We start from the raw sequence: 51,708 nt of genomic DNA, 5'->3' as shown, positions 1-51,708 counted from the left end.
TGCCATATCTTCCTATTTTTATAAGTCAATAGTTTTGTATGGTATTTAATAGAAAAACAAAGGATATGGGGTATCCATCCATGACACAAAATCAGTAACTGCACAGCAAAAAAACACACAAAAAGCAAAGGAACAGCGCTTTTATTTCTTTTCTCTATCTCAAAGTTGCAGTGAGGACTTCAACACTCAATCAATATGTTTTAGGAATTAAGGTATCAAATGAAAGGTGAAGTACTGGTGATTCTTATAAAATAATACAAAAATATATGAACAAATAAAGTATGTTAACAAGAAGCACTGACAAAAGAAATTTAAAAAACAGTTAAAACGACTTACTGATAAACAGGAGACGCACAGTATCAATGAAAAGTTGAAAGGTATATAGATGATCCAAAACAATAATTAAAGATTTATGGTACAATTTTTATTAAATAAACAGGACTGGTTAGTACACTTACTTTGTATAACCTTTTTCCTTGATTTTAATATTTTCTGCCTATAACATTTGAATTATCAGCATAAAATATACCAAATATACTGTATTTTCTTTAATCTCGTCTGTTTTGTTACTAGAATCGTCTTGGGCGATATACTCTACATGCAGTACGTGAGGTCGATGCCCGGTATGGTCAAACATAAGCCTTGAAAATTTGTACTGGTACAGCTGCTAGCTTCTCCTCCGCTAACCATGTGGCATTTGGGAGTAAGAGCAAAGACTAGTTTGATAACCATGTTATATTTGCCACTGGACGTTAAACACCAATTAATCTACCATTCGTTTCATCTTAAAGTCAATTAGTTTATAAACATTCATACATATAAAAAAGAAGATGTGGTATGATTGCCAATGAGACAACTCTCCACAAGAGACCAAATGACACAGAAATTAACAACTATAGGTCACCGTACTACCTTCAACAATGAGCAAAGCCCATAACGCATAGTCAGCTATAAAAGGCATCGAAATGACAAATGTAAAACAATTCAAACCAGAAAACTAACGGCCTAATTTATGTACAAAATAATGAACGAAAAACAAATATGTTACACAGCAACAAACGAAAACCACTGAAGTACAGGCTCCTGAATTGGGACAGGCACATAAAGAATGTGGTTAGGTTAAACTCATTTGAAGGCGCCAACCCTCCACCTAACCTGGGACAGTGGTGTAACAGTACAACATAAGAAAAAAACTATAAAAATCAGTTGACAAAGGCTTAACTCATCAGATGGAAACAAATAGAAATACACAGTTCTAATCTAATCTAACTTGGGTTATTGACGACTACCCTGTAGGGTATTGCGCCAAAAACACAGAGTGGACGTGGACGGGTACTTATACATCCCCACAACAAAAAGACACTAAGTACAGATCTGAGAGTACTCGCAGTTACTGACGAAGGCAATAACAACTAATAAAAAAAATCATGCATCTAAGACTAAAATATCAATCAGTACACATCCAACATCCAATGAATTTAGTGTAAAGACGTATGCATCACAATACGCCAAAATTTTATGATGCGAAAAACCGGCAGTGACGTTTCTTGTATTTCCGTATTAGCCTCTGGCTTTGAAGGCGGCTGTATTACTATCAGTAGGATACAACACCATCAGAATTCCACATGTCGATTTGCATTGATTTATTAACTCAAGGGGCAACAAGATATAGGCTTACCATTCAATATTTTATCGGAAGTTTTAGGAAACTATAATTGTCCGTTGCGTTGTTCGTGTATTTCGTTTGTATCCTCTACTTATTTGTATAACACCATATTTAAAAATATCTCTGAAGGTTATTTATATGGATTAAGAGATCATTGACAAGATAACCATACTGCACTTTTAAAAAATTTCTTTTATGGTAAGATTGGAGCATTTCAATTGTTCATTTTTTAATGACATGCTACATATTTGTGGCCAATTGGTCTCAATAGTTCATGTATTGTATAAATAGCCTGTCATTACTGAATTATAAGTTCAAACCCCGCACGTGGCAGGTGCGTTCGACTCCAATCTAAATTGACTAGGATTCTCCGTTTTCCTACCGAAGGTCAGTCAGGTTTCTCCGGGCACTTCAGCTTCCTCCACAATAAAAACTGACCGCCATGATAGAGCCAATAGTACTGAAAGTGGCGTTAAACATCAGCACTAAATCAATAAATCAATTACCGAGAGGGACAAGTAGTTCAAATATACCGTTGAAATATATTTACCACAATATGTCGATCTCTTCTCCGAGAAAGAACTTTCGGCGTTTTTTTTTTTTTTTGTAACTGCAGTATTATATTCTTAATTCTTATTTCAAGGGTCTGTTTCACCTTGAACAATCCAAATTAGTATTTTCTTCCATAAGAATTGTCTTGACATTAGTTTGCTAATGTTTTTCACCTTACGATGAACTTTTTCCCGAATATAAACGTATTTTCCAATCTATTACAGATTATTACCGTTCTGAGAACTCTCTACTAAATAATAATATATTTTTCACATCAGGAAATCAAGCATCGCTGTCATTTCATATATATTAAACTAATGTATATACCGATATTATATCAATCGCTTGCCCTAATTGAGGTAATTTAACGTAGTATTTTGCAAGCTTTTTATATCATCTATCGATCAGAATGAACTAGCTTAGAGACTATGATGCGTACATAGGTATAATATATTGGAAAAACAATACTAAGTATTCTTAAGAAGTGAGAGAAAAGTTAAATTATTGGAGGACTTTAGGTTAACCAAGTTTTCAACTTCATCCGTTTATAAAAATAATGAAAGATATCGGTATTTTAAGTACAAGAGAATATATATACTAAAAAATCTAGTAAATATATTCACTTGTACTTAAAAATTGACTGTATGTGTTAAACACTCATATATTACAGTACTCCTGTGCAAGGAATGCATTGACTACATTTTTGGATGTCTGATTTTTCGCTGTAAATCTGCCGACAATTAGCGCAGTACCCAATTAAATGCTGTTTTAAGAAAATGTATATGATATGTGAATTGTAGTATAGCTCTACAATTGGAAGCAACTATTCAGTTCATTAATAGAAATAAGAAGATGTGGTATGAGTGCCAATGAGACAACTCTCCATCCAAGTCACAATGTGTAAAAAGTAAACAATTATTGGTCAAAGTACGGCCTCAACACGGAGCCTTGGCTCACACCGAACAGCACGCTATAAAAAGCCCCAACATGACTAGTGTTAAACAATTAAAACAGGAAAACCAACAGTCTAATCTATATAAAAAACGAGAAACGAGAAACACTTAAGAACCACATCAACAAACGACATCTACTGAAACAGGTTCCTGACTTGGGGCAGGTGCAAACAAATGCATAGATGTTTGAATTGCTTGTGTTGAAGCCGATCGCAGTATACAAGTCTTAGTACTTAGTTTAGATGGTTTTTAAAAACTATGTAACAATGAATAACGGTTGAAATACAAAACCCGTACAAAGATTCAAAACTTTTAAAAAGCTTTTTTAAAGATCTTTTCGGGACCTCTGGTTTTGTCTTGAACAATTTCACAAAAATTGGAAGGACACTTTCTATAATTGTTTGACGTACTAATTTTCAAAATAGAGAAAAAAACACAGCATTGTAAAATACCGGTAGGCGAAGCGTGGACACATAATATGTAGTAAAATAAGATTGGGGTTTTTTTTTGTGTGTGTGGGGTATTTTTTTTTTTTGTGTGTGTTTTCTTAATTTATCGGAATCGAACAGACATATCACGACAATATTGAACCAATAGTTTTCAATATGACTTAAAATGTCGGTGGGCAAACTCATTGACTTTCTTATTGGACTTACCAAATTAAAACATGTTGTAAAATCAGGTCTGTTATGTGTTTAACCCCTACAATTCTTTATATGCCTGTCCTAAGTCAGGAGCTTGCTATTCAGTGCCTGATGTCTGCCATATTTTTCGGAAAAATCAGTCCGTTGGTTTTTCTCTTTTGAACTTTTACAGTTTTTCAAGTCGGGCTTACTTTATGGTATGGGTTTTGATCTGTGTTGAAGGCAGTACTATATCCTATAGTTGCGTATATCCTCGTCCATGATAAGAGATCCTAATTAGATCGTAGTGATGAATTAAATAATGCTAAAGCAAATAGAAATTTTTCAGAAAACAGCTTTTTCTAAAGTCTAGCAGTTATTATAGAAAATGGAATTTGATAACTTTACGAAGGCAATTAGAATTTGGTTACCTTACGAAGGAATTTCAGTACAATGACCTCCAATGTGGCGGCAAAGGGAAATAACTCTACCTAAATTTACTATAATCGAAAACTATCTAAACAAAGTATATGAATTTTATCGTATATGTTATTCTAATTAATCTGTATAAGCTATATATTTATATATAAACAAGTATGTCTAAAGAAAACAGCAACAAAATATAAAAGGATGATTTTCAATAACATCGCATATTGAAACAATACTTACAAACCATGATTGATTGAAGAACATATGAAGTTCAATTTCATTTTTTTTTTTTACTTTGACTCCGTCATTGTGTGCTAATTTGGGGATAACACGGGCTTTGGGATATGGACTCCATCCTTATTTAATCGTTGGCCTCATTATTAGATACGATAGCGTAAACCAGTGTCCGCTTTCTCTTGTCGGTAGAGAAGCGGACAGATGGTTGCTTTATCGTATCTTCCGCATTTTGGGCTCCGAGGTCCACCATAGGGTTCCTCCTAGCATGGAGGCAGGGATTTGGGGTCTAAATACGTGGGATCCCGGCTAAAGGGAACTGTCAAGTCCGTTTTACAACCCCAGCTGAAGCTTACATTTACAAAGATGTAGTACTAAATAAAGTCATCATAGGTACCAGGATTGAAATTTTGTTTTTGCGCCAGAAGCGCTTTACGTCTATAAAAGACTCATCAGTGACGTTCGAATCAAAAAAAGTTAAAAAGGCCAAATAAAGTACGAAGTTGAAGAGCATTGAGGACCAAAAATTCCTTAAAGTTTTGCCAAATACAGCTAAGGTAATCTATTCCTGTGGTAGAAAAGCCTTGGTATTTCAAAAATGTAAAATTTTGCAAACAGTTAATTTATAATCATGACCATATCAATGATAATTCATGTCAATACAGAAATGCTGACTATTACATATCTGTATTCATATTATAAATATGATTTTAAGAACGATATTTTTGTAGATTCTTACGTATACGTCAAAATATAAATATTAAAGACGACAAAAGCTTCCATGCAAACTACATATGTATACAATTGAAAAATCTTACCAACTGACATTTAGTATGCAATAAGTTTTCTGATTGTATATGTTAAAATATACTTTGTAATAAGTATTTACGCAAAGTGGGAATAATTCATTTCGAACTTGTTCTTAAGCATGTCCCGATTCTCACGCGTTTTGATTTTTTAACTGACTGCCTTTACTTATTAAGAATAAGCTATATTACTTACGCTAGACTTGTCAATATGTCACCGAAAGTTATATCTTGGAGAAGATTAATTTGATTAAATTGACTTTGTTGCTTTTTGTAACGTGAATTGATTCATTTGCTAAAATAAGCATCGACATTTCTGACTGTCTTGCTGTTTGTAGCGGAGATTGATTTATTTACTAAAATAAGTATTGACATTTCCGTCACCGCTGTTGACATAGAGTCTTCGAAGCATACACAATTATCGTCTTTATTGGATTTAAGTGTCTTCAAGATGAACGATCTTGGCTATTAGTACATCTATTTATATAATCAAAAGTAGGTACATGTACTAAGTGCCACTAAAAAGATGAAGGTGTTTAGTACAACTTCATGTCATACCAAAAGTAACATAAGTGCATAATATAAAACAATATCATTTTTTAAGCTATTTCCTATTTCTTAAAATATATATAGAAAAAGTAATGTGAAATCTTTCTCATTGTTTGTGATTTTGTTTGTTTGTTTTTGAATTTGTTTTTTAGAATCTAGTTTATCCTATATTCATTGTAGTTACATGTCGGTCACTGTTTTAGAGTTGTCTTTGAATTTTCTTTGTGTTTTTTATATCTGACTATTTTTAAACTGAAGTTATTGAATTCAGCTTTTTCACGAGTGTACGAATCTAAAGCGGAGCTTCACTATGAAAAAATTGACCATATAAATCGTTTATTTCAAAGTTTACTAAAAAAATGTAAGAAGATAGCAAGGTCTCATTCATGTTACAAAAACAGGAACAAAACCAAAGCAAAAACATATACAACACCATAGCAAAAACATATACAACACCAAGGCAAAACCATATACAACACCAAGGCAAAAACATATACAACAGCAAGGCAAAAACATATACAACAGCAGACAAAAACATATAGAACAGCAAGGCAAAAACATATACAACACTAAGGCAAAAACATATACAACACCAAGGCAAAAACATATACAACACCAAGGCAAAAGCATATGCAACACCAAGACAAAAACATATACATCACCAAGGCAAAAACATATACAACAGCAAGGCAAAAACATATACAACAGCAAGGCAAAAACATATACAACAGCAGACAAAAACATATACAACAGCAAGGCAAAAACATATACATCACCAAGACAAAAACATATACAACACCAAGACAAAAACATACACAACACCATGGCAAAAACATACACCATGGCACAAACATATACAACAACATGGCAAAAACATATACAACACCAAGGCAAAAACAAATACAACACCATGGCACAAACTTATACAACACCATGGAAAAAACAAATACAACACCATGGCAAAAACATACACAACACCATGGCAAAATCATAAACAACAACATGGCAGAAACCTCCCTATAGAATAGACATGTCTTTAGCTTGTCTTTTGATTACACAGCTATCAACCTTAATGTTCTACTACCTGATGATCGTATTATAACCCGCCAAATCCTCGAAACGAGGGTAACTGTCTATCCGCCATCTTTGAATAAGTTGGATTGCTATATGAACATGATTGATAAGAGCTGCAGTAACTGGTTGCCGACAGAATTGTCCCAGTTTATGTGTATAAGAGACAAACAATTTTGAGTAAGCAAATATAAATTTTACGTTCCTGAAGTCTGATTCGACATCGTATAGCTTTTCCGTGTTTACTGTCCGAGGTGTGACCCTGTCAGGATGTTATTCTGATTTTCTCATACACTTTAGCATGCAATAAGTGCTGTACATCATTCGTTAAGATTCTTTGGTTGATAGATTGGGTTTGGTTGACGGACACTAATTATAAGGTATTTCATTAAAATCGTGTATGTAAGTGTTGTATGGCTTTCTTGGAGTTCGTCTGATGAAATTGTTATTGACAGCTACAATAAACCTTAGTAAGTTTGGGGTTTAAGTTTTTTCTATCGTTAGTGGGTGTTTAAATTCGATATTATAAATAAATGAAATTGGTCAATGTACTTATTGGTTTAGTGATGTCGATATTTCTGTTAGTTTCTTAGTTTTTCCTATCGTTAGTGGGTGTCCAAATTCAATAATATAAATAAATGAAATTGATCAATGTACTTTTTGGTTTTGTATTGATGAAATTTATACCAGGTGGATTAAATAAGTAAACCTCAATGCATCATGTGTTGAGATTGTTTTTCTATGCATGTTATTTTCACCACATGAAGCACAATACAAATGTATCTCTTCATGTTAAATAATTCTTTTTTTCTTATTTTCTATCAGTGTTTCACATGGTCACAAATAATGATTAGCTTATGTTTCTATCGTTAGTGGGTGTTCAATTTTAATATTATAAATAAATGAAATTGAGTAATTTACTTAAATATTGGTTTCATAATGTCGAAATGTCTGTCAGGTGGATTGAAAAAGTAAACTTAATCTCAATGCATCATCTTCTTATATTTATTTTCGATGCAAGTTATTTTCACGACATGCAGCGCACTATCTCTTCATCGTAAATTAAAAGAAAAAAAAAAGATTTTTATCAGTGTTTCACATGGACCCAAATAATGATCCGGTTGTTTTTCTACCGTTTTAAGACAGCCTTGTGGTTGATCACCATACCATTGATACGGTAAGCCTTCGTTAGAGAATCGAAAAAAAAATTCAAATCTTTGAAAGTAGACATGTAATACGAATCTGGCCAGACATTGACCCAAACCAGTGCTTGGGGTCGTTTTGCATGTGCGCTGAAGTGAGAGTTTTTGCTTCATGTTAAATGCCTCTATGTGACTTTGAGATGAAGAACAGTCATAAAAGCGTTTTTCTTTTGCATTTGGTTTTTATCATGTGCACATAGTGATTTTGTGTCATTTATTGGTACAACATATTTTCTGTTGCAATATATTTTTGTAATTAATGTTATATAATACAAAGTTTAATTCGAAATGGCAATCTTACTACATCTTCTTTTTTTTTATATTTTAACTCAAAATGGAAGTTTAACTTGTAATGAACTCAAACTTGAACTCGAAATGGAAGTTTGACCAAACTCTTTACTTTAATAACAATTTTTAAAGCAAACAAACAGAAAACAAAAAAAAATTACCAGCGTCTATTTAAGATTGCTAATTAAGTCGAAAAATATATAGATCAGTTGTCTTCACTCGCTTTTAAAGCTTCAAACATCCTACCACAATAATATATAATATATGTTTTACAAAGTACTTAAACTGTATATTACGTTCATGCTAACAAAAAATCTCCTATCGGGTTTTATTACTTTTATTTCACAGTAACCTATATTCTAGCGATTTGTATAATAGCAATTTTACCATTTCTTAAACACGTGATAATTTGTCTATGAAATGACATCATAACAATCGAAAACCTGCTATTTGAATGATTACAACAACGTTAGATAATAAAACGCATCAGTTGTAGACAATATTATTGCCTTTTTAAACACATTGCTTTATAAATATTTAAAGTTCGTCTAAATGTGTGTTACTTGTTAATGCTGAGTTTCTATAAATAGAAAATATGCAAATGGATTTACCACTTTTCAGCTTTAATTTGTCTCGGCATCCAATATATAAATACGTTATAGGACAAGTTGTACATGAGACTAAAACGATTGTATATTTGTTTACTAGACCAAGATTTTTCATTTAATTAGAGTACCTACTAAAAATTATACCGGGGCGGATACAGGTTGTGTGCCGGGCGGGCCACTTCACTTAAATCGGAAAATATAAATTTTTGGTAGAAAACACGTCAAAAAAAATTTCTCCTTGCTCTGCTAGGCGAATCTGCTAATATAATAGGTTTGCGCCCTTCTCTAACCTCAAATCCTGGATCCGCGCGCCTAAAGTATTCACGTACAATTAATATATATAGGTATACATGTCAGTAACTGCTGCTAGTAGTCCATTGTTAATTTATGAATTATTGTCGCTTTGCTTAGTTTCTTTTGTTACCTATTCTGACATCGGACTCGGACTTCTTTTAAACTGAGTTTTACTGTGCGTATTGCTGTGTGTTTATTTGTTCTACATAGGATAGAGGTATATGGGGAGGGTTGAGATCTCACAAAACATGTTTAACCCCGCAGCATTTTTGCGCCTGTCTCAAGTCAGAAGCCTCTGGCCTTTGTTAGTCTTGTATATTTTTCAATTTTAGTTCATTTATATGTTTTGAAGTTTAGTGTGACGTCCATTTTCATTGAACTAGTACACATTTTTGTTTAGGGGCCAGCTGAAGCCCGCCTCCGGGTGTGGGATTTTCTCGCTGTGTTGAAGACCCATTGGTGGCCTTGAGCTGTTTTCTGCTCTTTGGTCGGTTGTTGTCTCTTTGACACATTCCCCAATTCCATTCTCAATTTTATCTTATATACATTATAAGTTTCTCTAATCAGCCTATCAATGCAAATGCTGCATGTTTCTACTTGGAAATCAATACATCGTCCCCTTCACAAGATTCGAACTCAACTATTTATCGCAACACAACCTGTGGTATGTGCTTTAGACCACTAGGCCAATATGAGAAAAAAAGTATTACAAAAATACCGTACTTCAAGGAAAATTCGAAATGGGGGAAGTCCATAAAAACTGACAAAATCAAACGCTATCAATCAACGGAACAAGTGAAAAAACAACTGCCACATTCCTGACTTGGTACAGGCATTTTTCGAAGAACATTATGGGTTAAACCTGGTTTTATAGCTAGCTTAACCTCCCACTTGTATGATAATAGTTTATAGTTCCGTTATATTGACAAAACTGGGTTCGCAGCCCAAATAGACGTAATAGGTTAATGTGACAATAATTGGGATGCAGTAGCCAAGACTATGTAAACATACATCACAGACATACAACACAACTGACTTAAAAATTAAGGTGGTACATACCACTACAGGGAGATAACTCTGTAAAAATCAGCTGAACGTTTTAATCACGTTCTGTTGTTAAGGAAATATTAAGCTTCTCAATGATCAAAATTAGTGTTTGTCAAACTGCTATATATCCAATGAAATTTTTCCGATAAAGTGTGAGGATCAAGTTTTTTGAAATTTTTATATTTTTGTCTACGGGTCAAAGTCAATGTTTTGTCAAAATTTTAAGAAAATTAAACGAGCCAAATTAATTTTAGTCAAGGTGTTTGATACCACCTTAAACAATAATACAAATAAATCTAACAAAGACGCCAACTTTGACAATGTCATAGAAAAAAAGTTTTATGTCGTTAATAGCATATAATATACAAGTTCTCGATAAGGTAAAATTTCAGTAAATGTTAATACAAGGGTAACAAAATAGAAACAACACTGTAAAAATCCTTTGTGTCCGAATCTCACCTCAGCACCCATCTGCACCAGGAATGCCCAAAGTCAATAACCCTATGGCGGGATGCATAAATACCCTGTCATGTCAAAAGTCATATGATCAAAAGAAACGTAATAGCACATAGACAAATAACGGGAAAACTAAGGTAAAAGAAAAAGATACACAACTTCAGCACCTAGAATCTTTGACTCAAGACAATCTTGTATTATTTGTGAAGTAGACACTGAATATGTATCTATCAGGTCTTTGTACTTTCCGATGAACTTTTTGAGAAAAAAGACGAGACGTTTCTTGAATCATTAATGTTTTGCTCAGACACCGAATATTACTTTATTTAGTCGGATGTTGCCTTGTCTGCCAAATCTACAATAGTAATACAATAAATGGCGAACAATGATTTGGAGATTGTATTGTCTCTGTACATTTCATACTTATTTCTTCATATATCATGCATTAGATTATCAGTGGTGTTTACAGAATAGAGAATTTTAGGGGAAAATACACAATAAAGAGTGGAGAAAAATAGGACAGACAATAAAAAATAGAGAAAAATGGCGAAAATTTATTAAAGAATAGAGAAAATGACAAAAATTGATTAAAAGAATAGAGAAAATGGCGAAAATTGATTTAAGAATAGAGAAAATGGCAAAAATTGATTAAAAAATAGAGAAAATTGCAAAAAATTGATTAAAGAATAGAGATAATGGCAAAAATTATTCGAAGTATACAGAAACGAAGGATGGGTCTCCCATTCAGACCTTCGTACATCAAGACATTGTATCTTTTCTTTTTTTTTTAATATGCACATTCATCAAAGCGATAATTTCAGGATATAGTTTCTCGGTTTGAGTATATATGTATATTTACTATATAATTTGATACGGGACTTTACTTTTTGAATTTTCCTTTGAGTTGGGTATTTATGTTATTTTACTTTTTTCTGAAATGAATGATTTTATTTGTTTGAAAAATTGGTAGTAGATGGAAATTTAATTCGGAAATTCAGTTTTGCTGTATTCGATGTATACATAGAAATAAGAAGATGTAGTATGATTGCCAATGAGACAACTCTCCACAAGAGACCAAACAGTAATTAACAACTATAGGTCACTATACGGCCTTCAACAATGAGCAAAACCCATACCGCATAGTCAGCTATACAAGGCCCTGAAATGACAAATGTAAAACAATTCAAACGAGAAAACTAACGGCCTAATTTGTGTACAAAATAAGGAACGCAAAACTAATATGATACACAGAAACAAACGACAACCACTGAATTACAGGCTCCTGACTTTGAGTAGGCACATACAGAATGTGGCGGGGTTAAACATGTTAGCGGGCGCCAAACCCTCTCCTTCATCTGGGACAGTGGTGTAAAGGTAAACAATAAGAACAAGAGAACATAAGAACAAACTGTAAAAATCAGTTGAAAAGGCTTAACTCATCAGATGGATACAAATAGAAATAAATCTTAACAAAACAACAGCGTGGACATGTATACTAATACATTATGGTAGTTTGTGGTACATAATTCGTGCCTTTTTTGTCATTTTTGGGAGATCAAAACTATTATATATCAAATTACAGAGAAATTCGTGTTGTTTACTTCATACATGCTCTTTGGATATTTGACCACCACCGCTTGAGCATAGTTAAATCAAATTTCTGTTTAAGAAATAATTCTTTCATGCCATGCTCTATGCTCATTTTAACATGGGTAGGCATTATATTTGTCAATATCTTAATACCGAGCGTGAATTAACCCCTATCCGAAAGTTAAACCTTAAACCACTCCGCTTCAAAATATTTTTTTAAATAAAGTTATGTCGTACTGTGCACTTGTTTCTGGCAGTCTACACAATCATGCATTCAATTTAGTATAAGCATGGAAATATTATATTATATTGAAAATATAATACTTCCATGGTATAAGACAACGACATTTCTTGGAAATAATTTAATCCTTTTTATCTTGTAGTCGAGTTTCGATAATTGCATTTTAAGTACTGAAGTAGGTTAATTCCGGATAAACGTATCCGAAACGCTACTGATTGGATTTTAATCATATATTCCAACAAACAATGCTGATTGCTTTGACAAATACAAGGAAATGTAAATAAATACCTTTGAGATTTCTTTAAGAGTTAATCGTTTTATATTCACGACACATTTCCGTGGTTGTAATCATATTTAATTCTTAGATATAACACGATTCAACATATATTTAATAGTGTATTAGTTAATCTTGTAAAACATATTTGTAAATTGTTAGTTAAGAGACAAAGGAAATTTTAATATCTGATGTTGATGTTAACCTCTCAAGTTTCAATGCTCATAAACATGTTTTTATATACCCCTCTAGATTTTACCTAGGATAAACACTAAACATTTGATAAAAGGACAAGGTACGATAAGGCCCGTTTTTGGCCCCTCTATTTTCTCATTTTTAAATTTTGTTTTGGAAAGCTACTCATCACGTTAAAATATTCCCTTAGGTTTGAAGTTTGTTTGGATGAACTTCAAATCATTAATTTCAGAAAATGGGTGAGGTGAGGGGGTAAAAAGGCATAAAAAACGCCAAAAGAAGGAAAAAGTACGATGTTTGGCCATTGTTTCTTAAGATTTAATAGCGTGCGCCTACGTGACCCGGAGAAAATTATGGCGATTTAGACAGCAAAAACAGTTCCCATGACATTGGAATAAAAAAAATTAGTTGTACGGAACACCTGCAAAGTGAATAATAATTACAATATTTGAATAATAACAGAAAGTTTAGCCCCCTACCTCACCCAGTTGCTAAAATTAGTGGTTTTGAAGTTCGTTCAAACAAATTTCAAACCTCAGGGAATATTTTAACATAATAAGTAACTTTCCAAAACAGAATTTGAAAAATGAGAAAATAGGGGGGCAAAAAACAGGCCTTATCGTACCTTGTCCTTTCTCTCTATCTTTAAAAACATTTGCATCTAAAATACAGTTCTGGTAAAACTTATAGTTTCTGATATACGTTTCTTACACTTTAGCATAATGAACTTAAAAACACCGGGCATTGCCAGCTAAAGTCCCAGGCAAAGTTTTAGATGTTAAGCCATTTATCATCACCCAGAGTACTGTCTTCAGTTGCTAATGTATACTAGTACTTACACACTGTATATTGGCACAAACAAATTGTTTAGTTTTTGTCGCATTTAATATTATATATATATATATATATATATAACCAGTCTAAAAGGGTACAACATCACCAAAAAATGACAATAAACGAACAAATGTAACTATAAATATTTCGGATAACAGATATCCTTCATCAATATGAGCACGATGTAAAATGAATCAGATAAATCTATTCTGATTATTAAACTATAGCAATCTTGAATTCTATACAATAAAAAAAGTGAAACAGTTTCACCCGAACATCATATGTAGAGACGCTAATAAATTTTTAAAATTTCCAAAAAACGACTCAAAGACATGCCTGAAACGAAAATAGTAATTATAGATATGAACTGGCACAACTTTAAAATTCCAAAATGACGTCAGTTAAGATGTTATAACAACTGCGTGTAAATACATTCCCAAAAGAACAGCACTGATCGATACAAGCTGGTAAAATATGACAAACAGAGGCTGCGTATTTATCATTCCAAATAAATAGCAGTTTTATAATGAAAAGAAAAAATAATAGTAAATTTGGGCTAAGGTTAAAAGTTGGACGTGGATGCGTACTTGTATATCCCTACCAAATGAAAAGAACCCTGGTATTTAAACTAGTAAAATTCCAAAAGAATCCTTAAAACTGTAAGAGTAACTGGAAACAAATGATGTCAGGAAAATGAGTGATGGTAGGGAAAATGAGTGACTCATTCTATGTTTTTTCATTTATGCCCTCTGGGGAAACTGTCCTTAGCTTTCTTATCCAAAACCTTTCCCGAGCAAGTCTTTCGGCCCTTGACCAACCCTCGTTGTGGTCTATGATTGTGATTGTAAGGTTTTTGAGATCAGCTTGGGCGTGCCCAGGTGATCTCAAATGACGACTTACGGGGAGGTCGGGCTTGCAGGTGTAGTCACTTCGATGACCATTCATGCGTTTGTTGAAAGGCTGTTCTGTCTCGCCAATATACTGCATGCCACATCGACACTGAAGAAGGTATACAACATTCTGTGTTTTGCAAGTTACATTACAAAATATAGTGTACACAGACCCAGTGGAGTGGCAAGTAAATGTTTGAGTATTCAGTATTTATTGGCAAGTCAGACATCGTCTGTTACCACACGACTTGCACCATCCTGCAGTTGAACAGCTTTTATCAGAGGAGACGTCAGCTCTCACAAATAAGTCTTTCAGACTTGCTGGTCTCCGAAAAGCTAAGACAGGAGGATTGGGAAAGATCTTGGATAATTTTGGGTGATTGGCAATAGTTTGCCAATTGGCACGGATCAAACGTGAAAGGTTAGTGAAGGCGGGATTGTATGTTAAAACAAACGGAACTATTTTGTTGCGCCTCTTCTGTTTGTACTGTAATAGGTCATTGCGGCTGTTGTTATTAGCACGCGCAAATCCCTTATCTATGTCCAATTTCTTATAACCTCGTTTGGTCAAAAAACCGCGAAGTTCCTGTAACCTTTTAGTGACAGCCTCCTCAGAGGAGCAAATCCGCTTTACTCTGAGAGCTTGACTGTACGGGATACTTTTTGTACAGTGTTTGGGGTGACAGCTTTGGGGAGAAAGGTACTGATGTTTATCTGTAGGTTTACAGTAGAGATCTGTTGATATGACACCGTCCTTAATAGATGTAGTAGTGTCTAAGAAAGATATTTTGGAGTCGGAAATTTCATATGTAAATTTAATTGACTGGTGTGCGTTGTTTGCATGTCTGATAAAATCATCCAATTTTTGTTGGGATTCAATCCATTTCATGTCAACATCATCGATGAAACGGAACCAGGACAGAGGTTTGGATAAAGATGTTGAAATAATTTGTTTCTCTAATTTTCCCATGAAAATATTGGCGTACGACGGTGCCATTTTCGTCCCCATCGCTGTCCCGTTTATCTGAAGGTAATTTTCACCATTAAAGGTGAAATTGTTGCATTTCAGAACCAGAGTGAGCAGCTGGACTAAACATTCGGTAGGTGGTTCTAAGGTGTTGCGAGAGTCCCATATTTCCTTACACGATTGTATTCCGTCATCATAGGTATGTTGGTATACAATGAGGTGACATCTAAAGTGACAAGGAGGGTTTCCGGAGGAAGAGGGTTCATGGATTCCATTTTACGAAGATAATCAATCTGTTGTGTCTTGAATGTGAGAAGGAAGATTTTCTACATGAGATCTTAAATGAAAGTCTACGAATTCCGAGATTTTCTCAGTCGGGTGGCCGTTTGCGGATACAATGGGTCTATCAGGGTTGTTAACCTTGTGTATTTTGGGAAGAAGATACAATCGACCAGGCTTGGCGTTCTCTGGTTTTAAATATCCGATTGTATCCTCATCTATGTGACCGTCATCGTGCATGGTTTGTAACGCAGTAATAATTTTGGAACTAAACTCGGAAGTAGGGTCATAGTCAAGCTTCTTATAAAATCTCTCATCAGAGAGCTGACGCTCTGCTTCCGCGATGTAGTTAGCGTTGTCCATTATCACAACGGCACTTCCCTTGTCTGCTGGTTTTATCACAATACCATCTCGGTTTCTCAGCGATTGTATGGCTTTTTTCTCGTCAGAAGAGGTGTTATAAAATGACGAGTACTTGTTGCTAGCTAGATGAACAACATCCGATTTGATTTTATCGATAACATCTTCCAGTGTAGCAGATTTACTAGGTTTAGGAATCCATGAACTCTTCTTTTTAAAATGCGGAATTCTGATTTCTACATGAGATTTATGTGACAATACAATCGCTGAGAAACCGAGATGATATTGTGATAAAACCAGCAGACAAGGGAAGTGCCGTTGTGATAATGGACAAAGCTAACTACATCGCGGAAGCAGAGCGTCAGCTCTCTGATGAGAGATTTTATAAGAAGCTTGACTATGACCCTACTTCCGAGTTTAGTTCCAAAATTATTACTGCGTTACAAACCATGCATGATGACGGTCACATAGATGAGGATACAATCGGATATTTAAAACCAGAGAACGCCAAGCCTGGTCGATTGTATCTTCTTCCCAAAATACACAAGGTTAACAACCCTGATAGACCCATTGTATCCGCAAACGGCCACCCGACTGAGAAAATCTCGGAATTCGTAGACTTTCATTTAAGATCTCATGTAGAAAATCTTCCTTCTCACATTCAAGACACAACAGATTGATTATCTTCGTAAAATGGAATCCATGAACCCTCTTCCTCCGGAAACCCTCCTTGTCACTTTAGATGTCACCTCATTGTATACCAACATACCTCATGATGACGGAATACAATCGTGTAAGGAAATATGGGACTCTCGCAACACCTTAGAACCACCTACCGAATGTTTAGTCCAGCTGCTCACTCTGGTTCTGAAATGCAACAATTTCACCTTTAATGGTGAAAATTACCTTCAGATAAACGGGACAGCGATGGGGACGAAAATGGCACCGTCGTACGCCAATATTTTCATGGGAAAATTAGAGAAACAAATTATTTCAACATCTTTATCCAAACCTCTGTCCTGGTTCCGTTTCATCGATGATGTTGACATGAAATGGATTGAATCCCAACAAAAATTGGATGATTTTATCAGACATGCAAACAACGCACACCAGTCAATTAAATTTACATATGAAATTTCCGACTCCAAAATATCTTTCTTAGACACTACTACCTCTATTAAGGACGGTGTCATATCAACAGATCTCTACTGTAAACCTACAGATAAACATCAGTACCTTTCTCCCCAAAGCTGTCACCCCAAACACTGTACAAAAAGTATCCCGTACAGTCAAGCTCTCAGAGTAAAGCGGATTTGCTCCTCTGAGGAGGCTGTCACTAAAAGGTTACAGGAACTTCGCGGTTTTTTGACCAAACGAGGTTATAAGAAATTGGACATAGATAAGGGATTTGCGCGTGCTAATAACAACAGCCGCAATGACCTATTACAGTACAAACAGAAGAGGCGCAACAAAATAGTTCCGTTTGTTTTAACATACAATCCCGCCTTCACTAACCTTTCACGTTTGATCCGTGCCAATTGGCAAACTATTGCCAATCACCCAAAATTATCCAAGATCTTTCCCAATCCTCCTGTCTTAGCTTTTCGGAGACCAGCAAGTCTGAAAGACTTATTTGTGAGAGCTGACGTCTCCTCTGATAAAAGCTGTTCAACTGCAGGATGGTGCAAGTCGTGTGGTAACAGACGATGTCTGACTTGCCAATAAATACTGAATACTCAAACATTTACTTGCCACTCCACTGGGTCTGTGTACACTATATTTTGTAATGTAACTTGCAAAACACAGAATGTTGTATACCTTCTTCAGTGTCGATGTGGCATGCAGTATATTGGCGAGACAGAACAGCCTTTCAACAAACGCATGAATGGTCATCGAAGTGACTACACCTGCAAGCCCGACCTCCCCGTAAGTCGTCATTTGAGATCACCTGGGCACACCCAAGCTGATCTCAAAAACCTTACAATCACAATCATAGACCACAACGAGGGTTGGTCAAGGGCCGAAAGACTTGCTCGGGAAAGTTTTTGGATAAGAAAGCTAAGGACAGTTTCCCCAGAGGGCATAAATGAAAAAACATAGAATGAGTCACTCATTTTCCCTACCATCACTCATTTTCCTGACATCATTTGTTTCCAGTTACTCTTACAGTTTTAAGGATTCTTTTGGAATTTTACTAGTTTAAATACCAGGGTTCTTTTCATTTGGTAGGGATATACAAGTACGCATCCACGTCCAACTTTTAACCTTAGCCCAAATTTACTATTATTTTTTCTTTTCATTATAAAACTGCTATTTATTTGGAATGATAAATACGCAGCCTCTGTTTGTCATATTTTACCAGCTTATATCGATCAGTGCTGTTCTTTTGGGAATGTATTTACACGCAGTTGTTATAACATCTTAACTTACGTCATTTTGGAATTTTAAAGTTGTGCCAGTTCATATCTATAATTACTATTTTCATTTCAGGCATGTCTTTGAGTCGTTTTTTGGAAATTTTAAAAATTTATTAGCGTCTCTACATATGATGTTCGGGTGAAACTGTTTCACTTTTTTTATTGTATAGAATTCAAGATTGCTATAGTTTAATAATCAGAATAGATTTATCTGATTCATTTTACATCGTGCTCATATTGATGAAGGATATCTGTTATCCGAAATATTTATAGTTACATTTGTTCGTTTATTGTCATTTTTTGGTGATGTTGTACCCTTTTAGACTGGTTATATATTATATTTTGTAGTGTACTGTATCATATTTATATGATCCATCGCCCCGTAAGATTTATCGTTGGCTATTATTCTGTCATTTTATATATATATATATATATATATATATATATATATATATATATATATATATATATGTCTGAAAATTAAACCCAACAGTGTTAGAATTAGATTTTTATGCTGTCAAATTTTTATCCCTCAACGGGATTTGAACATACACTTTTGATACACTACAGCACCAATCGATTAGCCTCATGTCCAGCGCCCTAGACCACTCGACAACAACCGCTATGTAAAAATATAACTTCAATAGTCGTAGTGTTACCTTGTCACGTATGGCGAATATAGAGATAGACATAAGACATGTGTTTTAAGCGTGTGTAGATGTTATATTATTTCTTTATACACAATATATTTACATTATTTTGACTTTGAGTGTATCTGTCTTTGCTCTTACTTCTAATTACTAAGTGGAAAACCTCCAAAATACCAGTTCGTACCGTCAGGGGATCAAACTCGCGACCCCATGCACTCGAAGTAAGCACGCTATATTGTACCACGATACCATCGACGGCGTAAAATTTATGATTCTTATATTTTTTAATCCGTGTGTTCTGACTCGGTAATATCATCTATTTGTTTTATCTAACGATGAAAGAATGAAAGAATTTGGCATTGAATGGCTGTAACACTTGAAAACCGGCCTGCATTATGCAGACACCGCTGTATGAATTGTAAGCGACGTGCCAGACAGGTAACCATGAGTTGCAATAGAAATTGCCAAAAAAGTTTAAATATAAATAAATCTTTATTTTCAATTACGTTCGAAATTATGCCTTTTGTTATTTAAGTTTAGACGGTACATCTGCTAACCAGCCAAAGTGAAAAGCACAAAATAAACTACATAATCCCTAACGTTAGACGCCATCTTTTAAAAATCTAAATCATTATTGTTCTAGCAAACTCATTAAATTTACACCTAAGTTTATTATTCACATTTAGAATGCTTTCATTTTCAACTGAATTATATAAGACATACATATATGACTTAAGTTGAAATGGCCACTTAAATACCAAAACTTGAAGAAAAAAAACTTTGGCATAACAAAATGTAAATTCAACATGTGTCACAATTTAATTCATATGAACTGATCCAGTTATCGTCAGAACCTGAAAGGAAAGTTCTTAGTCGACATTTTATAATAAGACCAGATTTACATTAATTTTGTAACTAATTAGTTGTGGCGGAAGTTTTCTGTGTAGATTTAAGCAAACTGGTCGAAGAAATACACTTTAGATATTTAAGAATAATTACACAGTCTCGTCTTTGAAGACGGACTTATTGTCAGGTTAAAATAACGCCGAATATTGTATTTTGATTCTGCAATTAAATCTACGGGGGAAATGCTATAAAACTATCAAGGAAAAAATGTTGCGTTAATCTTTAATGTTCCTATAAATATTAATCAGGAAAATACATCGCTATAAGCTATCAATTACAGTAGTGGGGTTGCAAGTAACTATGCTCCAGTATAATAAATTAAGCTTGTAATTGAAAAATCTTTTGAAATATTTTAAAGCACGACCTACTTCTGTGTAATTAATAAAACCTAAAACGCTCTAATGGAAATTGAACCTTAATGTAATAATATTTTATTGCTTAAACTTGAAATTTAATCGATTATTTTTCTTAGAATAATGCAGAAGAATCCCGCCATTGATTTAATATCGCAAGCATGTAATCCATTTTGTAAAATGTAATTGTTCCCCGCCAAAATTGATGGATATAGCAAGTTAATTACTAAGAGTGATGTAATAATTCTTTGATATTACAATGAGTAGGAGTTTTACATTGAAAAAAATATTAAAAACCGGAAAAATATGGTTTTCACTTGCAAGTTTAAAATGCACATGTACATTTAATTGGGTCAACTAACCTGTAAAAATAGAAAATACAAAGTGCACTATATCAAAATAAAAAAGTAGGACTTATTGGGGAAAATCCTAAAACATAAGTATATTAAAAGTTCGGCCACTGAATTGAGAACGACTGGTGTATTCCGATTACATGCAGAATTGCACCTGTTATCCGTAAAAAAATATCGAATATACTATCCTCCTGAACATATGCATGAAATATTTGCCACTGGACGTTGCACAACCAACAATCAATCAATCGAATATACTAAAATCCATGTCAATGTCAAAACATACTAAAACATGAAACAAACGGATAACTGTTTTATATGTCCTCAATTGGTTCAGGCACAGTGACTGTTTATCTGTGTTCGCGTATGACGGCTTGCAATTTTCCATAACTAAAATGAAAGATGATATATTAACGTCATGCTCGTCTGTATATAATAAATATATTTAATGTTAAACATGCATTAACATCGAATCTTTATCTCTGTTCACACGATCAACAACTAAAACCAGGCTAATATATATAAGACCGGGCTAAATTTTATCTGTTCAATTTGTACAGCCGTTTCGTGACTACATCGGTCCTATTTATTAAATAAATTCATGTTTTGTTGTTATAATTTAAATGACAAAGTCTGTATTATGCTGTAAACACGCGAGAAAAATAAATAAGTACGTGATTTGGATTACAAACATGGATATACATGACGCTACTTACTCGTGATTTGTTTGACCGTAAAGGAATATGTGTCACATAAGACCATAATCACGGGTAGTAACCTCGTCATATCGAGAAGCGTTTAGTACAGTGATTTTGTCATAGTTTGGTTAAGATGAACATGGTTGTGTTAAGTTACTTCCCCTAACGATTGCCTCAGTTCTATTCAAACGAGCAAATAAAAAGCAAATAAGATGTTTTAATTTGCATTGTTAGTCAAACGATCTACATTGGAATTGTTGTTTTCAAGAAACTAACGCAGAATAAGCAAACTATCGAAATTGCTATGGTTTGGTTAAGTTATGACATGGTTCGGTTAAGTGTCTAGAAATTCGTCATGGTTTTGATCAAGTTTGTCATGGTTTAGATCCAAATTAATATATATGTGTTTCAGCTCAATTTTGATAGTTTGTTTAAAAACGCTTGTAATTAAACGAAGTTACACAATTTACCAACTGACTAAGAAGAAAAAAAGCCTTTTAAACCAAAATTAGATGCTGTTAAGCGTACATTAAACAATTTAACTGCCCGTGACTTGTCTTTGTATGCAAATCGTACTACTACGAGTGTCGTGTAAAAGAATTAGGAATAAATGAGCACTCATGTAATCCCACATACAAAAACATTTTTTGACAAGGATGAGATTTTGGTGGTTCATAAGTCCTTAATAGCTTCAATGAACATTGCTTTGAGCAGCAAATCGGAGGACTTACCTTGTTTGTATTGGATACCTAAGCTTCACAAAATTCCATACAAACAGCCGTACATTGCCAGCTCATCTGCATGTTCGACGAACAAATTGTCCATTAGATTGACAAAGATTCTTTCCGCAATGAAAGAAATACCGTGAAACTGTTTACTCGCGTAGTGGTATTAACCATATATGGATTTTAAAATACTCTTAAAGAACTTCTGAACAAATATAAATCTCGATCTTTCTCTGAAATTAGTTTATCAAAACGTTTAATTGTTCAACCCTGTGTACCACCGTCCCTATGTGTAATTGAAAAATCGTCTAAAAGGAATAATTTAAATCTACAATGCTTTTCAAAATAAAAATGGTAGCGCACGCTATACATTTATTACTTTTGGATACCATACGGCATATTTTGTTAATAGTGAACAAAAAAATAAAACATGCTACACAGAGGAACAAGTGACCAGTTTGCTGGAGTTTCTTATTGACAAAATATTTGTTGAATTTGGAGGTAGACTTTGTGACCAAATTGTCGGTATTTCTATGGGAGCGAACTGTGCGGCAGTGACCTCTTCTTATCTTCATATTAGTCGGAGTTCCTTCAGACATTTGTCAAAAACAAGAAGATCAAAGAAGCCAGATCATTTAATTTCACATTCATATATATTATTCTTTCCATTAACAATTCAGACTTTTCTGATTGAACTCCATTAATATATCCCCCAGAACTAGAAATTAAAGGAACAACAGACACGGCTTCCTCTGCCTCATTTTTAGACTTATACCTCGAATTTGACATGAGCGGTCATCTTAGTACCAGAATCTATGACAAACGAGACGATTTTAATTTTAAAATTATCAGTTTCTCCAACCTTAGTAGCAATATACCAACTTCTCCTGCATATGGGATATATATTTCCCAACTCATTAGATATTCAAGAGCTTGCAGATGCTACTCAGACTTTGAAAACCGTCACCAGTGTCTGAGCAGAATGTTGACGAACCAGTGGTATGTCAAAGAACGTCTCGTCCTTTTTCCAAAAAAATTCATCGGAAGACCTTGTGGGTAAATATTTCTTTTCAACTTCACAAATGATAAATGATGGTCTTTAAGTATAGATTCTAAGTACTGACGTTGTTTGTCACCTTAATGACTTGTTATGGTACTCTTGTCTTTGTAAATTATTACTTTAACTGTTTAGTCTATTTTTGGCTCAATCCATTTGACGTGCCTCGGTACTTATACATCCCGTCATTGTGTTATTTTGCTATGGTAATTTTTTGTATTCTTATCTTTCGTTTTTGCTTATGTGTTTTGTCTATATGCCCTTTTGTTTTTCTTTGTTGAAACATTTGTTTTGTTTTTATAGTGACTAAGATTATAACACAATGTTGCCTGCTGTACCCTTATTTTTTGACATTTTTACCTATTATGTCTGTTTGATTTGTTCACACATCGTCGTCAATATAATGGAATTTTATGCGACTGTCATACATGTGAGAGGTTAAGCTGGCTATAAAACCAGGTTTAATCCACCATTTTCTACAGAAAAAAAATGTCTGTACCAAGTCAGGAATATGACAGTTGTTATCCATTCGTTTGATGTGTTTCAGTTTTTGATTTTGCCATTTGATTAGGGACTTTCCGTTTAGAATTTTCCTCGAAGTCCCGTATTTTTGTTATTTTGCTTTTATAATTTAAATAGTCACTGCTCTTTTAAACTATCTTTTGAGATAATAATTACAAAAACAGAAAGCGCTGCTTCTGTTTCACATAGATTATTTGGTGTTATACGCCCATGCTATAGTATCCCAACTACAAAACTAACCAAACGATATCAAGAGGACACAATAAGTCTTCAACCATCCACGAAACAAAATGTTAACGCGTGTCATGGACAACAGTTAAAACTTATTTGTTTTATAAACTATTAGTAAAATTAAAAAAAAAAAAAAATACACACAATTTCAGAATTTAAATATATGAAAAATCACAAATCCGAATTAGAATGAAGCCGATTTAATGTCCATATTTATCAATTATTATTACGAACGAATAAAAATGATTAGTTTTTGTAATATTGTATAATACATTGGTTTTCTCTTTTAAATTTGTTTTACATATAATTTTGTCGGAGCCTTTTATAGCTTGCTAAAAAGTATGGATGTTGTTCATTGTTGAAGGCCATACGACGACATATAGTTGCTTACATCTACGTCATTTTGGTCTCGGGTGGATAGTTATATCATTGACAATCAGACCTCATGTACTTAATATATAAAATACTACATTGAATGTGCGTATATATGTCCTTTTGTATTCCAAATAAAACGATTTAAAAAAGAGTATTTCAATATATATAATGTCTGTTTATTTTGATCGTTACTCTTCCTTCATTCACGAATAGAATCACATAACTGAACCATGTTCATCATGAAATAAACCATGACACGAATGAACCAAACCATGACACCGAATATTCTGTAATCTCAAATTGTGTGCACTAGGGGCTGTTTTTCGGGAAAATTGACGGCAGTTTTATATCATAACAAAATATGTGATGTAGCCAGTAAGCAAACCACTTTTCTTTATGCATTACAAACGAATCACAACTTTTAAATTTTGACATACGCACGCATTATACTGTGTCAAATTAATAACTATATGATTCAAATTTTGATGTACTAACATATTAGCTATAAACAAAGATACTTACGAGCTTGTATTTGTTGTCATTAGTTCCTTTAACAAACTATTCGAATGTTTATATTTTGACACTGTTTGTCATCAAAAACACTTAACACAACCATGTTCATCTTAACCAAACTATGACAAAATCACTGTACTAAACGCTTCTCGATATGACGAGGTTACTACCCGTGATAATGTTCCGCTTTTATTAGGTGCAATCAATAGAAAATTTACACCGGGAGATTATCCACTAAAAAGTACCCTTACTAATGTGTCTATGATCATTTACATTTCTTCCCCCTATCGATTAATCGTAAATGTTTATTTCTACATCACGATTCAATATCGATCATTAAACGATATCAAAAAAAAAAATAATTATATAATGGTAATATAATGACTAGGTTCTTCCGTGTTTTTTGTTTTTCATCTTGTAAGGAGTCATGTTTTTTCTCGGAACTCACGTGGTTTTTTTAACGTACACATGTAGGTCATGAACAAAATATTCTTTTATAACGACATACAGTAACAGTAACAAGAATGATAAGAAAACTAGTTTTCTGTCCCTTCTGAAACTAATGATATTTGGTAAGGAGATTTAGAATCCAACAATAGGTTTATTTAGATATAACCCATGATACCCCCCCCCCGCAACCCCAACCCCACCCCACCCCACCCCTAGATGACTGATCAGTGAATAAAGGAGATTAAAATATACATGAAAAAACCCGAAAAAAAAGAAGAACGATTAAAGAATAAAAGATCGACTGTTTTGGTAAATATATTATCAAGCAGAATGATAAATGATTATTGCTTCTAAAGGTACTGTAGTTTGAACAAAACTAGATTCTTTGGATAGTTGGAGAATAGAAATGACTTCTTAAACCTTCGTCAATTGGTAATGCCCGATAGAAAAGGGCGTACATTGGCTATATGCGGGAATGTGCCAAAACAGAATAACACCCGTCCCTTTAAGGACGTTTTCCAAGTTACCTGTCACATTAGAATGTTCTCAGAACGTCACGCTCTTTATAGAAATAAAAATGATGTGGTATGATTGCCAATGACACAACTCTCCACCATATAAAAATAAGAAGATGTGGTATGACTGTCAATGTGACAACTCTCAACCATATAAAAATAAGATGTGGCATGATTGCTAATGAGACAACTCTCACCAGTGACCAAACGACGTAGAAGTAAGCAACAATAGGACGTCACCGTAGCACACTGAGATACGTTTGACTTCAACGGAATATCTATTTCACAAATGATCAGAATCAAGGTTCATTTGTCGTAGCTAAGATCATGTTCTTCTTTCTAAATCCCCACAAAAAATGTTACAACGTAAAGAATGTGAACGTAACCAGGTTTGATGCGGTGCGAAATTTCCAACTAGAATACATATATTCACGATGTTCGGTATGGCTTTGCTACCTATGATTCGGTTTTCTGCCAATGTCTACATACCAGCAACTATTTGGACATGACTTATAGTCTGCTCGTGAAATGATCAGAGACAAGTTTTATTATGGTTAACTCACTGTCAAACCAGTTGCTAACTCATTTCTACATTTATTCCGTCATTAAGGATGATTTGACCGGGAGATTGAGTGCATGATTTTGACTGTTTCTGGAATAAACCGGTGCATTGGAGGAGAAAGTAGTGTTGTCTTGCCACATATCACCTGCCGTTCTTACCCTATAATAAATCCATAATACACACAGAGTAACACCAAAAAGCGTCGGTAAATTATGCCCCAATCAAACAGGGCCTGGTGGAGTATGTCTACAACCCGCATAGGACAATGGACCCCATATCAGCAATAATGTCTTCATAACTGCATGTACCATACGAAACGAGAATAAGCAAATTTGTTATAAATGCCGATGAGGCAACTATCCAGCATAGTCCAAAATTATACACATACCATAATAACCATGTGTCAATATCCCAATTTCATATTTTCTACTCGTTATAATCTGAGAGTTTATCCCTGGATGACACAGAACCTTATTTATTATAATGGTTCATCTTGGACATTCCGGCCTATTTCCCTTTAATATCATAAAATTAAACAATTATTATTAAAAATTAGTAAGCTTTTATATATGGTTACCGTGCAAGGTCAGTTTGCTGGTGTTTTTCTTTTGCAACCATCTGGAGTTTTTTTTTATAACAATACAAATAACGGGTTTATAGAGGAACGTATTATAATTATGGTTTTCGGGGGGAAGAGGGGTGGTCAAAAGTAAAACAACTATAAGCATAAAAAGGGCCCATCGAACATTACAACTCCATTCAAATGCACCATACAAACGTGTGACAGTTAAGTTAAACTCTGACCCGTAAATGAAGTGTATGTTATGTCGTATCTTGAGAAACCTATATTAACAGATATTTAGGAAAAAAATTTTAAGTATTGCGCAAAAACCTATACAATTTTCTTCAGTTTGGTAAAATAAAGTACTATCTTACAGTATTCTTAATTACAATAAACATGCTTGTCTACTTATTTATTCTCTCGTACTCATTAATCTTAATTGGTAATTTTTCAATATTACGATTCAATGTCATCAAATGTTTTATCGCCGTACGTTTTCGTGTTTGACTAACGAACGTTATATATCAATTAAGAGACTGGGTACAAAGCATCCTTTTGTAGTATAGTTAATCACCACTAAATGTCTCTATCTTGCTACAGCAGTGTTGATGTTTATTTCTTATAAGGTATTGGAATATCGCATTGCTTGTGCTGTCATGTGGTGTAATCGATTTCTGTTTGTATGTAAAAACTAATTCTATCATCTGCTTCATCATTCACAACATTTAAACTCAACAGGAGAACAATTAAGGAAACAATCGGAAAAATTACTTATTGGAACAGCAGATTTTTAACTTCCGTATACCGTCAAGTTTACAACGTGCACACAACTGACCAATCAGAGTCAAGTCGAATGTTATATAGTAAAATGTATCAATTCAAAAACAAATTACGGAACAAAAATAAGTTATTTTAAAGTGAAATTCCTGATTAATTCCAGATCATTAATTTTCATTGGATAAAAAATCTTGATACAAGCTTTGAAGGAGTGTTATGCTGGTGACTAATTTACTTTGTCGGACAGAAATTGTTTTATTGTAGAATTCATTCAGCTTTACAACATTAAAGAAGAGGCTTTTGTACAGTAAATGTCTTTTAGATTGCCAAATATATATCTTTATTTCCTCCATATTGAAGAGCGGATGACGATTTGATTAAAAGGAATAAAAATGACGTAGACAGCACACCGTTCCAGAAGTGTCATTAATAGTTCAAGTACAGTTATAGTATTATCCCGTCACATACTTTTGATTATCTAATTATTCACAAGTTCAAACTTCGGACAAATACTTTACCAAAATATGATGAAGGAAAATTGCTATCCTCGTTAAAAGTTATATACAATAAAACAAAAAGCCACCATCTGTTGCTAAAAAGTGTCATTGTATTTAATATTTGCTGAGCAAACAAAGAAAATACTTACGTTTTATCGATAGAGGGAAAGGAAACCACCTATAGACCAGAAAAAGTACAAGGTTAACGTACTTATTTTTTTAGTGTTAGATTAGAGAAAAGTGCGCGCTTTCAAGGACATCGAACTGACAAACTGCAAATCGACAAATATAGTTGCTTTCAAAAAGTACAGCATTTTGCACCACCAGTATAATAACATACTTATTTTCTGTCGATCTTTTGTGAGAAGATTTCGATTCGTTCCATGTGACTAAAGAAACAATAAAAATAGATCCACACATTAAGTCTGGTATATTTTGGAAAGCCGTCCATTTAAAGATGAAGCATATTCGATTGCCAAGACGTGCCTCAGCTCCATGCAGTGTGCAGCATCAAGTTGTCAAGGTAACGATTATAGTTGTCTCGTGTTTAATTTTAAATACTGTTTTGTCTCGTGTTCCATATGTAAGATGATTTTATAGCTTACTATGCGGTGCGGGTCTAGTTTGCTCTGTGTTGAAGGCCGTACGGTGACCTATTATATGTCATTTGGTCTCTGGTGGAGAGTTGTTTCATTGCAATCATATCACATCTAATTTTTATATATAACATGTGCACATTGCTCCTGGATATTTCAGTCTCTAGAAATATAAGCATTCTCATCCAATTTTAATTTTGTATACATTTTATATATTGATATATTTCGTGTATATGTTAATATGTAAATACGGGGTGACAAATGGACAATTTCTTTCTTTTCGTTGATTTCAAAACTATGCCTTTTCTCCAAACGTTTCGGTTTAGAAATTTAGAAATTCAATAAAAAACATGATACGTTATATGAATAAAAAGATATGTGGGGTATACGTTTACGTCAATAAGACATCAACCCAGGTACACATACAACCAAATCACATCTACAGGTCAACATGTATGTATAGTCTTAAGTAATGGATATTATTTTTTTTTAATATTCTGATAGTCTGAGTCCCTGCATTCGTCAAAGTCACACTTATTTCTGCTGCCTATAGCTATGGATTGTTTGCAAGGGCTTCAAGGGCTTAGCTGTATTTGGCAAAACTTTTAGGAATTTTTGGTCCTCAATGCTCTTCAACTTCGTACTTTATTTGGCCTCTTTAACTTTTTTTGATTCGAGCGTCACTGATGAGTCTTTTGTAGACGAAACGCGCGTCTGGCGCAAATACAAAATTTCAATCCTGGTATCTATGATGAGTTTATTCAGACTTATAATTAAAGCAAACAAAAGCATCCTTAATAAAACTGTTTTTACCTTAATTGTATACAAATTATCTTTAAAGAAATACGTTTGCTAAAACCTTTGATTATTAAGTTGTATAAATGTTTTAATCATAAGTATACTAATTTTTATGACACTTTTAAGCATTTGGTTTCAGTACCAAACAAACAGAAAGAAATTGTAAATCCAACATCTTAATACGTTCTTGACTTGGGATTTCATATGAACATGCTCCTTCGCTTTGGTAATTTGTATTCTTCATATATGGGTTCATGTGTCCAAGGACCAGTGTGAATTTTATTCTACTGGTCAATACCTCAAATCTAGTTCCATGGCCATCAATCACGGAGGACAGTTAAGAACCGATTTTGTTGATTCGCATACCGAATAATGGACCCCCTTGTTTACTGATGTCTCCTAAACCCCCTTAACAAAATTATTAATAGATTATTATTTACAGTTTTCTTATATCATCTAAATCTGGTTTAAAGAACAAAAGACAAAAAAATCCATCTAACCAATATGTCGACAAAACTTTTGATATTCCAATTAATAACAATTATAGACATTTCAAAATGTTTAGTTTGAATCACATGTTCAAGTGTGCTTATTATCGTTTGTTGTTATTGAATCGTTTATACAAAAACATTTTAAGTATAAATGCATATTCATTGATGAAAAGGAAATACGTATGATCAATTATTCATAGAGGAAAAAGTTATACACGACAATTGTAAAAGTTACATTTTGAAAATCAATTACGGTTATCAATTATTTCTGAAACTATTGATATTCAAACGTGGAGGGTTCACACGTAGGATGCTTGTAGTACGTATTAAGCAACATACTATTTTCTTTAAGTTTTATATCACATATTAAATTTCTATTTCCATTCAAAAACAATACTTTCACTAAACAAAAATAATAACGATCTTTATAAATGATTTTTCAGTCGTATTTTAAGAAAATAATGGTTTACTTACATAAGCAAATATAAAAACATGAAAAGCACAACATAAAACAGATATACAAGCCTAATTTTTTTTTTGCTGTTTTTTTTTTTTTTTTTTTTTTTTTTACTTTTAAAAGAAGCTTTTAAAAATGGTTTATTTCATGGAGAGGGAAGAGGGTGGCGATGAAGTATACAAAATACGAGTCTTGTTGGGGTGTTATATTTGTTCAAATGGCATTTACAAATTTTAAAATCAGATGAAGTTTAAAACTACAATGTACGTATGCCGATAAACCACTTTTACCACTTGCATTTGGGTCTAAAAATTGGTATACACTTTTACTTTAACAGGCATCGAAAAATTCAAGTAATGCTGACGTCTAGTTTAATTTTTTAAAGTTTTACCACTCCCGCCTCCCCCCCCCCCCCCCCCCCCCCCCCCCCCCCCCCCCCAAGAAAAAAGGAGACGATACCATATAGACAATAAGAATTGCGAGTCGAAGAAAACCCGAAAATACCTTGACTAAAAAACATTATACGACGTGAAGACAAACAATATTCTTAACAACATTAAATAGAAAACCCAATATTGAGCAACACTAAACCCAACAAAAACAGACTGACTAGACAGAATAGTAATAATAAACAAAGCTTAGACTGCCAAAGCTACATCATCAGAAGGAGACAATATCACAGAATATCGTACTATAAATAATAACAAAAGTAACTGACAACAAGCTCATAGTAACTAACCCGCTTATTAGACATTTTCGAAAACTTATCGACACTGACGCTTACACCTATGCCTAAGACGACAGGTAACCTTTTTAGGTGGGGTCATCTCAAGATGTACAATGAGCACAGGTATTTATAAAAAAATATATATATAATTTACACTTTAAATATTGTATAAAAAAATATTTTCAATGATTTGTTGATTTATTGGCTCTAGTTTGAAGCTGAGAATTGACCGATCTTCATATTATAATTTTTAAAAAGGGGGCTTGGCTTTGCGTAAATTAGTAGAACTTTCCACAGAAAGTCAGGATTCTACTTCGTCAAAATCATCTCTCAATAACGCCGATTAATTTTTTCAATCGTGAAAATGGAAGCCATTGTAGGGATGACCCGCGCTGTCAACTTAGCTCTTGAAAACCGATAAATTTATCCACTTGGCATAATTACGATCCTTACATGACAGTTGTGTTTTTTTTAAACAAATGTATCTACTAGCTATAAAGCATCTCATGTACTTTTAGGCCTTTTGTCAACTAAAAACTATTTTCTGGTTGGTTGTCACGGAAACATTTTGAAAGTTAATAAAAACATTAAAAATTTCTAATTAAGTATTATGTGGAAGGGCAGACTAAACATTTGCAGAGGTTGAAGAATAATTAACCTAGATTACACACACACATTTTTCTTTTCTTTCAGATATGCATTTTTAAGATCCACTTATAAAGTCATGGACTTTTTGTATAAATCCAAGGAGGAGTTAGTGAACAACATTTGTCCCACTTTTTTTTATACATTTCATAAATAAAATAATTAATATGCCTAAATTTTTCACTAAAAATGAGTGAACGAAAGTAAAACAAAATACAACTAAGAAATACACTTCCAGTTTAAACATTTGAAATAGTACAAAGCTTTTCTTATATTATTCAAACACACCTACTCTGTTGTTATGACACATTAGGAAGGTAATTCACTTGACCCATATATTTCCTGTTTTGGTACTGTGAATGTGTAATGTTATTATATCAAAATATAGCCTAAATAAAAAAAAAATTAATGGATCTGAAGCGAGACTTTTGTATCAATATTTTTACTTTATATACGTATTCAGGACAAAACAGTCAGCTCAAACACGCTTGAACGTAAAAAGGTGTACCCGATTTTCTTTTTTGATAAGATGAATACCCATTTTGGTTATTTTACCCCAAAAACTACATGAAATGTAATTTACTGCTTGAAAAAGATCAATCAGTATAATTCGACAATTTGAAGAAAACAGTTGGAATATCACAAATCATCACTAAAAGAATTCAAAAAGGACTTTGTGTTTCTAGCTCAGATTTTGAATTAAAAATTATAAAAACCCAACTAACGAATAATGAATTTATATTTTTTTCTATCTCTGCTGTTTCAAACAAAGTTTTACGAGGGGAGTCTTTTTCTTCTATGGGATATCCATCCTATTTGCAGGGTCGCCATATTAAAAATATATGCGTTTTTTTTAAATAAAATTTACCTCGTTAATATAGTTATAAAATGTTGAATTAAATTCATTTAGTGTATTTTGACATTTTGATACGGTCCCTCTATTTTTTTAGTCAGTGTAGGGATCGGTGTCGGTATAAGTGTCCGTGTAGATGACTTTTCGAAAATGTCTAGTAAGAAAGCATGACTCAATGAATTCATTACGCTTCCAGGACCTCCTCTAGTCAATAAATGTGTGTTATATATTTATCAGAGACTACATTAATCTGACTAGATTGATTGATTGTTTGTTGTTTAACGAAATATTTGCCACTGGACGTTAAGGAACCAACAATCAATCAACCTAGTCAGATTATTGCAGTCTCTGTAAACTTTATAACACACATTTATGGACTGAGCTTGACATTTAGTTTCGTGTAGACACTATGGTGTTGAAAACTGTTCGCTTACCTTCATTAGTTGTTCTTTCTATTTTTTGTTTGTTTAAATTTGTGTGTTTTAAGGAGATGTCTCACAGGTAAAATTGAATCCTCCTTTTTTATTCATAAAACCTACTGTTTTGAATCTCTTCTGTGGATTATGGCATAAACAGGCGAAATCGGAAAAAAACTAGAAACGCTAAAAGTACAAGAATATATAAGGCGGCAGAAAAATGTAGGAGATATTATATAAATAACACATAGCTGAGAGGGTGATAGAGCAGATTGTTACCCCGAGAAAACATTGTCAACTGAGGCGAAGCCAAGGTTGACAATGTCTTTTCGAGGGGAAACAATCTGCTCTATCACCCTCTTAGATATGTGTTATTTAATTTATTATTATCGTCTCCGAGTACTGAATGTTCTGTCTTTAAATTTCAAATGCAAAATAATAAACTATATCGTCTTATATATAACAATCATCCGTATTTATTAAAGCGCACAATTGAGCAAGCGTCTCCGTGAAGGGCACTAGAGTATTTGCTATGGAGTAGTATATAAATAACACATAGCTGAGAGGGTGATAGAGCAGATTATTACCCCGAGAAAACATTGTCAACTGAGGCGAAGATATGCGTTATTTAATTTATTATACTGAATGTTCTGTTATTAATGTCGAGTAAATATTAAATTCAAAGTAATAAACTATGACGTCTTGTACAGAACAACCATCCGTATTTAATAAAGCGCACACTTGATCAAGCGTCTCCGTGTAGGGTATTAGAGTATTTGCCATAGGATAGAGTCGTATTTAATAAAGCGCACACTTGATCAAGCGTCTCCGTGAAGGGTAATAGAGTATTTACCATAGAATAGAGTAAATTACACATGTAACACCCTCGTATAAGCCAATCAAAATATTGCATTTTTACGTGAAGTATAATAAAGTAAATTGTCTCCCTCGTATTAACCAATCAAAATCTGACATTTTGACCAGAAGTATAATAAAGGAAGGAAGACAACGTTTAACCTGGAAATATATATATACATGTAAGCCTACCAGAATGTTGTTTTCTCCTCTAGGAAATCATGTGCTTAGTCAGATCTTCAATAAACGTAAATGTTGAGTTTTTCAAGATTCATTTAAAAAGGGCATTTTCTATAATATAAAAAAAAAAGATAATAAACTACTTTTTTAGACACGCATCAGTTTTGATTGTATTTAGCCTAAACCTGGGAATAGTGTACTAAGGCTCCGTGTTGAAGGCCGTACTTTGACCTATAATGGTTTACATTTACAAATTGTGACTTGGATGGAGAGTTGTCTCATTGGCACTCATACCACATCTTCTTATTATATATCTAATAACAATATATTATGTTCCAAGTTGAACGCAAAGATTATTTATATTACACATCTTCTTTCTAATTGAAATAATAAAGAAGGATATAAATTGTCACTGTATATAATTATATAAACTAATATACAGATTTAATTACAATGTTATGCCCAATGGTTTTTTATATGAAAGCTGTATCACGAAGACCATGTGAATGAAATTGGTTCCGTCTCTATTGAAGCGACACATAAAGAAATGTATTCGTCCTAGAAAATCATTGATCAGCTTAGAACAGTGTTAATAATTAAATTTTCCTGCGTCATCAAATCTGTCATTTTGTTCTACTTAATTAACGTTCTTTGAAAATGCAAAGTCACGATTTAAGTTTTTTATTTGTTTTCCTGAAAACAAAGCGATTATTGGATAAATATGTCATTGGGTATTGAAAGGAAAGATTATCAAGCAAATACAGTCAAATCTAGAAAAAATGCAATGTATATAAAATAACACATTTTTTGACATTGTTAAGTACTAGGTTTAACTTTCGATTTTGAATTGATTTTTGATTTTTGGTGTTTGAGCGCCACTTTTAAGCAACGCTTTTGGGCTATTTCGTGGCGGCCAGTTTTTATTAGTGGAGGAAGCCGGAGTGCCCGGAGAAAACCACCGACCTTCGATAGGAAAAATGACAATCCTTGTCAATTAAGAATGGAGTCGAGTGCACCCGCACGAGCGGGGTTCGAACTCACAACCTCAGTATTGACTGGCTGGTGATTACAGTAGTAACTACTTAGACCACTCGGCCACCAAGGCCCCTTCGATTTTTGAAGATTTATCTTAAGTATAATATATCTTTATTTTAGAATGGTCAAATCTGATTTTCATTTTCAGTGTTTGAATCAGTACATACATATATATATGTGTGATATATATAATTCGTCTAAATAACAATGTTAGATCTGTAAATTTGCGGAAGCACATTTTTTTTTCTTCCCTGGCCGGGATTCGAACTCATGCAAATATATATGATATATAAGATATACATATATATAAGATCCATGTTTCATCTCGTGATCAATTTATTTGGCATTCGTCAATGGCAGTCAGCAAGGTTTCAGAACATCAATTGTTCGACCTGTTAGTCAAATGCGATTTGTTAAAATATACTTTTCACTTTTTTGATCTTTTGGAAAATGTTGTTGTTAACTACGTTGGAAAATTTTCTCAAATATGCAATTTACATAACTTGACCTGTTAATTTTATGCATATTATGCTCGAGACAAATATTGATATTTTCAAATACAGTAGATTGCAATTCTAATGGCACTGTGAAGGCATAGCCTATATATTGGCAAACTGTTACATTGTACCCGATACTTGTAAATTGATATTGAAAGTCAACTTAAATTATTCGTTAGTCCTTCATTTTCTTAATTTTTTGTTTGATGGTGATCGAAAAAAATATTTTTCAGGAGCTAAAACAAGTTATTTATCCATTACTAGTCATAGGTACTTGGGAACAGGACATTTTGTTATACATTGTACGTGTGTATAGCTTTCTATATATATTAGCAGTAACCGCTATGGAAAGAAAACTTGAAATTGATAGGAAATAGTAAATACATGTTATTTCTAGTATATTTGTGTTAATTTATCACAGGAAAACGCGAAAATAATTGATATCAAAAGAAAATAAAAAAAATAACGGATTTTAGAAAAAGAGAGGGCAAAAAAAAAAATTGTCCTGTCCCCAAGAACCTATGTTACTATTCATTCATGTTTAACACATATTCAATACTCTCGGAGCATCATATATTATGAATAGTAAAAGAAATTTATCGCCTTAATTGATCCATTCTTAGACTGAAACTGACACTATGTATTATGAAAACTGAAAACAAATTATATCAAATGTGCTGTAATGACGTCAGCTTTTAAGTTAATTTGCTTCCAAAGTTGTAAATTGTCACTTTAAATAGCCAGAGACCAGGTGTAAAATGTCTATGTGATTACGCTACAACTTTCATTCTGTAACTTGTCCATCAATTGTCAAAGGATATTACGACTTTAATCAATGCCGTAATCCCGAATGAATTCTCGTAATTGGGAGACTGTCGTAAACACTGTAATTTCTTTCTCGGGACAAAGTCTTTAAATAAACTTTTAATGGAGAAACTATTTATCTACACGTCTATCACGATTATAATGATAATGAACAACTTAACTGAGTATTCATTCTGCTAGGTCAAAGTCTTCGCAGCACCAAAATTTACGTTTTTTTTGTTCGTTTGTTCTTTCATGGCAAAAGTAAAGTAAAAAATTCAAAATCCGATGGAATTTTTTTTTTAATTTTTTCAAAAAATCAAGCAAAAAATTTCGATACCCAGAAATTACCAACTTTTTACAAATTTCCTCACTGAATAAATGATTTTGTCAGCACAAGAAAAAAAAATACTCTCAGGTTACAATGAAAATCACAAACTAAAGAAGGACACACAATACCATAGAAAAAAGATAAATATTAATAAAAACAATTTTGAACAATCCTCCATACACTATACAGAAGAAAAAAACTCCACCTAAATCCAGGGAGGATTTACCAAGGATTTGTATAGTTAGACTATACAAATACTTGGATTTACTAAGGTGTTCTGGAACTATTATATACATGTAACTCACAATTCGTGAAGGAGTAAACGAATCAATCAATTTATTATTTACATTCAATTTGGTAATTGGATATGAATATGTACAACAAATAACAGATTTAGAGTGTTAATAATTGTTTCACTTAACTCATAACGCTCAAGAACAATAATTAATCGCCTTGAATTATCACACGAAAACTTCGCTTCAGACGACTTTCCGAACTTCCAGTCCGTCCAATCACCGTTCCAGCCTGATAATATAACGAACAATAACGTACCATATAAAATATATGCATTTCTTGCTGCAGTATTACTCCGTCGTGTTGTTTATGGTAATAATACGAATCTAGTGATAATAACTATTTAGTGGTAAGAAGTAAGGAGACAATCATAGATATATTTCTTTATTTGTAGTCAAAACGATCTCTGAGCCTTGATGACATAGAAGAATTGAACGAAGATCAGAAACAAGGTTAGTCTATCATAAAATGACCACATCAAGTGTTTACTATAAAACTGGAGTAAACTTTTACTTATCTTAAAAAACCACTAAACCCCAAACTTTATAACTTCAAGATTCATGCACATGTCACCTGGCACTTGCTTGCTTTGTCGAAGGTCATTAGTTCAAAACAGGATTCATACATTGACTCAGTTTAACATTGCATTTTTAATGTATGCAGTACTAAAATGAATATAAAAACGGTTTTATAAAATAAAGAGATATGATATGATTGACAATTGGACAAGTTTCAACTTAAGACAAACGGACAAGATGCAACAACTATATAATAGATCAACACGACAATAAAATAGAAAACAATTCAATACAGAAAGACAACGGCAATATTGTTGTCCATGAATCAGTATTTTTTCTATATAAGTAATCAAACGCTCTCTTACGATGATACGAGCTAAATTTGACTACTTGCGTAGAAAATGATTAGTTTTTACAATGTAGCATTCAATACTAAGGAGATCTGTTGGTCACACACAGATAAAAGTTGTGGTTTGTAAAGCATGGCGCTCGAGATAAAAGGTTTGCGCCGAAGATGTTATGTCAAACCCTGAAGATGTAACCGGCAGCTCTGAAGATGTAAAGGGTAGCGGTGCTGATGTAGACTCTATATTGGTTGATTAGCTGTTGGTGATTAACGCCACGTTTTGCACTCGCTATTGGCTATTTCGTGGCAGTGAGTTTTTATTGGTGCAGAAAGCCGGAGTGTTTAGTGTTGAAAACTTGTGTTGCTCTCATTGTCTTTTTGGTTATTTGTGTCGGTGAACTGCTGATTACTTGACGTATGCGCAGCTTCTCCTTTAAATTTATTCATAGAAACAGATATAAAAAAAACATAATCTTAACTACATTTTAGTGCAGTTAATTTTCGCAAATCGTTTGCATTGTATAAATAAACGAAGTTTTATATTGCTGGTAATTGTTTTAGAGATCTATTGCAGATAAAAATTATTCTCTTGACTATAAAGATATACAAAATTCAGTAACAAACAATTAAGGCTCGCGGTGATAAGACGAGAAGTTTTGTCTAACTGCTCGTACTACTTACATCCGACAACCACTCCTTTAATGTCTTACTTCCAATTACCTAATAGTATTCATCTTTATTTGTAACTTTGTAGTCATTTTTGATATTACTTATTCATTGCGTGAAAGACGTGACTTAAAATCTTCTTATTAAATTAGGAAAAATAAATCTTCTCAATAGGATTACAAATCTCAAAGGATATTTTTTCAATAGGTATAAATGAATGGTTTCAATCGTTAATCTAACATAACAATTCCCAGGACAAATTTTATGTACATTTTCTACAATAGAAAATCAAATTATTGAGTTTCATCCGCTTTATTTACGTCTGTTTTACTCCCAGAAATTAGACGTTTCATCACAGAAAGTGATAAATGAGTGTCTATGCTTGGAGAAATTTCAAACTCCTAGACATTCAAAGATACATTTGTAAACCCCAAGGAGTATAGAATAAGTAATTTTGTATACCGAATGATATATGTACATTCTATATGTTAGTATTCTTGGGATACCAAAAGTTGAATCATGAAGATTTCAGATCAAGTAAAACTAAAGATGATTTCACATTTATTTATATTTAAACGTCCAAGTACCGCATGCATTGATAGTACGGTTATCTTTTTTACAATTTTATCAATTAAATTGGAAATTAAATAATAATTGGAACTTTCACAATGTGATATTAACAAAAATGTGACAGCATAATTCCTAACCTAGTCCATTAAAAATGGAAATTATATTAACATCACATAAACGGTGTGTAGAAGTTGTAACTTTATACAAATTTATAATGTGTACATATTTTGTACAAGTCAAAATTTTGACGCCAGTTGATTCAAGTTGGTCTTCAAAGATATTTTGTTTGATATTCTAATCGCAAATATACTCATTACTTTAAAGTTTTTTATAAATGACCTCTTTGGAAAGAAACTGCGAATGAGGACATTATAATGGGTTAGATTCTATTTACATTTTTCTCATGTACCAAATTTGAAGTTCCTTAAATGTCTTATTATGTCCTTATAAACTTTGTATCAGTGTATAAGACTGCAGCATGTATCGTAGTCCTACAAAAATAACAATCATTGGTTTAATCAATAAAATAAAATTGAGAATGGAAATGGGGAATATGTCAAAGAGACAACAACCCGACCAAAGAGCAGACAACAGCCGAAGGCCACCAATGGGAGAAAATATCGCACCCGGAGGTGGTCCTCAGCTGGCCCCTAAATAAAATTGTGTACTAGTTCAGTGAAAATGGACGTCACACTAAACTCCAAAACATATTAAAGACAGTTTTTTTTTGTTTTATCAAACTTATGTTTAACTTAAGAGTAACAACATAAACATAACCAATTTCACTGCGCCGGATGCGCATTTCGACAACTAATGTCTCTTCAGTGATGCTCGAGGCCATAATATTTGAAAATCCGTAACCTAATTCAAACGTTGAAGAGCTGATAATACCACCAATGACATATAGACCTAAGATGTTTGCAAAATAATAACTGTTACAATAAATCTGTTCAAATTATAATCATTGTAGACAATGAGTGTGGGAAACAAATATTAATGCATTTTAGTATAAGAAAGAACTGAGATCGACTTTAAAAATTTGTCAATATGGAAAACATTTTTGGGCGGATACGAAACATAAAAGACATTGTTTTGGCAGGCCTGAGATATAAATGTCAAGGTAATATGGTTAGCGGATCATAATGAAACAAAATAGTATTCTTTGGCAAAAATGAAACAAACATGATACATAATATATTTTGGCAGATCTGAAGGAGGCTTTTGGCATGTTCGTTTCAAGGAAAGGGAAGATGTCAGCACGAGACCTTGGTTCATTTCTACGCTGTCTTGGCTGGAATCCATCGGAAAGAGATCTGGAAGAAGCGAGACAAGAATTAGACGTCGCAGGTAAATATAAATAAAGACAAATAAGAAAAACTTGCAACAGTCTTAAAAAATGAAAAAGCCTATGGCTGTTAACACTAACTAAATCATTGACGTTAACTAAATCATTTACTTTAACTAAATCATTGACGTTAACTAATTCATTAACTGTAGCTTATTCATTAACTGTAAGGTGGTACCAAACATCTTGATTAAAATCAATTTGGCTCGTTTAATTTTCATAAAATTTTGACAAAACTAATTTGACACTTTGACACATATATAACAATATAAAAATTTCAAAAAACTTGAACCACACACTTTATCGGAAAAATTTCATTGGATATATAGTAGTTTGACAAACACTAATTTTGATCATTGAGAAGCTTAATGTTTCCTTAACAATAGAACGTGATTATAACGTTCAGCTGATTTTCACAGGGTTATCTCCCTGTAGTGTTATGTACTAACTTAACTAAATCATTGACGTTAACTAAATCATTAACGTTAACTAAATCATTGACATTAACTAAATCATTAACGCTAAATAAATCATTGACGTGATTTTATTCATTATTACATTGGTAGCATTGAATTACATTGATTTCCCAGTCAAATAAAAACCGATAATTTCACATGTGAAATAAGTATAGATTATTACATGGCATTTTTCATTTCAGACCCTTTATCGGCCCTAGGTCATGATATCAGCCCAAGAGCCGCAGGCTCGAGGGCTGATATCATGAACGAGGGCCGATAAAGGGTCTGATATGATAAATGACATGTAATTATCTTTTTATCATATACTTCAACAGAAGAAATACAGACAAGAACTATTAATTAAAATTTTGTCTTTCCATGAATTTTTAGATAATAATTTACAGACAACCAAATACAAATGTCTTAACTTTTATTGTTTTTATTGGTATTACAAGCATTTTATTTATCTTGTCACAACAATTAACTTGTTCTTAGTTTGAAATTTGCTCCTCAACTATTTTGTGGAAAGTCTTAAATCACTTGCGGTTTTCCGCACTGTGTTGTCGTTTTCGAACAAATTTCCGGAAATGCACGACGTTGCATGTGATAAACGTCACGGAAATTAACGGAAAGGCATGTGATAACATTCCGGAAGCAGTCAATAAAGGTTCCTTTATCAGCCCGCTGAGGAAATTCTTAGGAATCTGATAAATAAACCTAGTAATCCTTTCATAGCCTTTTAATATTTTTAAATGTTATTGAACTGTAAAATTTTAGTAATATTTTATACAAGTATATGATAAACGTTGTTATTTCACTCTCTGACGTCATACAACAATAGGCGTTGTCAAGACGTCGATAACGTCGGATCAAAACAAATTGTGAATGCGTAGAAAAAAGATATAGTTCCTTACATTTTCTACATTAATTTCATTAAAAAAAGCCATTTGCCAATGTAATAAAAAGAATAACTAATCAAAGAATTCAAATATCGAAAAATATTCAACTCGTGACCGAACAACACTGATAATTAACTCATGCGCTACGCGCATTCGTGAATTAATGTGTTGTTCGGTCACTCGTTGAATATTTTTCTCTATTTGAATTCTTCGATTAGTTATTCTATAATTATTGTTTATTTATTCATTAATTCATTAACGTTAACTAATTAATTATAGAATAACTAATCGAAGAATTCAATTAGAGAAAAATATTCAACGAGTGACCGAACAACACATTAATTCACGAATGCGCGTAGCGCATGAGTTAATTATCAGCGTTGTTCGGTCACGAGTTGAATATTTTTCGATATTTGAATTCTAATTTCAATGAAATTAATGTGGAAAATGTAAGGAACTATATCTTTTTTCTACGCATTCACAATTTGTTTTGATCCGACGTTATCGACGTCTTGACAACGCCTATTGTTGTATGACGTCAGAGAGTGAAATAACCACGTTTATTTCACATGTGAAATTATCGGTTTTTATTTGACTGGGAAATCAATGTAATTCAATGCTACCAATGTAATAATTGACGTTAACTTATTCATTAACTTTATCTTATTTATTAACGTTAACTAAATCAGTAACGTTAGCTAATTCAGTAACGTTAACTAATCCATTGACGTTATATTCAAACGGACGTAACGAAGGTCATTAAATATATATATAATCATGTCTGTTCATTCCTCTGACGTTATACAACACTGAGTCAATATAAGTGTTGTCAAAACGTTTACAAAGTAAGAAAAAAACGATGAAAAAGTTATAGTTCCTTGTTTTTTTTCTACTTTATTTTCTTTAAAATTCAATGTGATAAAAATAAAAACTAATCTGAGGATTCAGTTGTAAAAAAATAATCAAATCGTGACCAACAGAACTAATAATTCACTCATTAGCTACGCGTATTCGTGAATTCATGTGCTTTTCAGTTACTCGTTGGATATTATTCGACCTTCGAATTTTTCTTTTAGTTATTCTAAAATTAGCAGGATTATTTACAGAAATCGTTATTACAGCACCAAATTGGCTTTCCCTGTCACTCGAATTGACAGGTGTTCCCTAATTTCAATAAATTAAACTGTCGATTTTTTTCCTGCATCGGTTTAGCACAATAACCCAGAAAAGATATATAAAACCCAAATTTCAACAAAAGACAAGTGTCTATGCCATATGATAAGCTCTGAATTGCCCCGAGTCTAATATACAAGTTTAGTTGTGTTTATATTTAATAGAAAATAAACCAGTGTTCTGTCATCTACATCATAATGCCTTGAAAACCATAGAAACGTGTCAAAAATGTTAAACAAAATATATTGGAAACTGTTGATTAATTGTAGATCATTTACGCATTATAGTAACTGCTTGATATTCTTAATGTACCAACACTTTATTTGTGATAGTTCACGTAATCTTGAGTTGAAAAATATAATGTATTAAAACAATGCCCGCAAGAATTGGAAAGCTGACCGTAATTTCTGCATCTGATAAAGTAGACATTTTGTATTCTAACACTCTAATATCGGCCGATGTACATCAAGTAAAATTTAACAAAAAAAAAAATCCTTTACCTTGTGCAATGTGACAGTAAATAATCAATGATTTAAAAAAAAGGGGGGTTTTAAAAGAAATTTTTAAACTGTTCAAAAGTCCATTTTTTTATAATGGATAAAATGCACTTTTGTCTTATATAAAAAAAAAACATGATAAAAGGGCATTTTGTTTTAAATAAACTTCGTTGTTGCTACATGTATACCTGGTAAACACATTAAGCATTTTTATATAGATTTTTACTTTTGTCAAATGTGGAAATTTTTATATGTCGTTATTAAAGATGTGCTTGTAAATAATTTATAAACTATATATTTTTAATGTGATTTATTGTAAACTTAGTGTCTCGTAAGTCTACATAGGCTGAGTATTGATCTTTGTTTTAACTGTTTTGTGTATTGAACTTATTTATTTACTTGTAAGGTCAATATGTGACACTTTGATAGAATTATCATTATCTTATATTATCTTATGAAGGCAACAGGTATACATTTTGTACATCATGATGTACCTGTCACAGAGATACAAACAACTTATAACTCACATTATTACAGATTCAAACAGTCATGTTTGTTAAAACTTTCTATAACGTCTTATTCGTAGTTCTTGTACATGTAAGCTATAAATGGAGAAATATAGCATACTATTACACGGCGTATTAAAATACCGTTGACAATTCATCATCCAATTAAACCTTACTAGTTTGCATACTTTTAAAAAGATTTCCTAACTTCCTTATTAGTTTAAAGATAATCCAATGAGCCACGAATACTGATATTGTATAGAACATTGGCAATACTAATTAAGTACAATAGATCCTGAAACAATATTACCACGGGAACCAATAGCTAAAGTACAACACGCACTCATTTGTAATTAGATATTACACTTAGAATCTGATAACTACCTTGATGTTTTAATTAATTTAAAGTAAAGTAAGAAGTAAGGTCTTTATGAAAAACTCATCAGCAATCAATGGCTTTTAACTATATTATTATCATGTCAATGTTAAATATATTGCAATCTCTCAGTAAAGTGCATTGTCTGTCAGAGTTTTCCTGACCTTAATTGAAGTCTGTGTGGTCAGTTTTCTGTACTTTTAAAGTATTGGCTCACCGTAATCATCATATGAAAATGTTTTGGCGATTTTCGGTAAAAAATTGATCCAAAAAGGCTTCATACCTTGTTGAAAAGCATATCAGAAACAATGTCCCTTTACTTTTAACTGGGTAATTGATTCTAGTCGGTCTTAACAATGCATTTTTATAGTATATCTGCGTTTATTGATTTTGCGTTTAAACCATGCAGTTTCTATTGTTTACTTAAGCTAGGTCAGGTGAATGTTTTAATTATATGATGTTGGCGATAGCTTTAACTATGTCATTTCACTTCCATCAGTAGATCTCGATATGCTGCAAGTATAAACATTAAGGACTGAAGCACTTGTATCAATCTGCGTGAGGCCCTTTACAATATAGTATGAGGTTATTCAGTCATCTTGATTAGCAAATGTTTACACATCATCGGTCCAGAATTTTACTGAAATTAGCAAAAATATTAAATTTTGAATTTTGAAATGCAATATATCTGAACGAGTGAGATTTTTCATTTATTTACAAGCGCTAACTTCTTATACCTTTTATCATATTTTTTCGAGAAAAATGGGACGTGAAAAAAAAAACATTTTTTGATCCTTATTTACCTTTTACAGTGAAATTTTATAAAAGTTTGTTTATTTTCCCAAACTGTCATAACTATTTATGTAAGAGCAGATGCTATTCTAGTTTTGATGTTTTCCCCGAGAAAATGCAATGCGCTTAAATAAAGCATTGACTGATCCTTAAGGTGGTACCAAACACCTAGACTAAAATCAATTTGGCTCGTTTAATTTTCATAAAATTTTGACAAAATATTTACTTTGTCCCTTTGACAAAAATGTACAAATTTCAAAAAAACTTGAACCACACACTTTATCGGAAAATTTTCATTGGATATATAGCAGTTTGACAAACACTAATTTTGATCATTGAGAAGCTTAATATTTCCTTAACATTAGAAAGTGATTAAAACGTCCAGCTGATTTTTACAAAGTTATCTCCCTGTAGTGTTATGTACCACCTTAATCGTTTAAATATCAACACGTACGGTGTATTCATCTACAATCGTTCCCAAACTTATCTAGAACGAGTTTCTATTCTTAGTAATAATATACAATATTTATGAATAAAAATTGATGCGAATATACGTATAAGAAAGCAACCCATCAACACCAACCCCAACAAAAGACATTTATGAGTCAACATACGTCTAGTGACCTCGACTCCACTTGAAACATAATAGCCTTTATCAATCACGATCAGTAAATACTCGTGCCATCCTACATTTAGAACAAGTAATCATGATCATTATACAATTGTCAATACCTTTGATCAGATTATAGACTTTCAATGGTATTTTAACACGCGATTTAGTACATGTCACCCAGTTTCTTGCATTTTCAATTTGAACGGTTATTTATGTTTAACAGGACTACGTATATAGATTCCAAAGTTCTCAAAAGAATAAGGGAAACAACGGTTTCTTTACAAATAAAAACGATTTCAAAATATTTCCAGATTAAATTTTTCATATTGGTGTTTTTTGCCTTGCATTGCCTTTGTTAAACTGACATAATTCAATAAGTATCATTAATAACGCATGTGTTAGTCGATATCAACAATTATTAAGGACAATTTATGCATATAAATAAACAAGTACTAAAAATCTAATACCGTAAATCCTTTATTGAGGAGATACAAGTATGATAAAAATTAATAATGTTTTATATAAATATATGCAAATGAGAATATATGTCCTGCTTAAGCTAATTCTGTCCAATTTACATCTATTGGAACAAAATCTGAGCCTGGGCTCCTGCAGTTCGAATTCATTGTAACGTTGTATCGTTTCAGCAAGTGGTCGTCTGACATTCGCGGAAGTGGAAAAGTTTGTCCGGAAACGTGGTGGGATCTATACAAAATCAGAAGAAGAATGCGACATCATTGAAGCGTTTAAGGTTCTGGATAAAGACGGGACTGGGAAGATATCTATTCGCGACTTCCGGCGTTGCATGACGACTTTAGGAGATAAAATGTCCGACGAGGAAGTTGAAGAAATATTGCACTTTGCGAAAACAAAAGATGGAGAGTTCATCAACTACGCAGGTAAATACTTAGTTTTTTTCTTTTTTTATACCATCTCCTAACTATAGCTCACATGTAAGAAGTACAGAAATTCTTGAAAAAAGCATGCTTGACGAAAGAAACAACAGATCACAATTAAAAATACATGTTTATACCGTAACAGAACTTGGAAAAATGTATAAACTCGTCATTATAAAAAAAAGCTAAGATGTGGTATGATTGCCAATGAGACAACTATCAACCAAAGACCAGAAAACTACACATGCAGGTTATCGTACTGTTTTCATCTCTGAGCAAAACCCATACCGTCATAGTAAGCTAAACAAGGCCCCAGTATTACCTAATGTAAAACAATTCAAACAAGAAAATAAAAAGCAAAGGTTTATTAAAAACAATAAAGTTAACGTAAAACAAATAAGGCAGACAACAGTAATGACATCCACTGAACTTAAGGCTGCAGACTTCCGAGAATATCCGCCATTGAAATAATCTAACGATTTCAATTCATTTGCATCGTCACAACAGAAAACTTTTTGAAATGGCCATAAGGTCAATTTGCCAAACATTTACATGTATATCGTTACGAAGTCCCAGTTTAACAAAAAAGATGTATAGAATACTAGTATATAAACTGTGTATCGTTGAAGACTACATGTATTTATTTCGACCGGAAAGAGTAAGACACTTTCGTATTAATGGCATACATTTTACAAGTTGTTAGTATTTTTCATTTTAACTCTATCTATCGTGTTTTTATCGTGTATGTCAAATCTACCAAGTAGAATTATTGGTTCGATTGAAAACAACAGACGTTTGCTTTGCCAGGAGAAAAAACTTGACTTTTCCGAGACTAAGAAACAATCACAATATAACAGTAAAAATGAAGCTGCTATCCGCGAAATAAATAAACACTGCACTGAAATTTGACGATGAAATCAAGGATTCTATCAACATATAGCCATTATCTATAAAACGGTTAAAAATATTTCCCATTAAATATTAACGTCACGTGATTAAGGGAATAAGCCTGGCTGTTTGCTTCTTTCTAAAGTCAATATCAAAAGTGCACCAAGTAAGTTTGTATTTTTTTTTTTCATCATTTCATAATCGAACTAATGATCCACGAATATTTTGCTATGCCGAACTAATGATCCACGAATATTTTGCTATGCCGAACTAATGATCATCAAACCTTTGCAATACAGAACAATAAAATACATGCTATAAACTCTTCTTTTATAAGTCAATCTCAAAAGTGCATCAAGTGAATTTTGTATTTTGTGATAATTTTTAACCAAACTAATGATCCACGAATCTTTTGCTATGCGTCTAAGATTGTTTGCCTTAATTAAGTTTAATTTCGTTTGGCATCTATGTTTATCGTTCTGAAAAAAATACTGATTGAAAAATCTTTAAAGAAATTGTACTACTAACATTCCGATATATAAAAATGAAAAATGAATAACCTTAAGACATCCCATGTTAAGTTGTCTAATAAATAATCTCCGATCTTGAGCAATCACCCCCATCCACATAGCATAGATTAATTCGTTCTATTTTCCTGAAAAAAATCTCATGACCTTAGACCCAGTCTATCAATTTTCTGTCAAATTGATTCAATATTATTTATTGGCAAAGTGATTTTCATTTTCAATAACTGGTTATTCAGGTTAGATTAATGGGGGTCTGGATGGGGTTAACAGAATAAAGAATAATGGGCCAAAAATAGAGAAAAAATGACTAATAAGATTCACGGGATGCTAAAATATAAACAAGTATCGGACTTATATATGACTACAGAACCAAACCCCTTATAGAGCCAAAATATCACTGCAGTTAAAACAGCACTAATCTTTCGACTTAAAATAAAAATTCTAACCAAACTGGATCTACATGTAGAAGAAGTCTTGCCATAAAAAAAGGAAATTTAAATTCCAAACATAAAGGAATAGAAATAATTATCTCATTTATATTACAAGCATATATTTTTTTATGAATTAATGAATTCATGACGCTCTTTTTATTTAAACGCATCTATGTATCCCTTAAACCGATAACATTCTATTCCGTCTAAAACTTGAAGTGAGGTGAGAGTTTTTTTTTTTTTTTTTTGCTCTATGTTGAAGACACTGTGACTTTGAGAAGAAGAGTAGCAATAAAAGCGCTGTTCCTTTGCTTTTTTTGCTGTGCATGTACTGATTTTGTGTCATGGATGAATACCCCATATCCTTTGTTTTTTTATTGTATTCATTGTTTTAGAATTCTTCCAAAAGTGCCAAGATTATAGTTCCGACGAGGGTTGACAATAGACGAACACCAAAATTGTTTACAAAGATCAATCTTTGTCCTTACCGACAACCCATTTTCTTGTCCGTTGGAAAAAGAATACAGTTTGACTGGTTACTTAGAATAGATGACTTACAATGTAACTAGTAGAGGAGAAATCTTTGTAGTGGAACCAGTAGACAGGAAGTTTAGAAACACTGACCATTTTGTGCTTTTTTACATTTGCACAAACTGCATTGAATATATTTTGTACAATTGCATATTGCCATTTTCGAAGTTCACACTTGCCAATTTTATTGTATTTAATCAACAGTATTAATGTACATGTGTATCATTGTTTTAACGAGTAAACAACAATATTACAAAATTGAAAATGGTAATGACTGTGTGTATTCATATTTTTAAGGATAATATACTACATAAAGGTATACACAACTTGACATACCCTATTTGATATGATAATGCAATGTAGGATTTCGAATGTCAATGTATCAACCTGGCATATATAAAGAAGGCTTTAGAATATTTTTCACCTTTAGCTTTTCATCAGTTTTCTTTTCTAGTGTCAGCTGTAATATCTCGACCTAATAGTCATTGATTTCTAAATCTTGGAACGCATTCTCTGATGATTTTTTTTTGTAAAGGGGTCTTCTAAAAAATATTGAAATGTCCAGTTTTTGAGACAAACTGTTTTTAAATGTATTGAAATTAATTATTCAGAAGATTTAATTTACATCAAAACGTACGTATTAAAACATTATCATAAACATGCTTATTTTGTATAGATCTAATATAGCATCCTTCAATTTTGAGGAACAAACTTGGTGGTCGTAAACGATATATATCTTCTTAACGGAAAGCAACTTACAATTTGCAGTCATTTACATTAATTAAAACAATGATTATCGTTTTTCCTGGTTAACCATGAACTATCGTCAAGTTTCAAGTTAATTAAATGTGAATAAAGGAAACCTTCTATGTACATATTTAACTTTGCAAGTTGTGTTTCTACGTAGTCATTATTCATTTGAATGCAATATCTCAATTACACAGAGGATGAAATGTACTCTAGAAGACGAAGGAGGTATACTATTAAAACAGACTGAATGTTTTGTATCTCGATTTCTTAACATCGAAACAATGGCAAACACAGGCCAGTAACGAAATCAAAATATGTGTTTTACGCTTTTGTTTTGTTTTTGTAATGCGAAGTGTTGAAAAAAAAGAGTGTCTGTCTACAAATGTATCTATAATTATTTCTTTTCTTAATACAAATAAGTTATTTGAAAAAAGAATATCAGGATAAACGCCTTAAAAAAACAAAGTACATTTTGTGTCCAGAAAATCCGGTCAGTTATGTAAGTTGAGATCATTTATTAGATCCTATTTTTCTTCAAGGTTGTACCAAAGGTTATCTTTAAAATTAATGACATTCCATAGAGTATTTGTATCATAAAAGGGGATAATATGAATAACAAGCACTCATAAAACCCACACATTACATTCCTCTATAATTAGCATTTTCCAATATTAATCCTTAATTTGATACATTGATTTAAGACGTCCATTTGTGATACTTCCACGAATATAGGGTGTCTTCCGATATCTTTAATTGTAAAATAACAGAAAAACATTTGGTCAAGGTCTTTAATGAAATATGCAAATTTTGATAAAAGAATGCAATTCATTTGGAAGGATTTTCATCTTACTAAAAGAATTTCCAACTTACCATTTACAAATTTTGTCAGGCATTTACATTTGTGGTTACGTACATTTCAGTAATAAAACATTTGCACGTCATTTGCAAATTATTTTTTTGCCCCCTTTTCGATAATGTGTGCACAAACTGACAAGATGATAATGTTATATTTGGGATGCTAAAGTCTTGATATTTGCAAGTTTTGTTTACATGTTTTTGAAAAAAATTGTATATATTTATAACTTTTTTCACACTTTCACATTTTTTATTACAAATACTTACAATAAAGAATACAAAGTTATTGTTGCATTACCTTACTTGAACTGTAGGTATATTAGTATACTACCCGCCTGAATATGTACGTAATATTTCCCGCAGCCATCAATCGTCGTTACTTTCCATGATCAACACGATGGTTGCCATTAGTGGAGCAGAAGTCTACAGAAATATAAAAATTACCACATTTTCCTGGTATTTTTGTTGCATAGTTTTTCTGGATTTTTTGTGTAATGATTTGTGGAGTTGAGTTTCGATTG

At 32.7% G+C, this 51,708-nt stretch overlaps 1 protein-coding gene across 1 annotated transcript; it reads left to right on the top strand.

Annotated features, from left to right (window-relative positions):
- The first annotated feature begins 27,995 nt into the window (after window positions 1-27,995).
- Window positions 27,996-51,473, top strand: LOC127723327 (uncharacterized). Its single transcript, XM_052229892.1, has 5 exons — window positions 27,996-29,094; window positions 37,945-38,002; window positions 40,857-40,997; window positions 46,957-47,208; window positions 49,447-51,473. Exons 1-5 carry the CDS (start codon window positions 29,029-29,031, stop codon window positions 49,488-49,490), a joined length of 561 nt encoding a protein of 186 aa, XP_052085852.1. The 5' UTR covers window positions 27,996-29,028; the 3' UTR covers window positions 49,491-51,473.
- The last annotated feature ends 235 nt before the right edge of the window (window positions 51,474-51,708 follow it).

This window comes from Mytilus californianus, unplaced genomic scaffold (assembly GCF_021869535.1).
Source record: "Mytilus californianus isolate M0D057914Y unplaced genomic scaffold, xbMytCali1.0.p SCAF_13, whole genome shotgun sequence".
NCBI lineage: Eukaryota > Metazoa > Mollusca > Bivalvia > Mytilida > Mytilidae > Mytilus > Mytilus californianus.
This window is presented reverse-complemented; position numbering and strand designations above follow the sequence as displayed.

Coding starts and splice junctions, on each gene's coding strand:
- LOC127723327 (XM_052229892.1), top strand. CDS start 29,029: ATGAAGCATATTCGATTGCCAAGACGTGCCTCAGCTCCATGCAGTGTG. Junction 29,095..37,944: donor TGCAGCATCAAGTTGTCAAG/GTAACGATTATA, acceptor CTTTATTTGTAG/TCAAAACGATCTCTGAGCCT. Junction 47,209..49,446: donor AGAGTTCATCAACTACGCAG/GTAAATACTTAG, acceptor TCATTGTTTTAG/AATTCTTCCAAAAGTGCCAA.